This window comes from Trichosurus vulpecula, chromosome 6 (assembly GCF_011100635.1).
Source record: "Trichosurus vulpecula isolate mTriVul1 chromosome 6, mTriVul1.pri, whole genome shotgun sequence".
In the NCBI taxonomy this organism is placed as follows: Eukaryota; Metazoa; Chordata; class Mammalia; order Diprotodontia; family Phalangeridae; genus Trichosurus; species Trichosurus vulpecula.
In genome coordinates, this window is record NC_050578.1 from 44,066,626 (window position 1) to 44,138,714 (window position 72,089).

A 72,089-nucleotide genomic window follows, 5' to 3' on the forward strand; every position below is an offset into this window, starting at 1 on the left:
TGAGAGATGTGAAGGTAAAATCTACAGGACTTTTCAATGGATTGGATATGGGGGGTGGTGAGGAAGAGTGAGTTGAGGATGACACTTAGATTGTGAAGCTGGGTGATTGATTGGGAGGATGGGGGTGCCCTTGAAAGTAACAGGGAAATTCAGAAGGGGGAAGGGCTTGAGAAAAAAGATACTGAGTTCAGTTTTGGACATGTTGAGTTTAAAGTTTGAGATACATGAAACGCAGCTGGACACATGGATCTGGAGGGTCAAGAAAGAAGGTAGGACTGGATAAGTAGGTCTGAAAATCATCAGCAAGAAGACAATTGAAACCATGGGAGCTGATGAGATCACCAAGGGTATCAGTGTAGAGGGAGAAGAGAATAGGGCCCACAACACAGGCTTGGAAGATATGCATATTGAACAGAAGTGACCCTGATAAAGATCTAGGAAAAGAGACTAAGAAGGAGCAGTCAGAGAGGTAGGAAAAGAACCAGGACAGAATAGTGTCATACATGCCTAAAGAGAAGAGATTATCAAGAAGAGGACAATCAAGATTGTTAAGGGCTGCAGGTGGGTCAAGGAGATTGGAGATGGAAAAAAGCCCATCACATTTGGCAATTGAGAGATCACTGGTAACTTTGGAGAGGTTTAGGTTCAGATCTTTAAAACGTACTAGCTCTATGATCCTGGGCAAATCAGTGCCTCAGTTTCTTGATCTGTAAAATAAGAAAATTGGACTTGACCTTCCTCGCTGTAAGTCTATAATTGTATGAGTCTATGAACAACATTGTGTTGATTGTGCCAAGGATACTACAGGTTTTCCTGCATGCTATTCATGGCCACTCAAAAGAAACTGGCATAGAAACTGACATAGGAAAACTAAGTGGTTGGACAATTCGTATTGTACATGATAACTAGTCCAATAGCACGCAGAAGGTACTGAAGCTGTCGATGAACTGGGCTTAGAGTTCAAAAGGAGAATGGATTTAATCAAAATTTAGCATTTAGTTAACTGACTCACACAATACTTTGAGTTATTCCAAGCTGCATCCCATTGCACAAAGTCATATTTTTAACACCAGCGAATTCCTGGTAATGCCACATGTCTGCAAACTATGACATACTAGAACCTCGAGAAGACTAAAAATTTCATGTGTCTCCAAAAGCAAAGGAAAGATGTATGATGGGTAAAAGTATGTATTACATGTTGCCAATGATAAGTCACACTTAAGAAGTGATGTAAAGGACACCACCAAGGACATGTGACCAGAAAAGGAAGTGGGCCTGTCCTGTTGTGAGGATGAGGGCTAAAAGATCAAATGTTGCACTGTTATACACCAAAAATTAAAAAAAAAATTAGGAAATTCTCCAGACAACGGAGTGGAAACCATGAAGGACTTAAAAAAGGTGTGGATAGGATACGATCTGCACTAGGGGAGGGAGTTAACACATTCATGAAGTTATGAATCTATCACAGTACAAGATGAAGTAAGAACGCTTTTAATCTATCAAGTTTCCTGGTTTTTTTTGCCCATGAAGCTGCTTTCCTTTTCTCCTTACTACATGTGGTTCCTTTTTCTAAAATTAAATAATAACATAAAAGAGAACTGAGTCTAGAGTCAGAGGACCTGGGTTCACATCCCACTTCTAAAATTAATAATTGTGTGATCTTTGTCATCACTTCACCTCCCTAAGCCTGTTTCATCTATAAAATGATGATTAGGTTAGCTGGCCAAGGTTCCTTCCAGCTCTAAATGTATGGTCATGTAATGAATCGTTGTGGGGGTTTTTCGGGCCTATATCCTTCCAGAAATGTTAAATTGAATTTTCTTGTGATTATTCTCTCTCTAGTCTTCATAAACCAGGGCTTTTCTATTAAAAAGCAGCTACATGGCACAGTGGATAGAGTTCTGCACCTGAAGTTAGGAAGCCCTGATTTTAAATTTGGCCTCAGACGTTTACTAGCTGTGTGACCCTGGCCAAGTCACTTACTCTTTCTCAATTTTTCTCATCTCTAAAATGGGGGATCATAATAGCATCTGCTCCCAGTATTGTTGCGAGGATAAAATGAGATAATATTAGTAAAGCACTTTGCAAAGTTTTAAGTGATATATAAACGCTCGTTATAACAGAATCAAGGCTAGTGTTGTTAAGTATTTTTAGGCTAACTATTCTAAGCAGAATTCATTTTTTAACTAAAAACCTTTTTTTATTTTTACATTCAAACTGGAATAACGATGATAACTCAACAAACACTTATTAAGGGCTCACTATGTGCCAGGCACTGGGGATACAAAGACATAATCGACTTGTTTATGGCACCTTAAAGTTTGGAAGGCACTGTACACAAATTATCTCATGCACAACAACCCAGCAAGTATCTCTATTTTACAGATGAGAAAATTCAGTTTCAAAGGGGTTAACATCACTCGTCTGTGGCCTTACAGTTCATAGGGTCCTACACACATCTAGAGCTGGAAAGGACCTCAGAGGCTGTCTAATCCAACCTCCTGAGTTTACAGATGTGAAGACCAAGGCACGTTACGTAACTTACTCATGGTCATGTAGGTGTAATATCACTGACACAAAGTGAAGTGAGCAGAACCAGAACTTTATACGCTATTGTACGATGATCAACTGTGAATGACTTATCTACTCTGATCAAGACAATGATCTAAGACAATTCCAAAGGACCCACAATGAAAAATGCTATCCAGCTGCAGAGAGAAAACTGGTGAACTCTGAGTGCGGATTGAAGCACTTTTTTTATTCCTTTTTCTTTTTTTGCATGACTTCTTACATAGAGTGGGTATCATATTTCTTGCCTTATCAATGGGTATGGGAGGAAGGAGGGAGAATTTGGAACTGAAAATAAAAACAAAACAAAAAAATGAAGCTAGGGTTGTCTGTCTCTGGAACCTGGTTCTTTCCACTGTACAATGCTGTTGACTCCAAGTCCCACACTCTACCCACTCCATTTGTACTGGCTTTCTGTGTATGGATAAATAAACTCCCTCATAGTTACTTCCTAGTCTTATTTGGTAATTTCCCCCAGGCTTCTCATCTTTCTTACTCATGCTTGTTATTAACAACTACTATTTATATAGATCTGTAGGAGTATTTTTATAATGCTTCTGGGTCTCTTCCTGTAATTTTGTTTGTACATAGTGTTTTGACTGTGAACTACTTGAGGTAAGATGCAATTTTTGCCTTTTGGTATCCCCACACACAGTGGGGCCAGGCCCTTTGTAGGTGCTTAATAAAGGCTTACTGACTTGACTTATGCAGCATTTGCTCCACAACACTATTACTATCCATATTTTACAGGTGACTAAAATGAGTCATTTACCTGGTGAATTCAATTTCCTGATATTTTACTTTTCACCTACAGTGGCAAAATTCAGAATGGACTCTTTTTCAAGTAGCCTAAGTATACAATACCCTGAACCTGGCTACTACTCCTTTTCTGGCATCAAAAGCCCCCTTAAAAATAACCCCAAACCACAGAATACAAAAGAGCAGATAATATTAAAGTTGCTTTCTAAGCAAATAATTTATAGACATCTTGTTTTTAGGGATACCTTGTTTTTGCATCACCTTCATTTCTCAATTTATTCCCTTCCTTACTTAGCAAGTCATTCCCTGAAACAAAGATTTAAAAAATAAAGGGGAAGAAAGCAATTCAGCAAAATAAACATCAGTCTTGTGTGATGGTAGATGCAGTATTCTACGATGGTCTCACATCTCTGCAAAGAGAGAAAACAGTTTCATTTTCTGAACCCTTCTCCAGGACCATGGTTGTCTAAATATTATGCATACATGGCATTCAGGTTTTTAGTTTTGTTCTATTTTCTACATTGTACTCATTATATACATTGTCTTCCTGGTTCTGCTTACTTCACTCTGCAACAGTTCATATGTCTTTTGATGTTTCTTTGAATTCTTTACAGTGAATACAAGTTTCACTGTTTAAAATGATAAAAAAGAAAGGCTAATTTTAAAGGAAAACAAGTATAACCCAAAGAAAAGGAAAGCTAGTTCTTTTTGCTATTGTCCCAGAGCAGAAAAGTTGATTCAAATCTCTTTAGGCAGTCTGTTCAACTATGCTGATCATTTAGAGGAAAATCAAGGAATTTTCAAATGAAAGTACCCTAACTACAGCCCCCCCAAAGAAGGTAGCAGCTCAGGAAACTTGGCTCTATTAAACTACTTTGTAGAACATGGACAACTGTTTCTTTCTTTTTTGGCTACATTTATAATTTTATTTTCTTAAGGTTTGCAGAATGTTTTACGAGTAACATCTCATTTTACCATTACCCCAACTGTGACAGGTTTTATATCATCCCTACTTTATTTTTAACATTCATTAAAAATTTTTTTGAGATCCAAATTCTTTCCCTCCCTCAAGCCCCTTCCCCACTTATTGAAGAGGCAAGCCTGCAATAGGATATCAATTATACACGTGAAGTCATGTAAAACATATTTCCATATTGGCCATGTTGCACACAAAAAAACCCCAAGAAAAATAAAGTGAAAAAAGTTATGTTTCAGTCTGCACTCAGAATTCATCAGTTCTCTCTCAAGGTGGGTAACATTTTCCATCACGAATCCTTTGGAATTGATCGACAACTGTTTCTAAGAATACGTTTACATTATTTTAAAATGCAGCATATTAGGTCCATACCAATTTAATGTTTAGTATCTTAAAAGAAGAGATGCTGACATACATTAGGAACCAAAGAATTTACCAAGGGAAAATCTTCTCAGAACTGGTAAATTCCAGTGATGGGTAAAAGAAATACTAAGGTATTCTGTACAGACAGTTCTTGCCTTATATAACTGTCATATATCAAAAGGTCACCTGTATATCAGTTATTTGGAATATGAACATTTTCACAGCAACAGCGCTATAAATGTTAAATTCCCAGTCCAGTCCAAAAAAAATCTGAATTTAAATACGCGATTCAACAATCTTTTGCCAAGTCTTATCTTAACTCCACAATTTTTCTTACATTCACTCTCTTAATAATACTTACATAGTGCCATCCTAGTTCAGGTCACTCTCTCCTCTGGACTATGGTAACTCCGTTATTGCTCTCCTCGTCCCCAGTACCCCTTTCCACCCCAAACCATCACCTCTATTTCTAAAGCAGCAGTGAAGAGTACCACAGAAACAATTAGGGGAAAATAAAGGGATTTCTGAGCACCAGTGAAGGCCCAATCGAGGCTTCTTAAACTAATCACATTACTCTCTCCCTCCATGAGGGCATTTGTACTAAGCTTCCTATTTTCCTACATTATACAGCTTAAAATCTCATTACTCTTTCTTTGCTCTGATCTGTGGATAGTCCCTTTTGTCAAGCTCATCCTCTACGTTTGCTGCCACTGTTCCTCATTACTTCCTACCCTATCATTATCCTACCTCCTTTAATTTTAATCTCACCAGGTATATGAAAACAGTCCAAACTTATAACGAAACAAAAAACCAACTACAAAAAACTTCACCACTTAACTAAAATTGCTTTTGCCCATGTTATCAATGTCTGAATTTGTCTTTCCTCAGTCTTTATCCTCCTTGACCTTTTTGGCTTCTGACCTCCTCCTTCTAGTCCTTTTGGCTTCCATGACACACTTCTCTGATTCTCTTCTGTCTGATCACTGCTCATCAACCATTTCCTGCTTCCTTATATGGCCATTCCCCAGGGTTCTTCTAGTTGTTCTAGTCTTGGCAAATCTGTTCCCATTGATTCAAGAACAACTCCCAATCTCTATATCCAACTTTAATCTCACTTGGATTACTATAAAACTTTTAAATGGTCTCCCTGCTTGCAGTCTCTCCCCTTTCCTATCAGGTTCAGCTACCAAAACCTAGGGCAAAGGTCTAACCATGACACGTCCACTCAATACAAACTCAACCTGACAGTTAAGCCATAGTATGGCTTCCACTTAACTTTTCAGCCTCATGACGTAGTAACGTTCATGAACTCTATATTCTAGCCACACAAGATTGCTATTCTGTGAAACTGACACTCTATATTAAACCTCTGCTTCCACACAGAATAGTTAGTGCCCATGCTTAGAATATACTCCCTTATCTAGGATCTTTCCTTCAAGGCTCACTTCAGTTCAGTGAAGCCTTCCCTGATCTGCCCTAGTTCTTATTTTTCCTCAATTTCCCTTGTATTGTTCTAATTTGTGAATATGTTGTATAGTAGATTTTAAGATCTTTGGGTCCAGAACAGTGCCATTTTTGTCCCTGGATCTCAAGGGACTAGCATACCTAGAACACAGTAAGCACTTATATTTTGATAAACTGAACATAACCTCTTTTTTTCCTAGAAATACTGACAGCATGCTTATCCATTCAAATTTAATTTCTAGTTGTTCAAATTTCAGTGTGACTGTGAAAGTGAGGTCAAAAAAAAAGGCAACGTCAGAGAAGGCATTTGGAGGCAGCAGCCACCTTTACAAGGCCTGTTGGGGAGTTAGTTCCTCTGAGTCACGCCTACTTTTCACAGCTCCCCTTCCTTTTCTTTAAAGAAACTGAGACTAATCTATTTTACTCTTAAAACACTGATTTCTACATTTCTGAACCCACTGATTCTCTGAGAAGCTCCAAGTGTTTTCCACACTGCAGCAGCAGTTTATTATTTGTAGGCATGGGTCCTCAAACTGTTGTTCCAACTCCCTATCTTCATGTCTTTCAGGGTCAATAAAATATCATCTATAAATCAGTGGTCATAATATTTTTAGTGTTGATAAAAAGCCAGAAAACAGCAACAAGCAAGATAATTTATTATTTTTAAATGTAAAAATGTATTTATTCACAACTTTTGAGAAGTTGATTCCATTCCTTCAAAAAAGTCTATAATATGGACAAAATGCCAAGAAAAATTAGACAGTAGCTTATGCCAAAACAAAAATATACATCTGATGTATACAAACTTTAAAAAGCAATATTACAGGCTGTATGAATGTAAATTATATTTAAAATATTTTTAAATGACATAGCTACAAACTTAAATTATGGCAAAATAATAATCACATCTTTAATGAAATATATTTACACAGTCAGTGTCTTAGTTCTGCAAGTTAAAAAAGGAGATGAATTTACAGATACCCTTGCTTATCATACAAGTTAAAATATTTGAATGGCCATGTGATTTTTAAAAATACAGCAAGAACTTACATCACTATTTGCATCTTAATCTTCCTATGGTGTTAAGGAAGTGCATTACCATTGTTACAAGAAAAAAAAAACCTACTAAGGAAACTAGACAGCAATTTAGCTACTGAAATTATACTAGATTCCCTAGCAAAACCAAGAAATGCAGCTCAGTTTGGAGGCATTTTGCTCCCTTAGCCTTTAGTTCATATTTAACAAAGTAGGGAAAAGAAAGGCTAACATGAAGGGCATCCCGAAGTCCTTGGTGGTGTTTTAAAGCTATTACAGCAGCACTAAGACTTTTGGGACACCCTGCAGAATCCTAGCAGCAGTTATAACTCACAACTCACGTAGCTTTACTTCTCAGAGCACCTTCCTTAATCACACATAAAACAAGGCAAAAAAAAAAAAAACAACCACTAAATAAAATCTGTCATTTCATACAGGAAAAAATTCTTCAAAATTCTTTTTAGGAACTTCCACATTATTCATTCACAGAGAATTTAGTCCTTTGTGCAAGTTTTTTTATTTTAATATTATTCCCAACTCATCCAATGTAGACTTATAAAAATAACTTACCTAGAAATTGAAAATACAATATAAAGTAAATACTCCCTTTGTAGCAGTATGTAACTCTCTTTTAAGTGGAACACTTACTTAAGCTCTATCCTCAATTTTGTATCTGATCATTTGCAATTAAAAAAATTTCCAATTCCACTCTCTCAGGCCGCACAACAATCCTGTTCAGCGATAATACCATGAACATGCTATTGTACCAATTTGATAGAAATGAATATTAGTGCTCTGTTAGGCTTATTGAACTCTAATTGTGCTAGTATAGAATGATTAAATTCAAACAAGTTATAAAAATAGAGAAAGTTTAAAAAACTTTCAGGAAATAGTGCATTATCTGAAGCTGCTAATTACTTCCCTTTATAGCTGCTGAGAAAAACAAATAAAATGCTTTACTATTTTCATGTTCAGATACTTGAAATAAGTAGTTAATTTTTTAAAACAATATTAGATCCATGCAAAGAAAACAAAAATGCAAGTTATTTAAAAGGAAACAAATTAAATCTATAGATACTAAATTGCAATACATAAACTAGAGCAGAGAGTTTTCAATAATCATAAAATCTAATAGTTGGAAGGGACCTCAGAGGCCATCCAGTCCAAATGGTACCTGAACAAGAATCTTCTTTACAACATATTCAGAAGCATGACAGAATTATGATGAAATTGCACTTAATTCTGAATTGAGATTGATTCCATCATTCCTATTCCTTGCTATTGAACATTTACCACATAATTTCTTTCTTCATTACAAAAAGGCTCAGAACAAACATTTATACATTCTATTTGATTTTCAACATTTGGTCATGACTGTTAAAAAGGTCATATGATTTCACCCTATCTGTCTTGCTGATCTGTTTCAGATTTTTTTAACTCAGAGGCAGACAGTTCTAAAACAGGATTCACAAATCCAGAATATTCTGAATTGCCGTTGTTATCCGTTTCGGCACTAACAAAATCATTCTCCCACTCCAGCCCATTAGAATCATCAGAAGCTGAGGTAGGATTACTTCCAGTCTTCTTGCTGCTGTATTTTAATGCAGCCCGTAGAATATCCTCTTCAGTTTTGGAACGTTCTCTCAATGGGACCATTCTATTCATTCCTATGGTTTGAAAAAGAAGTTTAAAGAAATAAAGAACTGGAAATGAAACTGGTGCCCATCAATTGATGGAACAGCTAAACAAATTATGATACATGAATGTAATAGAAACCTGGGAAGACTCATCTGCACAGATGCAAAGTGAAAGGAACAGAATCAGGAAAACAATTTTTATGACTACAACACTGGAAATAAAAACAACTCTGAAGGATTTAAGAGAATTATTGCAAGGAGAGTGGTGCTAGAGATACTTAAAAAAAAAGAAAAAGTATCAACAAAACATTTTTTAAAATACAGAGAATGAAGTCCAGAGGGAGATAGAGATGAACAAGCAGGATAGTTTGATTACTAATGTGTTGAATTTGTTATATATACTTAAAAGTTATAGGTTACAGTTTCATATATAATGGTTTTGTTCTTTGTATGGCAATACTGATGTCTGCCAAGTTCAGAATAACAAAAAAAAAAAAAGGATTCTACTGCTGAAATTATGTCTTAAGGAAAAGAAATTCTGATGCCACTGAGAAAAATTCTTGATTTTTATTTAAAAAACAAACGATTATAAACTGTGCTGACCAATAAAAACTTCGCATCTGATTATAATTCTATCCCATAAAATGTTGTAACTTATCTTCTCCTTCCCTTTATTAAGCACTAACTATACACTAGGCACTGTGTCAGATGCAGGGGATCCAAGTACAACAAACAAAACAATCCCTACTTACTCAAAAGGGGATTCTTTGCCCATTTATATACCATTCATTTATTTCCTTTTACATGGTTTTAGTGTGAATTTCTTTTCCTCTTTATTATTTCATAAAAGTGTTATCATACTTATTTATATTTCTTCTTAACTATGTTACAACATTCTGTGAATGTACCATGATCTGTTTAATTTTCTCCCTACTGTTGGACATTCGGGCTTTTACCATTTTTTTTTTAATTACAAATAATGCTGCAATACAACTTTGAAGAATATCTATTTGTGTGTTTTACAACACCACTTTGAGGACATATTCTCAGAAATGTAATTTTGTAGCCAAAGAATTAGCATATACTGAAAGACTGGTCTCCACAAAGATTCTAAGTTTGCAATGTAAGCAACTAGGAATGATTACAACTGTTTTCCCACAATCTTGCCAGAATTAAATTCTGCTGCTTTTAATTATTTTCTTGCCAATTTGATGTATGAAGTTGTATCAGAAGTTGGTTTAATTTGTATTCCTCTGATTATTAATGGAGTTATGCATTTTTCCAAGTATTTATTAACATTGTGGTTTCCTCTTTTGAAAAGTGCCTATTCATATCTTTTATCCACTTATCAACTGCAACTAGGAGTCATTTTTTTTGTTAATAGTTCTTCACATATTTTAGATATCAGGTTTTTATCTACCATATTTGCCACAAATGTTTTCCAATCTTTTTTCTTTTAATTATATTCTTGTTGCATATACATTTTTATTTTTTGTTAAGAACATCTATCTTTTCCTTTAATTCCTTCTATTTGTCGAATGTAAAAAAGTAATTTCCCTTCCTCTTTAAGGTAAATACATTATTCTATTTTCTTCCATAGCTTTTATAATTCCTTTTTGTCTATCACCCAGCTGTAATTCAAAAGTATATATGTATGGTAGGAGTGTGGATTGAAATTTATTTCCCACCAAATCACAATCCAATTTTCCAATGTACATTTGTTATATAATTATTCCTTTTTCCAGAGTTTATTTCCTATAAGTTTAATCAAACATTAATCTTTTGTATATATTTGGTTGGATGTCTGGTATGTCTATTGTATTTGTTATTTTTTTCTCTACGCTTTGGGCCCAGAATTAAGAGTTTTATTAATTGCTTTGTAGCATTTTAAAGTCTAGGAATACAAGACCAGCTTCTTTTTCTATAATACCCCCTTTGTTATTCATACCAAATAATATAATTATTTTGCTTAGTTCTAACAATGATACTTATTGCTATTTTGATTGCTAGATTAACCTGCAATTAACTTGTCATTTTTACTATACTAATTTAATCCACTTGAAAACAATGACTGTCCTTTCTAGTTACTTTAGGTCCTCCTTTATTTTGGTCATTTACAGCTTTTGAATTGTTCTTACACAGAACTTAGTAATTTCCAAATGTTTGAAGGTTTTTGTTATGATTGTAATTGAGTTTCCTTTTTATGCTGTATTTGTTTAATGTTATTAAAAGCAAACAAGGACGTGGGTGATTTTTGTATGCCATAACTTTGCTAAACATTTATTTATCACTATTTTTATTTTGTTGAAGCTGGGATGTGATTTGTATATAAATATCTGATGACAGGAAAAACTTTGGATGAGTGACGAATCAAAATCCTTATTCTAATCAAGTATTTTAGTACAAAATACTAGCAGCTAGCATTTATACAGTACTTCTAGGTTTATAAATGTAAACTTAATTTGATCCTCACAACAGCCCTGGGGTGAGGTGCTATTATCATCACTATTTTACAGATGAGGGAAGTGAGGTTGAGGAAAATTAAGTGACTTGCTCAAGGTCACACAGCTACTAAGTGTCTGAAGCTGAGTTTGAACTCAGGCCTTCCTGCTTCCAAGTCCAGTGCTCTATCAAATGAGCCACCTACCTGCCCAAGTTGAGGAAAGAAAACATTTTCCACACTGTTGGTGACAAGTATGAGAACTACATCCCTAGGCTCCAATTCCAAGTAGACTGCTGTGTTGGTCAGAGGTCATGATTTCTTTAAAATAGAACTATAAACTATACTCAACCAAAATATTTCTGCACCAGGTAACAGTAAGGTAGGCTCAAGTACATGACACAGACACCCCATTCTAAAGGAGCTACATGTATATACTTTCTGAATCAATTATATAAGTTAAAATGCATTTAAAGCAGATTAATAACAGAACTCCAATAGTAACATAATTTGTTAAGGCAAACACAAATATATCTTTGAACTTCCTTAATTTTAAAAGATCCCATACCTTGAGGGTTCCATACCGGATTATTTGAAGTACAAACAACTTTGAGGAATTTTTAAAAATCCCTTTATAAACCTAGGTCACAATTCTAGTGATTTTTTGAGAAAAAAGTAAAATCAGATTTATTTTTGAATTTATATAAGACTTAGGAAAATTTACTCTTAAGGCAAATAATTCCCATTAGAAATGAAAAAATGCATTACTAGCATAACCTTTCTTTTGGTCAAGCATCTTTCCATTCTTAATCTTCTGTAACTAAGTTGGTCATGTTTTATACTTAATTATCTGTGTTCCCTTGCTTGTAATGAATTTAAAAAAAAATCTGAGATTTCATTTTTTCTTATGCAGCAGTCAGCAACAAAATAAATTTAAAACAAACTGTTCATTTTTGATTTACCAACTAGCAAAAATGGTTAGAAGCGAAGTCTAGTCTCTGAGTATCAACAAAATCATGTTGTCCACAAGTGGGCAGTATTTAGTCATGATTAGAAAATCATTAACAGCAATTTACTTTCATTCAATTCTCCAGTCATAAGAAATTATTTAAGAAAAATTTATAGTCTATATTGTAACCAGTAATAAAATTGTAAAGAAAATTTCTGGGAGATCCAAATTCTGGGCATATATTCAAAGAAAAGTAAAAAACAAAAAGGTACCATATAGAACAAAATATTCAGAGGCAGCACTTTTTGTGGTAGAAAAAACAAAAGTAATCAAATATTTTCACACTGTAAGAAAGGATATATATGTGGAAATTAGGGAACTACGGAAAGATTTGTGTCAATAGGAATAAAATAAGCAAGAACAAGAAAACAATAAAAAGAATGAAACACTGAAGAAAAATCAAATGCTGTGCAACTGTATCAACCTATCTTGACACTGGAGAAAAATGAGCAAATATATCTCTTTTCCATTTTGGGGGGAGAGAAGGGTGTAGCATGTAAACAGCTCAAGAATGTTGCATGTGCTGTTTGGTTGTCGTCACTGTGTTAGTTTTGCACAGCTGTCTTTATTTGGACAGTTAAGTTAAAATTTTGCTAGGTACGAAGACTATATAGAAATAACTAATGTATGAACAAAAGGCATCAATAAAACTTGAATTTTTAAAAAGAATATCATTTCAGGCTTTTGCTAAACTTACCAGATCTCATAAGAAAAAGGAAGATTACAGAAAAAAATTGGCCTACAGTACTTAATTTTAAAAAATATGAAACTGTGAATTATTAAAATATTACCTTCTTCATCTTCCCACTCTAGATCTAAGGATGTGCTGTCATCATTTCCACTCGTTGATTTGGTTTTGGTCATTAAGTCGCAACTACTTTCTGTGTTTGGTGTCAAAACTGTGGCCTCTGATGAAAGTCCTAGATCAAACATTAAAATAATAAAATGACACCTGTAACCACTCTGACCACAATAACAACCACCACAGCAACAACTACAAAATGTTTTCTTCCCAACACTTTTAAAGTGGTGCAAGTGCTAAGGCTCAGAGGTAAAACAACCTCTCCACAATCACATGGCTACTAAGTGGCACTTGGCCTCTTGACATGAGTTCAGTTCTGTGCCTTTTTCTAGAATATAGAATACCACAATGCCTCTTTTCAAATGTAACAATTTGGTTTACAACTTCATCCTGTTTAAATACATGATTCCTTTTTTAATGACCACTTATCTCAGAATTTGAAAACTAGACAGAATTCTAAGGATCATTCAGTGCAGATTATTAAGATAGTAAGACTCGGGAAGATGAAGTAATCTACCCAAAAGGCAGATCTCCTCACTACCACGATCTTGTTGTTACTATTTACGCTTGATGGCGGTTTAAAAAACATTTTTTGAGTCTGAAATTCCTAAGGTTTGCCTGTGAAAGGCTATCTCTGCTCTATATACACATCAACTCCACGGCATCCCTATCTTGCGTTTCTCTAGAATTTTTACATTGGAATCTATGCTGGATGCTTCTAGAGTGGAGCCTTGCTAGCAAATCCGTGGCATCTCTCTACTTGTAACATCAGAGCTGGGAAACCAATCATAGGACCTGAATGACTACTTGCCTTTTTTTTTAAACCATGGCCCTCATCCCACACTGCTACAAAAGGGGACAAAAGGTGTAGAAGTAACACCCACTGATTAGGGGAGTGAAGAGAAGTTGTGTAATCTGATGGTGCCAAGCTGGAGAATAGGCTCTTTGGGGACACCCCTTCCTCCTGCTGGATATGAAGATTACTGACCTGAGGCAGTGGTATCCTTACCCACTTCAGTTTCTGAAATCCTGCAGTAATCTATACTCTTAATCCTTCTCTTGCCTCTGTTCCTACAAGATGCAGACCCCAGGTATCTCATGTTAGGCCAATAAGCCTTCACTTGTGAGGTAAAACAAGCCCATGATAAAGGTTCTTAGCAATCCTGGCCCTGGCCTGCCTGACTTCTGTGGAAACCTTTAAGTCCCCAAACATGGGCAAGTGTACAATTCATGGAGGACTTTCAGGTAAGTTTTAGACAGCTATATTCAACACAAATTATAGACAAGCTTTCATCATTTACCTCTTCAAATTTTTAAAATAAGATGAACACTTATTTTGCAACTTCAAAAAGACTTAATGAATGAGGTTATATTGAAAAATCTGACAGTTTTAAAGAAAAATAACCTAAAACAGGATAGTTTTTGTTTAGGAGCATAATAGTATGGCCTTTTTAGATTGAAGAAAAAGCTTTGGACTAATAAACTAACTCTATCAATTAAATAAACATTTACTAAGTACCTACAGTATCCCAACTACTATGAAACGTACTAAGATACAAAAATGAAAAATTATAGTTTCTATCTCAAGGAGACAAGATATAGAGTATGATCAGAACAAAGGAAATAATCTGGACAGAACACTAGCAAAATTTAAAGAAGGGAAGATTTGAAAACTAAGCATCATTGTTAGGCTATTTAAACTACTGTTTTTATACAACTGCTGGGCAAAAACTAAAGAATATTTGGTTAGGCCAATGAGAAGCTAATAACAGACTGAAGTGTGAGGAAAAAAGGTTATTACACTTAAAGGGATATTATATATCATAAATGAATTGCTGTGAGGCAACTAGAAAGAAATTACCACAAGCTTATACTATTCAGGTTTAAAGAAATTAAAACCCGTGCAGGAAGAAGAAAGATGTTTTGCTGGTCAAAATATAGCTAAAATAAAGCCAGGGGATTTTATTGCTCACAGATCTATACACAGGATTAGGCCACTTTTGCAGACTAGACCTGAGGAAGTTAGTTAGATGATCCTGAAGAGATGAAACCTAGAAGCTGGAAATAAGATGATCAGCCACCATCAGATTGTCTGAGCCCAATATTACACATGGGTGGCCCTGGAGGGCTAGGATTGTGAGATGCCCTCTTCAGGGACATCAAGATCCACGAGTTTGCCTTTCATGACATATGTGATCTCTATTTATATTGCTTTTCCCCCACTGATGGTTGTCCCTTTCTATGGGAGCACGTGCCCTAGATTTATGAGAGGTAGCTAGACAGCGTAGCAGAGAGACTGCTAAAGATGGAATAAGAAGAAGACCTGAGTTCAAGCTCACCTAAACCACTTACTACCTTCGTGACCTTAGGCACATCACTTAACCTCTCACATTTAGTTTCTTCAACTGCAGAATCAGGATCATAGCAGTACCTACTTGACAAAGTTATAGTTAAGAGCAAATGAGATGTGAAAATGCTATGTAAATGTTAGCTATTATTAATAGCTACTATTATTTATGAGGTGGATGTTCTAGTGCTTCTTTTCTTACAATGATCTTTCATTATACCTTTGCTCTGAATTCCCTGTACCTTCTAGGGTTTGGGAGCTACAGTTTTGGATGGATATGGATCCACAGAGCATCTTTCAACTGCGGCAGCTGTTCGGCAGATCCTATGTATGAGACAGAGATACCCCAGACACGTAAATATCTGAAACTGCCCGTTTCACTTACTTATGGGGAGGGAGAACAGAGACCAGCCCGCTCTGAACAGAAATGACAGGATGAAGGAGGAAGTGAGTACATGCTCTGGTTTCTATTTCTGGGCTTTCAAAATATATGACATACTAAAGGAAAAAGCAGATTTAAGTTGTGTATTCTGCTAGCTAACTGACCTAAAGGCAATTTGAGTATTTTATTTCTCTACATGCAAAAAGTGGTGTTTGGTAGAAAGATAACCATTAGATTATAAGCTCCTTGAGGGCAGACACTATCTTGTGCTTCTTTTCGTACCACTACAAACAGTGTCTGGCACATGGTAGGCACTTAATAAATGTTTACTGAGTGATCGCTACATCTGGAGTTAACTGCAGCTAGAAGTGTGAGCAACTACTTATTACTATGTGACTTTGACTAAGGTCAATTAACCTTTTTTGGCTTTAGTTTTGTTAACTTTAAATTGAAGAAGACAGAACCCCATGATCTGATCTCTGAAGTCTCTTCCAGCTTTAAATCTATGGAATAGAAACGAACATTCACTCCTGTCAGCTGTTAGGTGGGGTAGACACTAACATACTCATTTGCTATCCTGAAACTGTTTCTGTAACACCAAGTACCCACAGTTACATAGCATATTGGGAAAATTATGTCGTACAGATCATGTTGCCATTAACCTCTGGGAAAAGCATTTCATGTGCCAAGCACAACTTCTAACAGATTAAGCCTCACATCACCAGGCCCTGTCATGGGCTCCTGTACATTTCAGTCATGACATTGACAAGCCAGAATGCCTCTGTAGGAGGACAAGGACAGTGAAGGCACTGAAAACTGTGCCATACCAGGATCAATGAATCAATAAGCATGCATTAAGCACCTATTTACGAGGCAAGGTACCAAGAATTGGGGAACACGGTGACAGAAATTAAAGTGTTTATCCTCAAGGAACATCATGCGAAGGAACCAGGGCTGCCTGGGCTAGAGAAAAAAAAAGAGCTGACTGAGAAGCTATTGTGTGGTTAGCCTTTTTATGCTTGGTCCCAGAAGGCAGAACTAAGAACAACTGGTGGGAGTTACAGAGACACAGATTTTGGCTTGATGTGAGGAAAATATTTAACAATGTAAGCTATCTAAAAGTAGTACTGCTGCCCCGGGACATAATGGATTTCCCTCATTAGAGGTTGTCAAACAACGACTGGATGTTATGTTAGAGATGTTGTAGAGAAGACTCCTGTTTGAGTATGGGTGACAAGGTGGCCTTTGAGGTCCTCTGAGCTCTTTATTGTGATCATATTCTTCACTTTCAACCAGAGCGATCAGAAAAGCTTTCGTGGAGTTTGTGGTTTAGAAAGGCAGCCCTTGAATGAAAAGTTTTAGGACTGAAAAAAAAAAACACTATAACCTGTCATTTAAGGATAGAAATGAAAACAAAGTAGTTATTTAGCCACCTCACATGACACTAACAGAGTTAACAGGGATGATTTAAAAAAAAATCTGGCAAGGCCAAGATAATAGCTTGAGACCTTTTTCTTGCTTTATTAATATTTTAAGAAAGAGAAGAATGTCATGGTTTTAATAAGTGGATAAATCTCTTCCACAGACTAGAAATGAAATGTGTGTTGTGACTTAGCTAAATCATGTAGAATAGCTAGATGGTAGGAAATCTTTTTTTCAATAAAAAAATGATACGTATGGCCTCAGTTAGCTGGTAAGCGGGAGGAAAGGAAAAATTCTTGGAACAATTGTGCTAGGGGGTCTTAACCTGGGGTCATGACTTAAATGTTTTTCATAATTACTTCAATAAAATCAGTTTCCTTTATAATCCTATGTATTTTATTTTATGAATTTAAAAACATTATTCTGGGGAGGGCTTCATAGGCTTCACCAGATTCTGAAAAGGATCTAAAATACAAAAAAAAAAGGTTAAGAATCCCTGAGAAATACAAATCAAGAATTAACTTTTTGGATCCATCTAATTTTAATTTTGCTTTTATTATATGCCTACCGTGTGCAAAGTACTATGTTAGAAACTAAAGAGAATTGAGGGGTAGGGAAGGTAATGTGCTCTAGAAAGACAGCTTTAGGAAAATCCCAGGAAGGAGTATTTGATGAAGTTAATTTGTGAAATCTTTGGAACATGAAATGTATTTTAAATTTTGATTGTATAATTAAAAATACTTACTACTACTTCGAAAAACTTCATATTGTGACTTTATATTTCTCAAATAGGATTCAAAGTCTTCTTCTGCCCCTGAACTGTAATAAAGTAAAACATTTTTCTTATATTTACAATAGATTCTATTTAATATTTGTCATTATTTACGAAGAATGAGACTTAGAACTGAAGTCTTACTTCAATAATAGAGAATCTATTGTATAATTAAAACAGTCTGGGAAATACAGGCAGATTTTTGTCACAAAATTAGAACTCCCATAGCTCAGCCTTTTAGAATGAACGACAAACATTTATAGAACTGAGACTTCTAAGATTGCTTTTGCAAAAAGTCACTTGCCCACATCTAAGCTACTCTGCCATAAACAGACAGAGAAGGTCTTCAGAGAAACAGAACTGAGTAGCCATATGGTATCAATAATGGTATTACATAGTTTTCCAGGGGGAAGATAAGGGCGATTAAAACAGATGATGATTTCCTACTTTGAAGAGACAATAGCTCTCAGTGTGACATGTAATTGAGAATGCAACAGCTCTTTGATCAAACATGTGAGCACTCTTCTATATGCATGTCCAAAAAAAAAAAAAAAGAAAGGAAATGGCCCCTGCTTCCTATGGACACTACAACTTCCCACAGAGAAAGAAGGAAAAAGCATTTATTATTATTTACCTTTGATATTCTCCAGTGTTGGAATGGTGAGATCGCTGCATAATCCTTTGCCTTTCTTGCTTTATAAAAATAATATAATATAAAACAATAAAACAGTTCAGATGTTAGAGAAAATTTAATTTAAAATCATTTTATCATTACTAAAAATACTTTTTACTGGGGAAAAAGGAACTGGGGTGCTCATATTCCTAATTATCATTATTCTCCTCCACATGCCCTTATTTTCGTATTATATTCATAGACTCGGAAAATGTTGGAGATGGACTATATCTTAGATGTCATCAAATCCAATCCCCACTTTTTACAGATGAAGAAATTGAGCCTGTTAGTACAGACCTTTAAATGGATCAGCATAGCCCTGAGGATAAAAGGTAATTTATATTTATTGTAAAAAGTAAATTCTGAGCTCTGACAGCAATTCTATAGCAACCAAAAAGAGAGAGGACTCTGCAGTTTCTGGGGGATTAGTGTGTTCAGAAAAGAGCTTCTCAGTGGAAGACAACTCACCAGAAAAAAAAAGTCTCCTCCTGAAACTAAGCTCTGATCAAGGGGTAGGGAAAAAATTTCTGCCAGACTCCCCCTGTACCATTCCCCATTCCCACCCCCCCCACCTTGCCTCCAAGAAGGCAAGGACATATCCATCCTGAGTATGATAATAAATGGCCTACCCCCTATACAGAAAGACATTTTTCTTAAGAAAATATGAAAGCTAATTTCTAATACAGAAAAAAGGAACATTAATATAAAGACCTATTATGAAATGTCCATTTGCCAATATAATTTAATTATATTGCTAAAATTCTTTTGGGGAAAAAAAAGAAAAAAAGGTCAGAATCTGAATTATATCTGAATAAGAAACTAAAAATTTTAATTTCTAGGGTTTTTTTGGTACTTATTAAACTAATTTTTGACCAGAAAAAAAATGTACTGTGATTCAGTTACCACTACACCAAGTACATTTCTATATAGGCAAAACTGCCATTGCATCTCTTAATAAATCTGTTCCCTTACAAGTCAGATATGCCAAAGATGCAAGCCAAATTTTTGCCAACAAACAAAAGTCCATGTGATGGGCCCAACTCCCTTCATGGGGGTACAGATGCCTTGACTATTTATTTGGCTCTTCACTATAGCAAGGTTGTTGTTAATTGGGCAGGACTGCCCAGGAAATTTTGTATTGTTTTCATTCTATTCTGAACACTGACATTTCCACAAAAATGAAAATGGCCAAGACAGTGGCAATAGCAGATGAGCACATAAAAGTATATTCCTCCCAGGAGGTTCAAACTAACATTAATTTAGTATAAGACACACATCCAAGGTGCGTACCTGATGATAAGACAACATACAACATTATGTAGCCTTTGAACCTCCCATTTTTCTGACATTATATGCCATATTACTTTCTGTGAACTAGATGTTTCAATATGAAATTAGAAGAGCATATGTAATTTAATATATAATTTTGAGAGTACCAACTAAGAACCCAATAAACTTAAAAACACTCAGAAAGTATTGTATTAGTTTTTACTAAGAAGTTTGTTTTGCTATGAAATTTCCTTTGTTTAAAAAAAATTTAAATTTCTGGGAAATGTGTACTTATGAAAAATATAATAGTTCTTCTTTGAAGAAAACAAAGAATTATCACCCAACACTTTTATTTTCGAAGTCAAATGGCACCTACTAATGCCAAACTGAACAATATTAATCACAGTAGGCATGTGACTGCATGCTACCATTTATATTCGTAAAAGGCTCATTAATTTACCTATAAAAATTCTGAGAAAGCAGGCAGAGAGTAAACAACGATAAAATGACCTTCATTTGGGGGAAAAACAGGTCAAAAACTAAAGTTTCTTTCAGTGCATTTTACAAATAAGTAGAAAAGCAGCTTTGTTATTTATATATTGGGGTCTTTTTCCCCTCACCTCCAAGAACTTTCGCTGCTTTGCTGCCCTGGCTGCTTCACGCTGTGCAGCGTATAAAGCTTCTTCTTCTAGTCTTAACTTCTCTTCTTGTAAGGCTAACTGTATATGAACAAAACAATAAGGGTTAACAAAAATCAGAACCTATCTAACTGCTCTAAAATAATGAAATGCTTATTTTTAAAATAAAAAAAATTAACAACAAAAAATTGGTTTTTACATGTTAGAGAAGAAATTTTAGTTAATTTTTCAGCTTGTCTACAACAAAGTAAAACTATGAACATTACTTAAGAAGTTTATATTTGGTATTATGAAGTAATACCTCATTTTTAGTTTATGAACTTTCACATTACAGAATGGTTTCTCACTTTACAACATGCCATAGTTAGTATTCACACCATTTCACTTCACACATTTTTACATTGACTATTATAATGCTGGTGGCCTTCCCAAATCACAGTCAGCTACAATATTCCCATTTACAAATGGCCCCTACACGTCAAAGATTCACTTCATCTATGCCTACCCTTACTGTGCCAGTCTTGTCTGCATCTGCCTATAAATTTCCTGTAGCAGGTAATTCTCATTCTCCTATTTATCCTCTCTGTCTCTCCTTTCTCACTATGTGACCAGCCTATTTGTTTCCAACCATACACCACATGTCTATGAAGGCATCCTTTACACTTCTTTTGCACAATTCTTTGTAATGCGCTAAAGTCTGCTCATACCCAACATTTCTCTTGGGGTAACCCTCAAGTTTAATTTCCTGAGATTTCACTTAACTTTGAAATTTTTCACTCTTAGCACAGCACCATTTTGCTATAAACTAGTTTTATTACTGTTCAAGAATTGTCTTGAATGTAGTTCTTGTTAACAAAGTGGTATACAAGGTGGCTATAGTAATAATTATCTTGTTTCTACAAATCAGAATTTTACCTTTTTTTGTCCTCTCGCTAATAGATGTCTTTGTTACTGTATATGCCTGCCTTATTGATCAAAGACAGTATTTTTAAAAATTTTAAATTTTACATTAAACACTAAAATAAGAGCATCTTCATACAGAGTTAAACACAGAAAAAAGGATTCTGCATGATAAGAGTTAATCTCTATATTTCATACCAGTTGCTTTTTAAATAAAGGTTATGATAAATTCTACATGTATTTTCTTTTTAAAAAAAATTAATAGTATTTCATTTTTTCTCCAGTTACATGTCAAGAAAATTTTTAGCATTCATTTTTATAAGACTTTGAGTTCCTCTACAGGTATTTTCAAAACCGTCCTGCTTGAATCGAAGATAGTATTGATAAAAACTGTTGTATCTGGAAAACAAGTGCCGTTTAATCAATGGTAAAACAGTAGCTAGGTCATCAATCCCTGTAAGTTGTTTTTCCCCCCTTTACAGTGTTAAACACACTAAAAATTGTCCCAACGAGAACAAATAAAAGTGTATAAAAACTGGATAGCCGTGAATCTACTTTATATACCAAATAACTTTTCCAAGGTTTTAAGTGAACTTGGTTTTCCACTAACTTTACAAGAATCACAGACCAACATTAGATTCAGACACTTGGTGTATCCTCCTTATCTATAACAGGAGAAAATGAGTCCCACACGTTAGATGACTTGTTCAAGGTTTCCTGGGCCCAGTCCAGGATTCCTCCTACTCAACTATGCTGCCTGAAATGTGCTTGACCACAATCCCTCCTTGGAATTTAAGAGGTTATTTTCATAAGCTCCCACATATCTCTCAAATAGAACCAACTCCCTGGGGGCTGAATGATTTACTGTTGATTGACTGCGAGAACTTTTCACTGATTCATTAAGTCCCAACTGGATTTAACTATAAATCTGAAAATAGTAATTCCCCTTATATATTGCTTTTCAGGCTTATAGGGCTTCCTCAGAATACCTCTATGAAGTAGGGTTGCAGATGAAGAAATTGAGGCACAAAGCTGTTAACTGACTTGCTCCCAGACACTAAACTAGTGCTGGGGAAAGGACACAAATTGAAGCCTTCAGACCTCAAACTCACTCTCTTTTGACCATAACACAAGGCTGTTACCAGTAAACTATGACCATTCAACATTATACGTAACATTACAAAAAAGCAAGAGTGAAACACAACAAACATCCAAGTCACATGCATGGTTTTATAATCAAAGAATCTGATTTACCTCTCTTTGAATTTTCATATCAAATGTTTTCTGTTTTTCAGCAATAGAATCGTAATGCCTCTCTCTTAAGTCAGCTATTTCTTCCTCTGTAAGGGGCCTAGAAGGAAAAAGGAAACACAAAACTTCTGAAATGTCAAAAGGTATTAAAATAATTTAGTGTTATGATTTTAATGAACATACCAGAAGCAACAAACACTAACATCACTTCTATAGACACGTGAAGCAATATTAAATTTAAACTGGAATAACAACAGGATATTTATACTGGAATCACCTTGAGCCAGGCCATTAAAAATAAGGAATATTAAATGAAAATGCTCCTGATTACTAAGAGCATAATTCTGAAGTTAAAACAAATATGTACTAATGCTTCTTCCTCATGTAACAAATGAAACTAACAAAAGTAAGTGCAACTGTTTAGAAAACTGGCTCCTTGAAGCTATCAGAGTTATCAGGTCTTTACTTATTAAAAGGGTCAGTAAAATCTGAAACAATAAGACAATTCTCAAAATCTGCAACATAGAAGGGAAAGAGGAAGAAGCTTGCAATAAGAAACAGGGAAAAGGCAAGTGTCCTTTTCCTTGATTTTTTTTCAAAGACTTAGTTTAAAGAATTTCTTAAGTTTATCACATACACACAAATCAGTCCTTACCTATGACTACTTCCTGGGCTTTCCCCCTGTTCCAAATAAATCAAACAGTTCATTAGATTTTATTGTATCTCAAAAAGAGTCAATATTCTGAAAATATTTTTCCACATATTCTTTAGGGGATTGCTGAAGCAAAACAAAAAAATTAAAATAACATCAAATTTCACCAATTATGTATCATATATAAAATCAATTACTAATGCTGTCATAGTCATTATTTTATGTAATCAGATAATGTTCATTTTTTCCCCCAAGAGCAAGCCATAAATTATTAAAATATATCTCTATTCAAATTGCTTAAAAATAGTTTAAGAACAGTTTTAAAAAGAATTAACTGGAAAGAAAAGCATTATGGAAATGTGGAAACAAAAATTCCAACCAACTTCAGTAAGTTAGGAAAGATGACCAAAAAACAAATGGGGTGAAGTTCAAGTGGGTGAAAGGCCATAAGGAATATGTGACAGGGAAAGAATGGCTGACATGAGTTCTACAGAGAAGAGACTGCAAGTTATTACTGAGTACAAGCAAAATGAGTAAGCAATATGGTACTTAAAAAGTAAAGATGATACTGTGATATATAGTTTTAGATTTGCATTATACAAATTCAACTAGGAAGGAGAGCAAGACACCGGCATCCCCACGTGTGAGCTGGTGCTCCCCAGAGGTGGGATAGGTCCTCTTATGGTAAGCAAGAACTGTTTAATTAGCATTCAAGAGCTAGGAAGTTTTTCTTCAGCTATTAGTCCTATCATAATACCTATGATATGCAAAGTCATATTCTTATGTTACAAAGAGTGAGCAAAGGAATTAGTGGGCAAAAGAAATCTATGACTAACAGACCCTTTTTTAACCCTTCAATAGTTTAAGTGGTGGTATAACAACCTACAATCCTAAAGAAGACACGCAGTACACTAAATGCACAACCTTGTGAAGGGCATACTACAAGTATTATTAGCCCAGAAAACAAAGGTCCCAAGAAATTAAGGGATCACACAACCATTATGGGTGACAGCCTGTCTTAAATAGCAAGTTTCTGGTCAAGTCCAAGGCTAATGCTTTTTCCCCCATACCACACTGACTCAGGAAGGTAAATGTCATGTTTGACATACAAGGCATTTTTTGGGGAATTTATAGGCAATATTCCACATAACCTGAAAGGTCTTCAACAGTTAGCATCTATGTATGTCTTTATTTGGAACACTGTGGAAAATTTGGTAATAAAAATGAAACTGGGGGTGGTAGTGTGTGTGCACAGAGAAGCACAGGTCTTACAGAAGACCTGTAAAAATCCTGTAAGTTAAAGACTGGCATAATTTATCTTGGATAGAAGGATACAGAATGATAATAAAAACATTTATGAAACCATTAAAAACACACAGAGTTGGTTTTTTCACAACTCAACTGTCTTACGAAGCAGGTGGTTAATGTGTTATAATCATTGGCTCAGGGAGTTTAGGTGACTTGCTGGAAGTCACAGAACCAGTAACTAGTGGGCACAGGGATGGCCTCCAGGTTTTCCACTCCAAGCCCAAGCCCAGTATTCCACTCCATCACACTGCTCAGTCAAGTAAATGACAAAGGGAACACCGGCATATTGTTCTTCACCTCCACATGAGAAAAATAGGCAAGAAAAGGTAGTTCTCTTTCTCATTTAAAGTGTAGGGAGAAATTCTTGATGGAACAGGTACTGACTGAAGACTGCCCTGAGCTTCCATGGAAGCTGATGAAACCTCCAAACAAAGAGATCCTTTAAAACAAAGCTAAGTAGGCATCTCTACTGGATCATGTAGGTATTTACCTGCTCAGCTGCTGGGGATTAGCCTAGATAACCACATGAAGTTTTTTGCAGTTATTTTTAACATGCTCACATTGCTTGCAGGTGAGTTAACTGTGTGACTTCCTTTTCTAGATTATTTGTCTAAAAACTGACAAGTGAAAAGAAAACAAAATTCAGAAATAACCATGTTCTATCAATAATATTATCATTTGGGTATTTAGATATATTCTCCCTTTGCCAAGTTACCTGAAAGTACACAGGGCTGGAGAGGTGGGAGTCAACAACTTGTCTCTTCTGGCTGAGGTAGAAAACTAGCAGCTTTATCAGCTGTCCTGACACCATACAGAAAGTCCACCAGGCCTATCGCATGCCCTGCCCCAATGTCCTGTGGTCTCCCAGCATTATTATCTGACTTACTTATATACCCTAAGGACCTCTGTCTTTTGCCATCTGCCCCAGTGAAGCACTTTCAGAACTTCTGGGCCTTTTTCTCTGCCATGAAGCTGAGTATTTTTAAGATACTGTCTCTTCCAATTAAAGCATGAACTTGATTTTCCTATTTGTATCCCCAGAACTTAGTTCAGTGCTTGGCCAATAATATATTCTTAATAAATGCTCATTCATTCATTCATTCATCTTGGTAAATACCCAGATAATCAAAATGTGAATAGGACATGCGAGTTTATCCATGAAATAAAGAATCCTCAACTATGCAATACTATAAAAATGACAATACTTACTTCATCACTTTCTACTAGATTTTCAAACTGTTAAAAAAAAAAGAATAATGTTAATGAGGATGACATATGTAACATCTTAACAGAATTGATAGCAATCTCATTTTAAAAGATGATCTAACATAGCCATTTGTAAGGACCTTGCAGTTTTTTTCGAATCATTTGAAATCAAATGACATATTATCCCATTTGATCCTCCCAACAACTCTTAGAGAATTGGAGGCAATTACTTCATAAAAGAAGCAAAAAAATAAAAAAAACTTTTCATTCAAGTTAACTAGAAATTTAATACAAAAGCTTGCCCTCCCTTGAAATACACAGACAGCTGCTAAAATTCTTCACATCACTTTCTGTACCCTGAATATCTAAGATTACTAAGTGCTTTCTCTCTCTAATGATTTTGGGGCTTCATTTAACTTTTTCAAAGGATAATGCTAAATATTCTCCTACCAACACAATATGCATTCAAATGGGTAGTTTCTGAAATCAGACTCTTCGTGGTATTTTACCCATAGTTTGTGAGCAAAAGTTTCCTTTTTGACAGATAAACACAAAAATTGACAACTTCCACTGAAACAAAACTTCCAAAAATGAAAACAATTCACAATGCCTTACTCCATTAATTCATTTTTTGGAATAAGTATTTCTTTTAAGTAAAATAAACGGAAGCAATACTCATCACTATGAAAATAGATATCTGAAAATAGAAAACTCCCCGTCAAAATACACTGCAGAACCAAGAAATGTTAGTAGTAACTTGATAACTTGTCTTAACTGGATAAAACAGGAAAAGCATGGATACATTAAACTGTTAAAACTCAAACCACTCAGCACAAAGTACTATACTTGATAACAAGAATTGAGAAATAATCAAACTACTTATAATATGACCTATTCGATGGATTATAGATACTAAATACTAAAAAGATATGTGTATATTAGAATTCAATAGAGCTGAGTGACACGGAAAAAAATGTACAGGCTTTATTTTCTGTAAAGTTATTTGTAGTTGGAGCGTTAATAGACTCTAGAAAGTTGATATGTCCATGGCTGGCTATTCTAATTAACAGCAATCCAGTGTGTGAATTTAAAGATTATCTTATAACCTCTAATTCTACTTCTGTATTTACCAGCTTTTTGCTGAACTTTTCACCATGATTCCATTTTATTTCACTTTATGTCATTATGATACAATATTAAGTGGCACTCCCCTATCAGTAAAATGAAGGGATGGTCCTAGGTGAACCCTAAGATGACGCCTATCTCCAAATCTATGATCCATCTTGTCAAAGGTAATCCCTTCACCTGCTCCCTTTATCATCCCTCTTGTCTCTTCTGTGACCTTGCTCCAGGAATCATTTTCCCCCATTAATTTTCAAACTTTCCTTCCCTCAGACTACAGACATGCTTAGGTCTTCTCTATTCCAAAAAACAACACAAATTTTCCTTTGACTCTGTCAATCTCTTCCACCACCATCATCTTTCTTCTTCACCACTGTCAAACTTTTAGAAAGAATAGTCTTATTCCCTCTATTCCTTCACCCCTTCTCAACCCCATGCAATGTGGACTCTATCTCCCTCCATTCTTCTAAAGCAGCTCACTCCAAGGTCAATGACGATCTCATTGTTAACAAATCCAATGGCTCTTTTTGTCCTCATCCACCTTGATGTCTCTGGCATGAAACTGGCCCTATCCTCTTCCTTCTTCATATCTTTTCCTCCTAAAATACAGGTTCTATTATTTGACCATTTCATTCTCTTTTACTGAGTCCTTATTCTGCATTGGAGACTTAAACATGAGTGTTTCCCAAAATTATTTCCTTGGCATCACTCTCATCTCTTTAATTTCTTCCTGAGTGGTTTCTTTTACAATAACTTGTATCATCTTCTTCACACAGATGACTCCCAAATCTATTTATTTATTCAAAGCCTTTTCCCAGATCTTTCATTGTATTTTCACCTGCCTGCCAACTCCACTAAGAATGACCAAATTCAGCACGTCTAAAACTGAACTGTTATCTTCCCAACTTCTACATCTCTACTGATAGTGCTACTTTTTCAGTTATTTAGGCTCATAATTTCAGTCATCTTAAGTTCTTCCCTTACTCTCATTAGATAAAATTCAATTAGTTGCCATGGCCTGTCAATTTTATCTCTGAAATCTTGCTCAAAAACACCCTCTCTTCTCAACTTCCATCCCATTTTCAGGCTTTCACCTCTTGTAACCTAGACTATTATGTTGGCTTTCTAAATGGTCTTTCTTGCTCCAGTCTTTTTTCTCCTTAATTCACTTTTCATCCTACTGCCCAAGTTGGCACATACTTCAATTCAAATCAATGCTCTCAAGAGTGACTCCTACATTGCCTACTGAATTAATCTGAATCCCATTTAAAGTCTTCTACGATGTGGCTCCAAACCATATTTCTAAGTTATCTTTTTTTGGTTGTTTGTTGTTCAGACACGTCCAACTCTTTGTGACTCCTATTTAGGGTTTTCTTGGCAAAGATACTGGAGTGATTCGCCATTTCCTTCTCCAGCTCATTTCGCAGAGGAGATAACTGAGGCAAACAGTGTTAAGTGGCTTGCCCAGGGTCACACAGCTAGTAAGGGTCTGAGACCAGATTTGAACTCAGGAAGATGGATGATCTTGAACATTCCATTCACTGTACCACCTAGCTGCCCTAGGTTATCTTTTACTATTTTCCCTTTATTTAACTCTACATTCCAGCCAAACTAGAATACTTTTTGAACTCTCTGTTGTCATCCTGCTTTGGCTTACCTCTATCTCTCTGGGCATACCAATGATGGACTCCCCTTCATCCTCACTTGTTGACACACCTTCCCCATGAAGCCTTCCCAGGTAAAAAGTTATCTCTCCCCTCAAAATGTGTCAGAACATTTTGCCTGGATGACTTCTTTGCACTTATCTCACTTTCCCAATTAACAGTTGTTGGTATAATTCTGCCCCCTCACCCCCACATTAGATGAAGTTCTTGAGGGCCCCATCATGCCCTCAAGAACCTCATCACTGGGATACCTCATCATTCTACAAGTTCCAATAAGCCTTACTACTCACGTCTCATCAGTATTCCTTACCCCTCCAACTGTGAGGCAAAGGGAAAAACTCCTTCCAAAATCTCCATTTATGGAGCCCCCTCCAACTTCCTTTTGTGTGTTGTTTCTTTCCATTAGATTGCAAGCTTTTTGAGAACAGAAACAATTTTTCTTTTTTGTATTTGTATTTCTAGTGCTTGGCACAGTGTCTGGCACATAGAAGGCACTAAATAAATGTTAACTGACTGACTGCTTATATCTAGCTTTGTATACCCAGGACTCAGCACAGCGGGCATTTAGTAAGTCTTTGCTAGATGAATGCTGATAGGAGTATTAAGATGGACTGGATCACTATAACAATCACTATCACTAGAATTCCTCTAAAGACTTCAAGAAATATATCTTTATTGTGATAAAAATCAGTGGCGTTAAGGAATATAGATATTTTGTGGACTACTTGTGCTCAAACTGTGGTAGAGCCTTCATATTGCTTCTTATTGGTCTTATCAGCCACCGCGGGACACACTACCTTCACCCTGATATAGTGATGCCATTTTGGTCCTCTTCAAACATGAAGGATACCCTCCAACCATTTTTTATAGAAAAACAAAACACTAATTCCTGAACCTGCCCAAATAATAAACCCCTTTTGCAGCTTAAGAAGACTACACTTTATCAAGCATGCACAATGATCCAGAGATGATGCTTTTATCTTAAGTCCCTTGTGATACCTATACAAAGTAGAAGGCAAATTAATGGATTACAGAACTTAAAAGTTTCCACTGTTAGGTAGCCACAATTCAACATGCCCTTTTAGTGGTTCTTAAATGATCCTGAGCTAAACACTAATAAAATATGAACCTCAATAAACATAACTACAGGGAATTCTGTAAGTTATCAGTGAACATTACATTTTAAAAAATCTCTAATGAGGCAACAATTTATAACAAAGGTATACTTCATTTTATTCAATAGGTGCATTTTCATGAAGTTGTATTTAAACCAATACTTATCAAATAAAATTAAAATTTACTAGTGATTTATATTTACCAGTGATTTATAATTGCAAAGATGTATTTCTAAAGAAAAATAATTTGGTTACAAATATTTTTTTAAAAAAGCTTCATCCTAAAAAAATGCATACTTTTGTAAAAAATCCAATTAAGAAAACAGTAGCAATCTAGTAAAATATTAACAATAATAATAAGTTCGATGAGTTATTAAAATTTGGCACTATAACATCCCAGAAATTGTGGTGATTATGAGATGTGGGAAGAAGTAGCTTTATTTTATCACTTTCAAACTATATACACAAATGCAATAAAATAGCTTGTCTAAATAATTTCTTATTATAGCTATTGTTTTACTTATTGGTCTCTACCTACCCATATTTTTAGAAGAATTAGTTAACATGTCTTTGAAATACAATGTTATGTTTTTGCATTTAAAAGTGGTGATATGCTGCCTCTTTTTAAGAAAGAGTGGGGAGACATCTGTATTATCTTGAAAATGCTGGGGTTTTTTGTTTTGGCTAAGAAGCTGTCTACTTAATTTTGTCTTGACATGGGTATCAATGAAAGCAAAAAGGAAAAAATCAAGGAAGGAAGATAAAAGCAAAAAAAAAAAAAAATCACCAAGGAAGTAAGATTAAAGACAACTCACGGATGAAACTTTACTTAGCAATATCAGAAAAAGATCTAAATGTATACTGTGACTTAAAAATTACCCAACCAAGAACTGTTGAAAAAAAGCAAAAACTCTTTCAAAAATGAATACCTGCGTAAGTCTTACCATAAGTCTAAATTATGTAATTTAATATAAATTTTTAAAAATTCAACACATTTAATGTTAAATAATTCTACCGATATTCATTCGTACCGATAAGCATTCTTACTTGAAAATGAAAAAAGAAAAACTGTTCTGGGTGTGGGGAAGTTATATCGTCCAGAGCAAATCAGTGAAATCAAAAGGATAAGAAAATAGATTCTTTAAGGAAAGTTTTTAAAGGACAACTTTTAAAAATCACTCATATTATGGAAGGTCAAGACATAAAGGATGGCAACTAGCTTCTTGCCTCTGACCATACTATTCATCTCACTTAGAATGGTCTCTTTTCTGTCACTATACTTTGCCCACTAATTCTGTCCTTTACTTTCTTTGGGACCAACTCACTTTCTCTAAGAAGGCCACTCCTGAATGAATCTTCATTCTGATCAATTTATATTACTCAACTTGTTCATGCAATGCTCCGCAATTTTATGTCCTAATTATTTCATGGTTGCTCTTGGTGAGTGGTCTTTCCTGACCTCAAATAAATACAAGCTAGCGTACCCAGTGTTCAACAGATAAAACACTTTGTGAGCAAATGAAATAAGGTGCAATTCTTCTATTCAACATTTATTAAGTATCTAATATGCTATTAAGCATTCTACTTACCTCTATAGTGAAATGCTCGCCTGTTGGGCATGTCCTAAAATACTTTGACCTGGGAAGAAGAAAAAAATGCTATCATCAAGAAATGCAATTCGCTTTACAACATTATTTTAAATGACAGCATAAAATAATTTCTGTAGATATACCTATATAAGGCTTTAAATATTTCATACAGTTAACAAACCTTAACCACAATCTTCCCATAAATATCAGTGAAGCAGACTCTTACACTGTTAAATTGTTAAAGTGTTAAATGTTAAAATGTTATCAACATTTATGTTATTTCATTAAAAAAGAATCTTAAAACAGTATTTTAGTTAACTATTAACTGAGCTTATATGGCAGTCATATACTAATATTAATTCATGATACAAACATTACCCAAAATAGACTAATGATTTTGAATCTTTACTACCAGCCTTTTACTTTATTATTTCAATAAAAATATTCTGGCAGAAAATACATCCCTAAACCAGAAATACGACACCTCTAGTAAAGCCAATGTCAATATGGACTCTTGGATGCTCTTTGTGCTTTGTGGCCTCCTGCATACTCCTGGTCCAGTATTTCTGGAAAATATAGCAACCGAAGGAGACAAATTTGGGGTGGGGAGGGGCCGTAAGTCTGTCTGTCTGTCTATCTGCTGTCCAGCTAGCTCAGAATCTCAGAGTTGAAAGGGACCTGGTCATCCCCAGGAATGTACTCTGCCACATTTGTCCACTTAGAGACTTCCACTGATGAAAAACTCACTATCCCCCCAAAGCAGCCCACTCTGCTTTTGAAAAGCTCTAATACAGAAATTCTTAACCTAAGGTCTGTAAACTTGTTCCTTTTAAAAAATATATTTTCATAACAACATTTTAATATAATTGGTTCCTTTTGCGATCTTATGTATTTTATTTTCTGCATTTAAGAACATTATTCTGAGAAGAGGTTGGTCCATAGACTTTACCAGATTGCCAAAGGGATCCATGACATAAAAAAGGTTAAGAGGAACCCTTGTGACTGGTTGTTAGGACATTTTCCTTACAAGTATCTAAATCTGGCTATCTGCATCTCAAGTCCATTTACTCCTACTTTTGCCCTCTGGGGCCAAGCAGAAGAAGCCTAATCTTGTTTTAGACACTTAAAGACAAACGGTGTGTCCTTAATGGGCCTTCTCTTTTTTAGGCTTAGCAACCCTAGTTCCATCAACTAATCTTTGCACGGCATCCACACTCTGGTCACTCTGCTGTAGATATACTTCTATTTTGCTAGCATCCTTTCTCAAAGGCAGTGCCCAGTTACAATACTCCAGATGTGGTCTAATAGGGAGTAAGAATCTGAGAGCTGGATGGCATTTTGGATTAAAGGTCATCTAGCCCAAATTCTCCCATGCCCCAAACTTCTACAGCATCCCTAAGAGAAGATAATTTAGCTTTTTGAACTTCTCTGACAACAGGGAACTCTTTACCTCATGAAGCAACTGGTTCCATTTTTAGACCATACTAACAGAGAAAGTTCTCTCCTATGTAAAGGGTGCATTTGTGCTGTGTTTCTCTTGTAGGCTTACTTGTGTCCATATTGGTCTATTTAGATGTGGCTCACAGGGAGACATGAATAGATATCTCTATATTCTCCTCTGACCACCCTTCTGCAAGGGGGGGGGGGGGGTCTGATTCCTGCCAGAAGAGAAAAAGAAGATTGGTGCCAGCGGCTGGAAGGTTTGTGCTCTAAAGAGAAGGGCACTGGGCTGGGATTATATTGACCCATCCCCTCTATATATTGTTATCATAAGGGAAATAATTCAAGGTTCAAACTAGGTTCAAGCTGTGTTCTTGATTACTCTCCTTTTCCTCCCTACCAGTTCGACAAAGAACTTACACAGCAAATAGCAAACAAACCCATTTATCCAAGCTGATAGCAAAAATAAATCAGAGAAAGTATACGAACAAGAGATCTCAGTCTCTCCCACTGGGAGCAAAATATCTCAGTTCAACCAAAAGAAAGAGTCCCATGTTTCACCCAAGAGGAGAAGTCTCAAGTGTGGCTATGGGATAGCGATAAAATCAAGCTGCCAGTTCCTCTATACATTGGCTTCTCCCTTTAGAAACTGCTGGGCCATCTCCAGTTGTTCTGGTCTATATCTGGCCACTGGACTCAGATGGCTCTGGAGGAGAAAAGTGAGGCTGGTGACCTTACACAGACCTGCCTCACTTAAATCCAATTCACTTGCAAGCAATGGCATCACCGTCCTGGTGTCATGGTCCTCTTCAAGAACAAAGAATAAACCACACACAACTCAATAACATCAAAAACCACATATGACTGACTTTTACATCAAAGACAGAAACATTTACCCATTTATCATCTACCATAATTCCCATTATAACAGGTATACAAGTAGTCAAATAAATACACCAAAATCTTTCCAAGATACCTAACAATACACTAGGCCTGACTGCTATATGATAGACCTTACAATGGACCTTCTCAAAAGACATTATTACTAGAAGCAATTTGTTAAAAAAACGTTATCATATTTTCAGTCAATTTTCATATTTTCAGCAAAAAAGAAGTTTCAATGTCAAGAAGTACGTTAGGGTTACCTAGAAGAACTGAATTATACCTGAAATGCTCCACAATCCCTGCTGAAAAGTGTCCTCAACTCAAAATCCACCTAATAGCAATCAAGACAATTCCCTTCGCATTCTAATCTCAGATAACAAGGCAAGAGTTTTAAAATGTCCGCAAACTGGTTAAAATACTCCTTTTCTTTTACTTACTTTCTCAGAAAAGTAAGAAATCCTGGAATTTGACTTTCTTTTAAGTCCATTTCCATTCTAGAATGGGAATAAGGTAGTAACATAATATCAATATATAAAAGCAGCATCATGTGAGACTTTCAGAACATGATAGAACTGCTTAAAAAAAATCAACACAATCTTGGGTTACACTCTCAGAGCACATCTAGTTAACAACATTCAGTTCCAGGTGTCACATTTTGTATGGCACAATGGTAAGTGACAAAATATCTACAAAAGGCGAGCAGAATGGCAATGATTTCAAACCATGTTATATGAGGAACTGCTGAACGAACCAGAAAAAGATGTTAACTTAAAAGGGAGGGCATAGAAAGAAAAATGCTAGACATCTTCAAAATCTTGAAAGAATATCATGTGAAAGAGGATTTAGACAATTGTTCCAGGGAACAGAACTAGGATAAATGAGTGGAAGTTACAGGAAAGAGTATTTTGTTTCAACACGTGGATTAATTTTTATGGCAATTAGAGCTATTCAACAATTGAATAAGCTGCCTCTGGAAACAAAATGTTCTTGGTCATTAGAAATATTCAAATAGATAGTAAATGCTGAGCTAGTGAGGTTGCCTAGGAGATTCCTTTCCTGAAAGTTAGAAAGGATCACTAACTCTTAAGATCCCTTCTGTATCTGATAGTCTGAATTCACATAAGTTAACTGACACTGAAATAGCCAACTAAAATGCCCACTGAAGACTAGGTTCTGAAATTCTATGACTCCACATGTAATCTAAAATTATACATCAATAAGAGTACTTTAAAGTAATTTTAAAACCCAAAATTGCTGGAAAAACAAATACTTTATTATTTGTTTAGTAGAGGAAGCTAAAGTAGGCGGGAAAACAGCTAACAGCTAATTCACCAGTGGTAGATGGGTTAGTACTTTAGACATCTATAAATTGAGAATCTTATAATGAATCGGACTTACTCATCTGAAGTGGGTCCTCAGTGCTGCAGCAAAGTATTAAGTAGTTGCCTCTATACACACACACACACAAAATTTAGATAGCTTGATTCAGAAAGTCACAGGCCACACAATATAATAGTTGCTGAAGTTCATAGAGTAACTTAAAGTTTGTTATAACATATTCTAATTTGATCCTCCAAGAACTTAGTGAGGAATTATTCCCATTTATAGATGAGGAAACTAAGCCTCAGAAAAGTTAACATTACTGGTATACAGTCTCTTAGCTAACCAGAGTTAGAGGCAGGATTTGACTTCAAATCTAGGTTGAGTAAAGCAGATATGTACTTAATTGTGGTGGCAGTGAGAGTTGGGGTGAGTGTTCTGGACTTGAATTCAGGAGAAACGTGGCTGATATACAGGTATAATCTTGGCTTTGCTGCTTATCACCCATACGAACTTGGGCAGGTCACTTAACCTGAGCTCAGTTAATCTCTAAATGAAAAGTTAAACTAGTTAAACTGTAAGGTTATTTTCCAGCTTTACTATAGGATCCTATTGTTAGGATCATGACCAAAATTACTGAGATCAATGTCAAAGAATGCACCAGTAGGATGTAGATGGGGGGAAGTAATGGAGTTTTTGTACTCTTGTCCTGGCTCTGAAACTAACTAGTTATTTATGTTCAGTAGACAACAGAAATAATGAGGATTTTTGAGCAGTGGAGTGCTATAATCATACTTATGCATTAGCTAAAGAAATTTCAACAGCAAAACATAAAACCAGATTGGAAGGGAATAGATTAGAGTAGGTGATTGCAAAAGTCCAAGAAAGGTAATTTCCTAAACCTGTGTGACAGCAGTGGGAACCATGAAATTGGGGGACAGGGTGGGGGGATTCAAGTATTTATTGAAAGTAAAGAGGTCACAGAACTCAGCGATGTATATAAGCTTCCTCGGGATAAGGAGAAATGAGGAGGGTAACTGGATTTAACTGGAGAAGATCAATTCCTGTTTCAGAACCTTATCTAGAGGATGGACCAGAGTAGTTTCTGTTTCTATTAGGGATTCACAAGTTCAAAGGTAGTGGGTTCACCTCACTGAAAGCCTTTAAGCAAATAACGGATGACTCCCTGTCGGACATGTTTTACAAGGAAATTCCTATAAAGGAAGGGGATGAACTAGATGGCTCTGAAGTTCCTTCCAACTCAGAATTTCTTTAATTCTTCTGTGCAAGAAAGTCTTGTATCCCAAACACTTTATACTGGATGTGCTTCAGAAGCCAATGCAATAAAAGGACTAAGGAAACAGTGCATGTTGACTCAAGAGAACCCTTAGGGTAAGAAAGAAGGGAGACCTGACAAAGGCTTTGTTTTGTTTAGCCCTAGAGGTAGAAGCTGCGAAAGACACATCTCCTCTCTGTAAAGAAAGGCATCCTAACATTTTTAGCTCAAGTGATGAGACGCCTCTGGAGGTGATGGTTTCCCCATCACTCAAAAGTTTTCAAGTAGGAGCTGGATGATCACTGGTCAGGTATATATTGGATGGCTCCTGCTGTATCTCTTGTAAATCTTATGAACATTTATTAGAGACAAAAGGAAAATACTAGGTGCTAGGGAGTGGGTAGTGGCACACGAAAGAAATAGATGTGATCCTTCTATTTGGAAGTTTATAATTTAGCTAAAAAACAAAACTAGTGCAAATAACAATAGCTGAGATTTATAAATTATAATTTCTTAGTAGAGCATTCACTCATACTAAAAAAAACTATTAAAGATAGAAAAATATTTCACTACTCATTGATGATAAACAGCCTTTCCTTCAATTAAGTGTCTTTGGTACACATTAAAAATTACACAAGAGGCCTTGGTAATTGTTACTGCAGAGATAATTTTGATCAGCAATACTCTTATTATCAATATCAATGAAGAATAAAACAAGAAGACATGTTTGCCAAATGTGTTTGCCATTGTCACATAAGACTGTCCCGCACAGAATTTAAAAGGAAGGAGAACTCAGTGCGAGGGGACAATACCCAAAATCATATAGCAATGAAGCTTGCTCACTCATTTGATGCCACAGGAAAAGACTAATTTTAATGTCTACTGATGAATGAGAACTTAAAGACTATATATACATATATTCAACAGAAAGTAATGGGTTCCATCTTTAAGAATTCATTTTTTCCAAATCAAAATGGATATATTTTAGAGTTAAGATAATTAACATTTAGGACAAAATATTGGGACATTCAAATTCAAATACAGTAGGATGCTATATTTTGGAATGCTAGTTTTTTTTAATCATCTGTTTTGTTAGCTGCAAGTAATATAGAAAACAAACAACCAATTAAAACCCAAATGTAGGACCAAAAAGCTAAGAAAGGGGCAAAAGAAAAAAAAAAGCAAATTTGCCAAGTATTTCTTTAATGATAGATTAGATGGTAAATACCTTGTTATTGTTATTTATGAAGCAAAAATTCTACTGATTCCTATTATAGTAAACACTAAGATTCGCTGACAGAGTAAATATTGAACTTGGCAAATGAATCAGTGTTTACATCAGAAGAATCCATACCTTAAAGTTTATCTTAAAAGAAGGAATACTGATATACATATTTAACAGCATTTAAAAAGCCAATTGTTTGAAAGCTATTTCATATTTCAAAAAGTACTTTCATCACAATTACTGGCTAGAGTACACTCAAACTCAGACCATTCCACATTATGGAATGTTTCTAAAGTAAGGGAGTCTGTGGTAGGAAATTTTTAAAAAGCACTGGGTTAGGAGGAGGAGACTCATTCTAGTCTATCTGAGCCTCATTTGTAAAATGAATAGACTGGCCTAGAGGTCTCCAGAGGTCAGAGTCATAACTTCCTATAATTTTATATACAAGTTTCTCAGCATTTTTTCTAAGAAGTTCCTCTAGTTTTCCACATTTTCTGCATCGCAACTCTGTACTCAGATTAATTGCTTTAGTTATCCTTTCTTCCCAGATCCACTACTCATTCTCACATAGTGTCTAGTGAAGGGGAAGTTTAGGCGAGCAAAAGTTAGAACACTGGACAAGGTACCCACACATGCACCAATGTGTATGCATATGGAATCTGCATGTGTGTATATGTGTGTGTGTATATGTATATATATGTGTGTATGTATATATATACACACATATATATACACTCTTTTACTACATACACAAGCTGATATTCTATTCATCAATTCAATGACCATTTTCCAGATGTTTAATATGCACAAAACACTGTGGAAGATGCTGAGAAATATACAAAAATAATCAAGACTTGGAGTTCTTGACCTCATGTAACTTAAAACCTAAGGGAGGGTATCTGACATTTGTAAAAATGTGTAACTAAAAGGTGAATAAGAATCTCACATTCACTTTGGATTCACTATGAATTGGTGTTTTCATTGACATAAATACTCCTTCCAGTGGTAAATACTGCAACCCATGCATGCCTCATAAATTTGCCACATTAGATTAACCCATGTGCTAGCATGAGCTCTTGATATGTCATGGATAATAATGACAGTATCAGAAGGTCTAGTCCACTGATTCTCCCAACACCCTTGCTACATAGCTGGTCAACACTGTCATTTTTCTCTCTGTGAACTGAATGATTTCCCTTATACCAATTCTCCTGTGTAACTTCTCTTTCCTAATATGCTGCAGAGTAGTCATGTCCACCATGCACCTCTCCTTTGTCCTTTGTATGATGTATAACTTTACTTCTTCAAAAGACTATAGCTTTCTATGACTGGTGGCCATACAGTATCACTGGAAAGAATACTGATACCAAATGTTTAGAATCTTTAAAAGCACTATGCAATCTCCCCAAAGTAATCCAACCCACTCTACTCCTACGCAGTTCAGGGTCCAGCTCACTGTCCATCTATAATATGTATCCCAGACATATGCACAGATGGCCCAGCTTAATAAACTGTCTATCTCTAATAGGAGAGATAGATACCAAAATCTCCCACCATGTGGGTTAGGCTAGTTTCTTTTCTTAAAAGGTAAGGAAATCATCCTTGAGACTTAACTAGTTGAGGGGCTAAAGCCTCTCACTCCCAGATTGTTGGAGTTCAAAAAGGCCAGGGCAAGAGGAGCTTTGACTGTTCCCTCAGGCTTCAGACTGGGGACCATTATGCGCAACACAAAGGCAGGGATGCTGCACTGAACTGAATTAAGGCTGTCTCCTAGCTGAACATTCATTCTCTGCTCTGAATATCCTTTTCCTGCCATAGCTACATAAACCTTTTACTGACTGCTAAGTGTTTTACTTCATTCGAATATTGAAATATGAGGTGCCAGAGTCACAGAAGCTAAGATTTGGAAGGGACCTTCAACAGACAGAGAGGTCCAATCCATACACTAAAAGAATCCCTACTATAACATATTCAACCAGTATTCATCTAACCTTTGCTTTAAGACTCCTAAGTGGGAACACACGCTCTCTCCAGGCAGATCTTTCCACTTTCAGGACACGCTAATTGTTGGGAAGTTTTTCCAGACATAGAGATTAAATTTATACCTCCTTGCAACTTCCACCTAGTATATAGATGAGAATGAAAGGTTAAGTGACTTGCACAGGGTCTGATAAGACTAGGGAGTGTCTAAGACAGGGGTGGGGAACCTGTGGCCTCCAGGCCACTTACAGCCTTCTAGATCCTTGGGTCCGGCCTTTGGACTGAGTCCAAGCTTTCCAGAACAAATCCTTTTATTAAGGGGATTTGTTCTGTGAAGTTTGGATTCAGTCAAAGGGATGTACTTGAAGACTTAGAGGGCCACATGCAGCCTTGAGGCCACATGTTCCCTACCCGGGGTCTAAGACAAAGTTTGAAGTTGGTCTTCTTGATTCCATGTACATGCTTTATTTACTAGCCATCTAGCTGCCTCTAATCTACAAATCATTATTTTTAAAAGATCCCAACTATCTGATTTTTCTGTTCTTTTTAGAGGTTCCAAGTATCATAGGTGAAAGTTACCAAATCAAACTCATACTAATGCATGGTATGTATAGTCTTGGCTAGGCTATTATCCTTGCTCAAAATTCCATTTTAGCCTTACTGGCTCCTTACCTTATTCCACATAGCAATGACTACCTCTTCCTCTTTTTCAATGGCCACCAAGAGGTTTTCTACTATTCACTAAGGTTAATGCTTCTATCTGTACCCTTGATCTCATCCTCTTTTGCCTCCTCCAGGTGACTTGTTCCAAAAGACCTTTCTCACCCTTGCCACTGGCTCTTTTTCTTCTTTATTTTCATCAAGAGAACCACCATCTTTCCAACTCATTCATGTTCACAAGCACACTACACATTCAGTTGCCAAATCTTGGCAAGGTGTTAGTGTTCACAACACCTCCTGCACCTGTACCCTTCTCTCCCCTCAGAGACACATTAGTTCAGACCCTTATCACCTTTCACCTGCACTACTGCAGTAACTTTGTAACTGTTGTACCTGTTTCATCTCTACCCTCTCCACTTCATTCTTTGCACAAAGAACTTGAGAACTGGATGGAATCTCACTGGTCATCTAGTCCCACCCCTACATGAACTCTACGAGGGTTCACAGTCAATCTAAGCAGTCATGTGATGAAAAAAGGAAAAGTAATTATATAAAGGAAATAACTAGGACAAATCAGCTTAACATACATACAGGACTAGATGAAATAAAATAATCCTTGACTTATCAGGAGTCACTTATCTGACAGAACTGAGGAAATATAAAAGCCAAGATCCATGTCACAAAATGATGACAATCAAAGCATATTTATTTTTATTTTATGCACAACGTAAGTTAGGACACCTAGTTTCTCAACTCAATGAAAATTATTAGTGGAAGCCTCCTAGATATAAAGAGATGCATGTTAGTATCAGAAAAAAGTGAGAGTCTGACAGCAAGAGGACTAGACATATTCTTATTACCTATTAACTCTCAAAAAACTCCCAAAAGAGGAATTATGTCAGTCAAAGCAATTATAGTTGTTTCCACAGCACAAGAAAGCAAAAAGACCAAAAAGCCTTATGAATTAACAGTGGAGAATACCAAGCTTTAATAGTGATTATTCAACATCCCTCTACCACTAGCTATCATGCTTCAACAGGGCGCACAAACTGATCAGCAGATTTATATTCTGGGACCTACACAGGGTTCTCCCTCTTATTACTGTCTCTGCCAAAACATTGTTCTTGTCCTTCCCCCAGTACCTTGTGGCAGTAAGAAGTTGTCTTCAACTCTACTCAGTTATGTAAGGAGTATGGGAAAACAGAGACGTATCCTCTAAAGCACCTCAAAGCAACAGGGACTCTGCTCTGAATACCTACTCTGCCCTCCCCCAGGCCAACTAGAGAAATAAAGAATTCAGGTAACTGGGTCAGAGAACCAACAGTTACAGGCTTGAAGCAGACTAGAATCCAAATGAGACCAAATTGGTCCCCCCCAGAGGGAACCTGGGTCAGTGACAGCTTTGAGGTCCAGCCCTGAGGCTGGAGGTGCAAAGCAGGTGTGGATGGTAAATCTAAAATCAAAGGGAAAGGAAATCAAAAGTAACAGGAGAATATAAGAGGAAAGAGATGAAAATTACTAAAGATCTAAAATCACCAAAGAAGGAAGAAAATTCAGTCTAAAACTTAAAGCACAACCAGATAAACCAATAGAGAAGATACTATACCTAAAAGATTGAAGAGCTCTAAACAGCTACTGCAAGTTAAAAGAAATTAATCCGAGACCTGATGAAACACAGAAACTTGTGGATTCCCAAGAGACCATGGAGCCACAGAGAGTTTGGGAGTTGTAACAGGTGTTAAAAACCATTTACCCAACCAATACATGAAAGGAATTATCACTATAGCATATTTTACAAGAAATCATCCAGCCTTACGACCTAGGGATTGGCAAAAGGGAGAGGGAGCTGGGGGAAGGATCTGCCACCTCTCTTGGAAGCTCATTTCACTTCTAAGATTTTCCTGACATCAAACTTAATATTGCTTCTTTGCAACTTCCACTCATTACCCCTAGACTGTTCCCTCTGGGAACAAAAAGAACAAGTCTCATCCCTCCTCCACGGAAACCCTTCAAATTCTTGAATATAGCCACCATGCTCCCTACCCACCCCAGTCTTTGGTTCTAAAGGCTAAAAATGCCCAGTCCTTTCAGCCAACACCCATAGGACAGGACCTCAGGCCCTTTACCACCCTAGCTGCCCCACTCTGGACCCCCTCCAACATATCAATGTCTTTCTTAAAACACAGGGAATCAGTATTCAGAATTAAAAGATACAAATTATTTTAGATGGGTTTCTTTTAATGTCTTGTTTTTAGTTACATTTCCTTCCAGTACTGGAAGAAGTTCTCAAGAGAATTACCAGGTCAAAGGGTAGAAATATTTTTAGAGATCTTTATATATTTCTATACTGCACTCCCAAAAGGCTGCCCTGGTTTACAGTCAACAGCAATGTATAATTGCACTTGTTTCTCTTCATTCCAACCAGCACTGTTTCATTAATTACCTTTATGTTTGCTAGTTTAACACACACACACACACATACACACAAACACACACACACACACACACACACACACACACACGACTACAGCCGATTCACCATACCAAATATACTGGTTCAGTGGGACTTAAAAGTATTACTGAAAATTAACTAAGCTAGGAGGAAACTAATTTCAGTGGATGTATTAAAAACAAAAACAAAACACTAGACTGGAATTACAAGACTTCAAATCCTACTTATGCTACATCTCAATGTGACCTAGGACAAGTCTCTGGGCCTCAGTTCCCTTTTAGCACTTGAGGTCTGCAATCTTTTATCATTTATCTTGAGCCAGTTATCCCTAGATGTGACGGCCTTTGGGAGTCAATGATCAAATTTCTTTATGGTTAAGCCTATGTGGTCGGATTGCCATTGAGGGACAATCAGTAAAAAAACCAGTGGAAAATAAATGATGGAAACTGAAACAACAGAGGACAAGTTTCTTTTCCACTCTCTCACTAGGCTTCCTTTCTAACTTCTACCTCCTGCTCCTGGTTTTGCCCTCTGGGACCAGAACAAGTCTAGTCCATATTCTTATTTTTTGACATAGCTACAAACAAACCCTAAAGCCAAAAGATATTAATATAGGCAGAACTCCATCTAACATCATGAATTATTTTCTTGAAAATATGTAACATGAAACATCATTAGAGAGCAGTTACTTTCATAAGAGCAACTAATAATATGGCTAATGGGACAAGGGGGGCGGAGCCAAGATGGCAGCTGGAAAGCAGGGATTAGTGTGAGCTCTCCATCCAGTCCCTCCAAAAACCTATAAAAAATGGCTCTGAACCAATTCTAGAACTGCAGAACCCACAAAACAGCAGAAGGAAGCAGGGCTCCAGCCCAGGACAGCCTGGATGGTCTCTCGGTAAGGTCTATCCTGCACGGAGCTAGGAGCAGAGGGGAGTGCAGCAGAGCCCAGCGTGAGCGACGTGGACCAACCAGACCAGGAGCTGGGCGGAGTGTGCCCTAGTGCCCTGAATCAGTGAGCTGCAGCAGTTACCAGACTTCTCAACCCACAAACACCAAAGACAACAGAGAAGCTTAGTGGGAAAAGCTGCAGGAGTAGGAGTTCTGGTTCACCTACCACCAACAGCGCCCGCGCCCGCCCCCACCTCCACCTCCACCCCCACCCCGTGGGGCAGCTACAGAAGTACAGCTTCAGTTGCTTCCGGCCCAGGCCCACCTGGTGGCAGGAATTAAGTGATGGATCAGAGCAGGAATGAAGAGCCTGCTGAAGATCTAAGTCTAGTCCAGGTTGGGGGTTCTTGGGGAAGGAGGAGTGCTGGTGTGGCAGAGCTGGCACATCCCCCCAAGCGTGGAACATAGTTCTCTTAACTCCACAAGCAGTCATACCCCACTGAAAAACTCAAGGGTCAAGTTAGTTGGCTGGGAATATGGCCAGGCAGCGAAAATGCACCCAGATTCAGTTTCAGACTTTGGATTCTTTCTTTGGTGACAAAGAAGACCAAAACATACACCCAGAAGAAGTCAACAAAGTCAAAGAGCCTACAACAAAAGCCTCCAAGAAAAACATGAACTGGTCTTAGGCCATGGAAGAGCTCAAAAAGGGTATGGAAAAGCAAGTTAGAGAAGTAGAAGAAAAATTGGGAAGAGAAATGAGAAGGATGCGAGAAAACCATGAAAAACAAGTCAGAGTTGCAAGGAGACCCAAAAAAATACTGAAAAATACACTGAAGAAAACAACACCTTAAAAAACAGACTAACTCAAATGGCAAAAGAGCTCCAAAAAGCCAATGAGGAGAAGAATGCCTTAAAAGGCAGAATTAGCCAAATGGAAAAGGAGGTCCAAAAGACCACTGAAGAAAATACTACCTTAAAAATTAGATTGGGGCAAGTGGAAGCTAGTGACTTGATGAGAAATCAAGATATTATAAAACAGAACCAAAGGAATTAAAAAAAATGGAAGACAATGCGAAATATCTCATTGGAAAAACCACTGACCTGGAAAATAGATCCAGGAGAGATAATTTTAAAATTATTGGACTACCTGAAAGCCATGATCAAAAAAAAGAGCCTAGATAGCATCTTTCAAGAAATTATCAAGGAGAACTGCCCTGATATTCTAAAGCCACAGGGCAAAACAGAAATTGAAAGAATCCATCGATCGCCTCCTTGAATAGATCCCAAAATCTCCTAGGAATATTGTCACCAAATTCCAGAGCTCCCAGATCAAGGAGAAAATACTGCAAGCAGCCAGAAAGAAACAATTTGAGTATTGTGGAAACCCAATCAGAATAACCCAAGATCTGGCAGCTTCTACATTAAGAGATCGAAGGGCTTGGAATACGATATTCCGGAGGTCAATGGAGCTAGGATTAAAACCAAGAATCACCTACCCAGCAAAACTGAGTATCATGCTCCAAGGCAAAATATGGACTTTCAATAAAATAGAGGACTTTCAAGCTTTCTCAGTGAAAAGACAAGAGCTGAATAGAAAATCTGACTTTCAAACACAAGAATCAAGAGAAGCATGAAAAGGTAATAAAGAAAAAGAACAACAAAAAGAAATTGCAAGGGACTTACTAAAGGTGAACTGTTTTGTTTACATTCCTACATGGAAAGATGATGTGTATGATTCATGAGACCTCAGTAGGGTAGCTGAAGGGAATATGCATATATATATATATATATATATGTTTACATATATATGCATATATGTGTGTGTGTGTGTATACGTACACACACACACACACAGAGAGAGCGCGCAGACACAGGGTGAGTTGAAGATGAAGGGAAGATATTTAAAAGAAATAAAATCAAATTAAGGGATGAGAGAGGAATATATTGAGAGAGGGAGATAGGGAGAGATAGAATGGGGTGGATTATCTCACATAAAGGTGGCAAGAGGAAGCAGTTCTGTGGGAGGAGGAGAGGGCAGGTGAGGGGGGAATGAGTGAATCTTGCTCTCATCAGATTTGGCCTGAGGAGGGAATACCATACATACCCAATTGGATATCTTACCCCACAGGAAAGAAGAGGGAAGAAGATAAAAAAAAAAGGGGGGGATGATGGAGGGGAGGACAGATGCGGGTGGAGGTAATCAAAAACAAACATTTTCGAAAGGTGACAGGGTCAAGGGAGAAAATTCAATAAAGGAGGATGGGTTGGGAAGGGGCAAAATATAGTTAGTCTTTCACAACATGAGTATTGTGGAAGGGTTATACATAATGATACACATGTGGCCTATGTTGAATTGCTTGACTTCTTAGGGAGGGTGGGTGGGAAGGGAAGAGGGGAGAGAATCTGGAACTCAAAGTGTTAAAAACAGATGTTCAAAAACAAAAAAAAAAGTTTTTGCATGCAACTAGAAAATAAGATACACAGGCAATGGGGTGTAGAAATTTATCTAGCCCTATAAGAAAGGAAGGGAAAAGGGGATGTGAGGGGAGTGGGGTGACAGAAAGGAGGGCTGACTGGGGAAAAGGGCAACCAGAATATACACCATCTTGGAGTGGGGGGGAGGGTAGAAATGACTAGAAAATTTGTAATCCAAACTCTTGTGAAAATCAATGCTGAAAACTAAATATATTAAATAAATAAATTTAAAAGAAAATAATATGGCTAATGATAGCTTTGCTATTTATGGCATCATTTGGTTAAAGTATATTAACTACCCAACTGAAATAATGCTGTCTGCGGTATTACTGTATTTGAAGACTAGATCTGAGCTATATCAAACAATTCTGATGCTTGGGGTAAATTTAGTTAGGTGACTACTGCCGGTCTAACACTCTCCTGGGTGTTCTTGGTGTCTCTCTCCGTAACTGAACACAGCCCCACCCCTGGAGAAGCCAAGGTCCAAAGGGCTCCATGAGAGCTCCTGTGTCAAGGAACACACCTACCCCTCCACAAAACCACCTTGTTTCTGTACATGAAAAACCTGGAAAACTCTAAAGGGAGTGAATGAAAAAGTGTTGTATTAAGCACTTAATATGTGACAAGTACTGTTTTAAATGCTGGAGAAAATTGTATAGGAAAAAAAGAGACAGCCTCAACTTTCTAGGAGCTTATACTCCCATCAAGGGAGACAACATATAAAAGAAAGTTCAGCTGAAGGGCTGATGGAACGGCCTCAAAGTCGTAAGGGTTTAGCACTAGAGCAGATCACAGGGCCCAGAGATCCTTAAGTAACTTAAGGAAGTTGGACAACAGGGCTGGGCTTGAAGCAGGCCCTGGAGGACTTTAGGAGGCAGAAGGTAAGGCCTACTGGTCTTTCACCTAATCAGACAGGATAGAGTTGTTATTTCCCATTTTTTCCAAGCTCTGGGAGCAGTCAAGCAGCCTAGGGGAAGGGGAAAAGTAAGAAGAGTCCTGGGAAAGCCAGAATAGAGGGAAGGTAAAAGGAATATTTGGCAGGTCATACCACATGGATTCTGAGCCAGGCCAGGGAAGAATGAGAATGTGCAAAATTAAAAAGGGTACGGTGCCACAGAAATGCTAGGTTTATCCTTTCCTCCCTATGGAAACTGGTCTACAGCAAGGGAAAAAACTACCTACTGCTTATCCCTGAGCTGTTGAAATGATATATTGCTCCTCTGCCTAATGCCTCACCTGGGCTGGGAAAATAGTATCTCTTCAATAGACCCTATCCCTGTCTACTCTTTATATCCAAGGAGTGACCCACAATAAAATGAAAAATAAAATGATATGGTGTCTGCAAAATTAAGTGAATAAATTATGTCAAAACTTTTCATTATGGATATAGAGAAGTAGGTCTATAGCTCTATGATACAATTTTAAATGTCTTTGAATCTCTTAATGTTAATGCCTATCATCTATCGGCTCAGACTTTTCTGTTATTAACTCAAATTCAAACAATTTAAATATAATGACTTATCTATCAAGAAGCTTTGAAAACAAATATGCTTATGAAATAGATTTCTATGGTCCCAAAGATCCTCTATGAATTATCTACAACAATTTTGAAAACTGTGCTTTCCCCACTACTACCTTCTGTTGCCAAGTTGGGGGCTGGGAATTATTTCCAATGCCACTCTAAGGAAAACATAATTAGGCTGTAAAACTACCATTTAAAAGCCCAACATAAAGCACTTAAAAGCCAAACATAAGTGACTTGATTATCCACTATTTCATATTATTTCAGATGGTGCTCCTCTCCATTACGGAATCTAACAGAGATAAATGACTTCCTGGAACCTCAACGTCCCAGAGCTCATCAGCAAATCTGCCAATTAAGTGAAAAGGGTCTCTCAGCAGCATTAGCCTCCCAACTACTACACCTGAAACTCTACCTCTTTTGCTCCATTGGTCAGCCTGCTTTACATATAATTCTAATAGCCTTGGTCTCAGTTTTACTCACATAAGTTAGAAGCAGCAAATTATGAAGTGACAACCTTCGAAGTGATTGATGACTGCTCATCAGGGAAAAGCAAAAAACCCAAACAACAAAAAAACCCCAGTCTCACAAAAGAGAGGTCAATTAGCCTATCTGATCACACAGCTTGGTTTCAGAACCAAGACTTAAATTGCTCATCCCTCAAAATATTTTGTTTTTTGCACTATTTAGAAAAGTAGGAATGTGTATAATGCATCTTAGAAAGAGGTGATTAATATAATGTTATAAACTTTAAAACTGGGGGCATTTTAAGAGTTAGAAATCAGTTACTCGAAAAATTCAATTAACTTTATTCCCTGATGATACTGAATGAGTAATTTCTGTACCTAGGCTCTATGCTAATCTTAGATCTAGAAAACTATTTGTTCCAAAAAATGCAAAATAGTATATGACATAACACAAACTAGTAATATGGGGCACTCTAAGACTTCCAAAATACTTTTCTCACTAAAATAATCGTAATATAATAATAGCTAGAATTAATAAAGTGCTCTTTTTGCAAGGAGCTTTAAATGTATTTTCTCATTTAATGTTTACACCAACTCTGAGAGGTAGGTACTATTATTATCCCATTTAAACACGAGCAATTTAGCAACTAAGAGACTTGCCCAGGATCACACATCTATTAAGTGTCTTTAGACTGTATTTGAACTCAGGTCTTTCTGAGCCCAGGTTCAGCACCATATGATCCATGCCATCCAATGAGCCTGTGAGTTAAATTCAAGAATATCCCCCATTTTACAATTTGACCTCAGATGTCCTTATTTTATTCATTAAGTTATGATTGAAACTAGTTTCAACTCTGGGTCCTCTGAAAAGGCATTGAAAACTCTACAGCAAAATACTTTAGAAGAAGTATCTTAATTCTGCTTCAAATGAACAATCCTAAAATTTTAGGAGTGCTGTGCAAAAGACATATGAAGAGAACTGGTTTTATGTGTAAAGAATTTGCACAGCAAGGAGGCTGGGTGATTGATCCAAATCCTAGTGTGGACCAGTACCAGCGTACAACACTGGTATGTATACAGACTTCCAATGAGGTGGCAGAAATAGCTGCAGTGTAGTGTCTCTCTTACCATGATCTCTGATCATTGTCATGTGAGTGCCCAAGATAACGATGAGATGATCGTGTGTGATGAACCTAAAATTTGTGACTGCAGCTCCTTACTACCTCTCATCTATTTTCCAATTTACTTTCGTTAAAAATCCATTTGTAACAGCCTCATAATGTACATCTATGTATATACAGAGATAGAGATGATGGACTAAAAATGAGTGCTACTTCTTACTACTTCTTTTACTCTATTTTTCCAAATTCCTTCCCTTGAAAATTCATCTGCAACAAATCCTAAGTCCTACAATCCTTTTAGGAAAGATAAGCAACAATTGATTAAACAATTAGGTCCCATCTACATAGACATAGTTATGTTTGCATATATACATAGTGTCCCAAAAGTCTTAGTGCAGTTGAAAGCTTTGATAGCTTAAAACTGCATTGTCTTGCAACACTGTGTATATGCATATATGAAAGATTCATAACTGAATGCAGCTTCTTACTATTTTTTACTACTGTACACATCACTTCCATTAAAAATCCATTTGTAACAGCCTCATATTCTATATGTATAGAAATAGATGTGATGGCCTAATAATTAGTGACTGTAGCTCCTTATTATTTCTTTTACTCTATTTTCCCAATTTCTTCTCTTAAAAATCCATCTACAACAACTTTTAAATCCAAGGATCCCTTTAGGAAAGATAGGCAACGATTAAGTACTTTTGTCCCATCTATATATATGTATTTATGCGTCCATCTATACACCCACACAAAAAGTGTGTCTTAGTGCAGGTGAAAGCTTTGATAGCTTAAAATTGTATTATCTTATAACATCCTGTGTATATATACATATATGAAGAGCCTATATAATTAGTGATCGCAGCTCCTTTTTTTTTAAAACTCTATTTTCCTAATTATTTCCATTAAAAATTCATTTGTTTCTTTACAACTGTACTATTATGTAAATAAGCTCAATATGAAGGTATGTGTAGAACCTGCACTGGATTACATGCAGTCAGCGGTGGGGGGCTGGGGAATTTGGAACCCAAAAAACTTGTGGAACTGTGTGTTATAAACTAAAAATAAATGTATAATTTTAAAAAATTCATTTTAACGTCTTCCAAATTCTAGAATGCCCTTAGGAAATAAAGGCAAGGAGTCCTCGGGCACAGGGCGTGCCAGGACTTCGGAATGCACGAGACCGTCTTCTGACACCTGGGCAAGGCCCTTCCCCATGTCAGAGTGAAGAGGACGCAAGCTTATAAGACTCCCCGCCTCCCCTCCCCAGGCCCCAGGAGGGCAGCTGGGCACTCGAGCCTCACTCTGTGTCGAAGGGGATGTCCCCGCTGGGCCCCTCCCCCCGGCTTACCCTCCGCCGCCGCCTCCCCGCTGGAGCCGTCCCGCTTCCTTGCGGAGCAGCCCGAAGCACTGGGTCCAGCAGCAGTTCCCCATGGCATGCCGCTCGCTCGTTGCGCCCCCGACCTCAAGGCCTAGCGGCCCCCCTGTCGCGCGCGCTCCCGGGACCCGGCCCCGGCCCCTGCAGCCGCATGGGCGCGAGGAGCCGCGAGCAGGCCGGGGGCGCGCGCGAGGCTCGGCGGGGAGCCGCGGGCCGGCGCAGAACAAAGGCGCTTAGCGCTCGAGCGGCCGGGAAGCGGCCGCGTGAGGACGCCGAGCCTGGGCCGGACCGCTCCGGCCCTTCTCCATGCGCCCGGCGGCACCCTCCGCGTCCCCCTCAGCCCCTCGGCCGGCCACGTGGAGAGAGGGAATCGCTGTCAGCTTCAGAGTCCGGCACGTAGACCCCGCCCTGCCCACATGTCCCCGGCCTCACCGCCTCCTTTCTCACTAAACCCGCCCCGCCCCCGCCAGGCCCGCCTCTCGCTCAGGAGCTTGCGACCCTCCAGAAGACCGGAGACTCCTGCGTCACTTCCGCCGGCACCTCCTTCCTGTCTTCCCTGGTGAGGGTTGAGCGGGCTTCCTCTTTTGAATCGGAATGTCTCGCCCGGCTTTCCGTACGATTCGTTTCCCAACCTGATTAGCCCCTCCCCCTTACTTTCCTTTGTGAAAGTGACAAATTCATTGCTGGAGTCTCCGGTTTCCTACTTGGAGTTTTGATCTGACTCTTGGCCCCATGAGAAGATAAATGGATTAGGGAAAAAAGAAAATGAAAATAAGTCTCATCTTGCATGTTCTTACTGGCGTTTTTACTCTTGTGATTATTGCATCCAGATAGGATCCCAGGGAATAGTTATTTGCACCTCGAAGATTAAATAAGATTCTGGGGAATATTGTATCTTAAAAGATAAGTAGGATCCCGGGTAAGTTTGTACGTCAACTTGGAGGCACCAAGTGCTTGGAGACGCCTCACTGCTAGGTACATACCCGAAGGAGACCGAAGACAGAGAGAAGATCTCATATACACCGAAACATTCATAGTAGCACTTTCTGGGATAGCAAAGAACTGGAAACAAAGTAGATACCGTCCAGGCCGGGAGTTCTTAAATTTTGGGGGGAGCCCCTTTGGCATTCTGGCGGAGCCCATGGACTCCTCAGAATAATGGCGTTAAGTGTATAAAATAAAATATATAGAAACACAAAGGAAACCGATTATACAGAGTGTGCCAAAAATCTTAGTGTATTTTAAGGAACAGCTTAAAACTATACTAAGACTTTGGGGATACCCGATATTGAAATAGTTATTTTTTTTTAAAGCTCATGGACACAAGGTTAAGAATCTCTGATCTAGTCCAACTTTTTCCATTGTGCATAGGAGGAATCTGAGAGCCATATTAAAGATTGTTCCAAAACGCTAGTAATAAGAGGAATGTAATTCAAAACAACGCTGGGGTTTCATCACACCCAGCAAACTGGCAAAGATGATAAAAGATGTCAATGCTGGAGGGACTCCTGAAAGAGAGGCTAATACTTTGTCAATGGAGCTGGGATTTGGTACAATCATTACAGAAAGCAATCTGTAATTCAGCTTTAAAAAATGACTAAAATGTCCCTAACCTTTTCCCCAGACATCTTAAGGCCAAAGACAGAAAGGTCTCATACAGGGGAATATTCATAGTAGAACTTTCTGTGGTAGTGAAGAACTGGAAACAAAGTAGATTCTAATCATTTGGAGAATGGCTAAACAAGTTGTGGTACACGAATGTAGTGAAATATTATTGTGCTGTAAGAAATGATAAAAATAAATTTAGATAAGCTTGGGAACACACAAAATGATACAGGGGGAGCTAAAAAAAAAAACCAGGAAACCAAGATATACAATTATGGAAAATGCAACTGGAAAATACAATAGCAATGACAGCAATTTTTAAAATGTAAATAGTATTTTATTTTTTCCAATTACACATAAGGACAATTTTCAACATACATTTTTTAAATAAGATTTTTGAGTGTCAATTTTTTCTCCCTCCCTTCTTCCCTTTCCCCTCCCCAAGACAGCAAATAATCTGATACAGGTCATGCCTGAGTAACCATGTTAAACCTATTTCCACATTAGTCATGTTGTGAAATAAGAAACAGAACAAAAAGGAAAAAAAAAGTGAAAATAGTATGCTTCAGTCTTCATTCAGACACCATCACCTCTTTCTCTGGAGGTGAAAGCATTTTCCATCATTAGTCTTTTGGAATGGTCTTGGATCATTGTCAATGGTAGTGGATCACTGAACAGAAAAAATTTAAAGGATCCTTGTGAAGAAACTGCTTGTTAAAATTCAAATGGTTCTATAAGCTATTGTTATCATTGCACTCGTGGCTCCAGTCTTAGTGTTGTTTTGTGAAAAATTGATGGGTCAACAGGAATCGTGAAATAGTAGTTAGAAATATGGCCTTAAAGTCAGGAAGACCTATTCCGACCCATACTGGCTATGTGACTTGTTATTTATCTTCTCCATGCCCAGACTAAAAATTGCAGAACAGTACAGAACTATCTGCATTAATGGAGGAGGTTTCTTCCCAATTGCTTCATATGCCAATGCAATTACATGTTCTGTCAAAAGAATAAACAAACAACAAATTTGATGGATCCAGTTGATACTTAAGATATTAAGCATTTTTTTTAAGATTTTAAATTTTAGCTGTCTTCAAGTATTAATTGTGGTCTATGAATTGGAAGCTAGAGAAAGTCTGTTTGAACCCATTGTACCAACACTCCCATCTGGACAGGCTGCAATGTAGAACAGGGCTGAATGGGAGCAGAAGGTTTCTATGGTATTTCTCACATCATGCTACTCAAAATTTACTTGACCTCTATATTTACACTTCTGTTAGAAATGGAGGTTTGAAGATGGGAAAAGTATTCTGATTGCTCTTCCTTTCCCAAATAAGCATTTCAGATTTCTGCTTGTCTTGGTTAAACCTGTTAACTTTATTACTGATGAAATATGCCTTCTACTACTAATTGCAATATAGTCCCTGGGGCAATTATTAGGACTTTCTACAGCTTGTCAAAGTGTAATTTCTGTTCAAGCTCATCAGATCCAGGACTCATATCAATGCCATCAGTATAATCAGGAGATTTCTTTACAGGGCACTTAAAATGTCAGGCTCATAATTTTTGTGTGAGACAGATGAGCTATTTCTCTATTTCTGAATGGTATCTGAGTAGTTTTTAATCCTGGGCTCAATAAAGGACTGAAAACTCCCTATGAAAAGGAGGAAAATAAAATAAAATAATTAGTGTTTCAGATAACAGGGATTTCTAGGAGAAAAGATTAGTCTCAAGTGAAACATTTAGAGAGACAAAGAATTGAGATTTTGGCTTCCAAAATCAGAAGACATATTTTTTTTCTTGGTTTTATTTATGTATTTGTTTAGGTCCAGCAAACAAGCAAACATAATCTAGGCTGGAGTGGATGGGCGTCAGCAGACAAAGGTCCTTGCTCAATGTCTACCAATATAGATTGTGTGACTTTGGACTTTAATTTTTAGCCTGTTTCCTCATTTTATTATACAAGTGTTGAAATTTCTTAAGCCCTTTCTTTGAAGTGGTTTTTGAAATGTAACTCCGCACTTTAGATCAAGGTTAATTTACTTATTTGGGTAGAGATTCTACTGAACTTTTTAAAAAGCAAATCTAACTTTACCATAGGGAGGGCTCATTGGTTAGCCAGTTAACTGCCTGATGGAAAATGGAGGCATTTATTGAAATGATGAGATGTGGAAAGTGGGAGGAACATAATAAATTGATAAGAGCTATTCATACCTTTTTCTTAGAAATGTATGAAGTTAGTCATTAAGGCATTTTCAAGAAATCTGAGAGATAGCTTTCTAAAAAATAGTTTGCTGTCATAGGTTTTCTTGGAAATTGAGTTTAGCTTTCTTAACTCCGGTGTGGTATGCTAGAAGTTATACAGAATTAGGAGAATGCATAGTGTCCTCCTCTAGAGTTTATAATCCATTACATCTAGGCTAGATATATGAATAGAGTATGAAGTTAAATGCATTTTTTAAAAACAGCATTCAAAATGCTTTGCCTTTGCCTTTGATCTTACATATTCAGTTGTTTCTGGGGTATGTTAAAGCAAGTCCACAATTAGTCAGCAAGCATTTATTAAGCATCTATTATGTTCCTCCCAGCTAAATGCTGCTTCCCAAGAACTCGTGTGGACATACCAAAGAGGCTTGAAGGATTTCCTAGTTTTAGGGCAATTCCAGTTCTAATTCCTCCCTTTTAATGACTATCGTTAATTCTTATGGAGATGTAGCCCAGCAGATGTCTCTGAAGGTGCTACAGTGAGGCCTCTTTTTTCCCATCCTCACATATCTCTCCTTAACTGAAGATGGGGAAAAGAAATTTCTTTTCATCAAAGTCCTTGGCACTGATAAATGGTTCAAAATTAGAAACAAATATGTCCTTATTAATGGAAATGACACTAGGGACAATGTATTACTACCTGCTTTGCCACTATACCCTAAGGACCACTAGGATTTGCAGCTAAAACCTTTATTAGAATATGAGCTCCTAGGGAGCTGGGGCTATTTTTTTTTAATTTGTAAAATAAAATAATAAAAAACTGGAGTTTTTCTATTTGTAACACCAGTTCACTGTCTTGTACATAGTGAACATTTAGGAAATGCTTTTTCATTCATTCACCATTAGACTGGTGCCTCTCGCTGAACTGAACCATTTACCCTATTTCTCAACTTTCCCCCATCAATACATGTACTTCACCTTGCTATGTGGGAAATTTATTAAGGACTCATATGTGGTATCTAAGTCTCAGTGAACCCCTTGACAGAGGAAGAAAATGACAGCTGAGGGACCCTTTTCACTCGTTTCTCTCCTCTCTTTTTCTTCTTTTATGGTAATCAAAGAAAGCCTTGGAAATACATACCCAACTTTCTCCACCGATACAAATCTAGTAAGGTTGTCTGCCACATATGAACCATGGGGATGTCATTGTGTGGCTCAGAGCAGATTTCTTTAGACTCTTCTTCCCTGACCCTTCTCCATAGGAGACTAATTCTTGCCAGAAGCAGGAGGTTGGGGCCAGAATCTTGGTCACTCTGCTCATCTCAGAGTGAGAATACTGGGTTAGAATTAGATCTTTCTGCTCTCATAGGTAGTATTAAGTCTAGATAATGTGGTTTTCAGGTTCAAGCTAAATTTCTGGTAGCTATTCATTAATGAAGAAAGGAAGACCCAATTTTTACATCCAAGGCTTGACTCCTTTTCCTACCAAATACCAGTTCCATAATGAACTCACATGGTGATCAGCAAAGAAATACTTTTATCCAAGTTGACAGGAAAACAGAAATCAGAAACGTATGCATACGTGAACATATACCAGACAATACAGAGTGAAGGAACTCTCCCATTAGGAGCAGGGTAACTCCATGTAAGACTCCCTTTCCCCACCTCCCCCCTTTTCCTAAGGCTATCCCACAGTGATCTTTGCTCTTTCCTGCATTCCTACAGTATGGATAGTATGATAGGATCTCAAACTCAGTCATTTCACTCCAGTCAGAACTAATTGTGCAACACTATTGTTAATGAGAAAGAACAAAGATTTCCAGTTCTGTTGGTGATATATATTATTTATTTCATCCTGGCCATCTCTTTTTTTCTTGGAATAGTCAAGCTGAATTTGTTAGTTTATTGAAGTGACCCTTTTTATGGAGGAAGAGACTCTGTTAATTATCCATGATCATTTACTACATCTCATTTATATAGCTATGATCCAGGAAAGTGGGTTTCACTTCAATATACTCTACAGCTGTACTCCAGGGCTCCTCTCCTTTCCAATTTATCCTATATATAACTTGTTTGTATGTAGCCCATTAGACTATGAGCTCCTTGAGAACAGGGACTGTCTTCTGTTTTTCTTTGGTATCCCAAGTATTTAACACCATGCCTGATGCTTAGTAGGTGTTTACAAATGCTTCACGACTTTGTAATTAAGAATTTAAGTCTTGCCAATCTCTTTCCATAGCAGATCAAACTAATATAGTTTTTCCAACATTTTCCCCGCATAGTTTCTAGCAAATGACTTCCCTGTCCCCCCTTTCCTTTACATTAATTCTTACCACCTAATAATGTAAGTGATACGTTCTTCAATGGCAGGAACTATATTTGTTCATATGTAGTATACATGTAATCATGTTGCTGAAGGATTTTTTTTTCTTCCATTAGTGTTTTATTTTTTTTAATTTATTTAACATATTTAGTTTTCAGCATTGATTTTCACAAGAGTTTGGATTACAAATTTTCTCCCCATTTCTACCCTGCCCCCCCACTCCAAGATGGCATATATTCTGGTTGCCCTGTTCCCCAGTCAGCCCTCCCTTCTGTCACGCCACTCCCCTCCCATCCCCTTTTCCCTTCCTTTCTTGTAGGGCAAGATAAATTTTTACGCCCCATTGCCTGTGTATCTTATTTTCTAGTTGCATGCAAAAACTTATTTTTTTTGTTTTTGAACATCTGTTTTTAAAACTTTGAGTTCCAAATTCTCTCCCCTCTTCCCTTCCCACCCACCCTCCCTAAGAAGTCAAGCAATTCAACATAGGGCCACATGTGTATCATTATGTATAACCCTTCCACAATACTCATGTTGTGAAAGACTAACTATATTTTGCTCCTTCCCAACCCATCCCCCTTTATTGAATTTTCTCCCTTGACCCTGTCCCCTTTTGAAAGTGTTTGTTTTTGACTACCTCCACCCCCATCTGCCCTCCCCTCCATCATCCCCCCCATTTTTTTTTATCTTCTTCCCTCTTCTTTCCTGTGGGGTAAGATTCCCAATTGGGTATGTATGGTATTCCCTCCTTAGGCCAAATCTGATGAGAGCAATGTTCACTCATTCCCCCCTCATCCGCCCTCTCCCCTCCTCCCACAGAACTGCTTCCCCTTGCCACCTTTATGGGAGATAATCCATCCCATTCTATCTCTCCTTATCTCCCTCTCTCAGTATGTTCCTCTCTTATCCCTTAATTTGATTTTATTTCTTTTAGATATCTTCCCTTCATCTTCAACTCACCCTGTGTCTGTTCTCTCCCTCTCTCCCTCCCTCCCTCCCTCTCTCTCTCTCTCTCTCTCTCTCTCTCTCTCTATATATATATATATATACACACATAGATATATACATACATACACATTCACCCATATATATATATATATATATATATATATATATATACATAAACATATATGTATGCATATTCCCTTGCTGAAGGATTTTTAAATAATGCTAAGCATGACTTTGGGGTCAGAAGAATTTTTGTAGCAACAACATTAATAATATTGATTATTCTCTCTGAATTGATAATTTGTATATATTGCTGCTAAAATCTTAATCCAGACTTAAGAAAAAGAATCCTCACCACTCATCTGTGGGCAAGAAATACAAAAATTGCAGTCAATTCATGATAGAGCTAGGTTTGGAAATGAGGTTTATAGATTTCCAGTCAAACAACTTGTGTCCTGGATTCTTTTGGATTATGAATGATCTTGCCATGATGGGAAAAACTATGAAGTATGTTCCATTTTGTTGCATTCTTGAACCACAAAAGCTTTATGTCTCAAATTCTAACAAAGTGAAATAAATATTCATAACCCCTATGGGGTTACCCTATTATCTATTTATACTTATATCTTAGAATTGCTTGTAAAGGAATTTTTGTAAACCGGGTCATATTTTGCCTTTGGATTCAACTATAAAATTGGAAATGTGTTCTCATGGAAAATGTTTTTGCCTTAACTTATTTTAGTATTTCAAAAGATCTGTGGCCTGTCGGCATGGTTATTCCCTCTGCTAATGCAGATCCTAAATCTTCCATTCTTTAATAGACTGTTTCATGAATCCCTATAGACAAAAATATTAAGAATCTTTGGAATAAATGAATAAAGCATTTATTAAGTGCTTATTATATGCAAAGCATTGTGCTAAATATTGGGGATATGAAGAGAAAAGATAGTCCCTGCTCTCAAGCACCTAGGTGGCCCAGTGGATAGAGTGCTTGGCCTGAAGTCAGGAAGACTCATCTTCCTGAGTTCAAATCTGGTGTCAGATACTTCCTAGCTGTATGACCCTGGGCAAATCTCTTAAACCAGTTTGCCTCAGTTTCCTCATCTGTAAAACGAGCTGGAGAAGGAAATGGCAAACCACTCCAGTATCTTTGCCAAGAAAACCCCAAATGGGGTCAGGGAGAATCAGACAAGACTGAAAAACAATGAACAACAACTCAAGAAGCTCATTTTCTAATGGAGGAGATAATACCTATGAAGATTCCAGCTATAAGTCTAATGGAAAGGTCCCACAGATAGCAGCACAGTAAATGGCAATGCCTCTTCTTTATTTTAATTTTTAAATGAATTTAATTCAATATCATTTCTACTGATAAAATGATGTCAGTGTCTGATGTTGAACCATTTTCACCAAGGACCTTGGTAGTATGAACTTTCCTTTCTGGGTCTTCAATAGGTGTAGTTGTAGCACCTGCAGGAGCAGTATCCAGGCTGTATCACTACATGAGCTGCTTTCCATGATGATAGGGTATGGAAGTATTACTATTATGGAGGCTCCTGGGTTCAGGGTCCTGGGCTCTCTCCATCAGGATCTAAAGGCAGATGGTGGTCAAGGTGGTAGTGGTGGTTTAACTTTGTTGCTTCAGCTAGTCAGTCCTGTGAGTAGCAGTTGGTTGGAAATTGATTGGGATAGCTTGCCCCTTCTCTAAAGGGGTTCTTTCACCGGATGGGGCTGTAGGGGATGGGCTTAAAGCAAGAGTAATGGTTTGGCCGGGGCGGGGTGGGGGGGAAGGGGTTAGGGGTGGAGAGGGTTGCCATTAGAGGGTTGATGCTACTCCCAGAGTGCTTTTCTGACTGTTGGCAGTAGTTGGTGTTTCTGGTGGGGAGGAAGAAGGTGGGCCCCTTCTCCATGATGACCTCTCCCTTCAGTGATTGCTGTGGCAGCTGGTTTGGAACAGGAATAGGAGTTTGGGAAATACTGCTGTTCCTAAGGCTCTTGGATTCTGGTTCCTGGGCTGTCCAAGAAAATCTGAAGGGAGACGCTGGTCAAGATCTGAGTGGTGACTTGCCTGACACATGCTGCCTCCTGTCTTTTCCTCAAGGTGCCGTGTTGTGTTGGTAAGCAAAAATGGGCTCCTTAGCACTTAGTTCAACAAGTGCCCTTGAATAGTTTGGCTTTTGTTCCCTTTGAGTAATTCATTGAGTCTTACTAGGTGCTAAGCCCAGGCCCAAACCCCTATTAGGTGTAAAACCTTAGTGGGTGTGGATTGGCAACTAAGGTGGGGCCCAAGGTAGGGCTAACTCCAGGGAGGGGGGCCTAGTTTACATGTCTGGGAGAGCAGAGGCTTTTAGACCACGTGGGTTTAAGTCCGCCTCTTTGTGATGATTCTAGGTCACATGGGTGAGTCGCATGTGTGACTCACCCCTGATGCTGAAAAAGATATAAAAAACAGGAGTTGGCTGTCTGTTCTTTGGAGCTCTTTGCCGCAGCAGTGGTGGCGTGTGACTCTGGGCCAGCCCTTGTTCTGAGCTCCCGGGCTGAACCTAGATGTTGGTAACTATGAATTGCATTGGGTCTGTCTGTTGATGTTTGTAATTTGTTTGTATTTTTTTCTGAAGTTCAGGGTGCTGGATTTTTCCCCTGAACTAAGTGAATGATATTTGTATGCTGAATTAAAGTAATCTTGTCCAACCCCTTCACCTTGCTTTCCTTAGCTAAGCAGATCAAAAGAACCTGTGCTTTCACAGCATGTTGGCAGCTTTCCGGGTGCTGGCTGTGGGTGGATCTTATATCCCCACAGAAGCTGCTAGCCGGATTGTTGAAACACATGTGGATTTAGCTATGTTAGTCCACAGGTCATAAACACATAGTCCATTACTGGGCTCATACTTTAAGCATTTCCAGGTTTCTAGAAGCTTCCAGAACTTTTGCTTTGTATGTATACCTTCAAGAACTCAGTATCATCATAATGAGTTTCTGTGTAATGTAAGAAAAATGAACTTGAAATGCAACTTCAAAAATCCTTGTATCGAATTGTTACTATAAAGTCTGCAATATCTAGAAATGAGGTCTGTGGGAATGGATTGACTAGCCCTTAAAATACCATATAGTTAGACACCCTTTTATAATTAAGTCAGGGTATCCAGGCTGCTCCCATGGCCCCTTCCTTAGCTATCTCTACCCCCCAAAAGTCTCCTTTAGGATTCTGGCTGCTGCCTCACATCATGAAACCATCTTAAAAGACAGTTTTTATTTTAAGTACTCTATAAACCAGCAAAGAGTCCTGAATAGAGACCTGGCCTAACTATTGGCATTCCACTTCCAAGTTCCTTTTCTTTCCTGTGCAAACTGATTGCTCTCCCAGCTTTGTTGTGACTTGATATGTTTTTGTTGCAACAGCAGGATCCACTGATCTGTATGCCATGCTTCTTCATTTCTCTGCAATCGATTGCAATGCTGCTGCAACTCAGATTTCACAATATCTTTGAATTATTTCACTTCACTCTGATTGAAATTACTCAGCATCACCTTACCAATGCTGTTGTGTTTTTATAGTTCCTGTGGTCAACCATACTCCTTATCCAGCATTTTATTGGTGAAAATAAAGATGCTCATTCTGCTAACACCTCACCAGCTAAGTGTTTACTTCTTAGGTTCTTTCCCAATCAGAATGCATCATAATGAACATGGATTTGATGCTGGCAGAGTACCCATTTAACTAAGCTTCATTTCATCATTAATCAATTTTCATGATCAAACTCATAAAATTTCAAACCTGAAAGGGACCTGAGAGAGAATCTAGTCTAGCCCTCTCATATTCCAGATGAGGAAGCTGAGGGTCAAAGAGGTGAGATGACACAGATGAACAAAGATTCAAACTTCCAGTCCAGTCTTATCACTACCACTGTCCCTTTATGGATCTGGGAGTTGGTTTGCTCATTTGTAAGGATAGGGAGGATAGGATGATTATTGAAGTCTGTGGTAGTCTTTATAGAATGATTTATTGATATCCATGTGTATTAGCAAGGTAATAAACACAACATCGACGATCATTGTGAATGTAATTCTGTATCGCAAAATATGACAGACTCTCCATATAGAAGGTAGAAGAAGTAAAACATTTATCCAGACACCAAAGAACCAAATTCCATAACCAAGTCCAGCCCATCCAAGCAGCAACCAACTCCTAAAACCAATAAGCCCACTTTATCATAACAGCAAGGAACTTAAAATACAGTTTCACAGCATGGAGCCTTGCCATCTCATCAGCTTTCTGGCCCCCTGCTGGGGCCTTGCCACCAACACACACTCACAGCACAGCCAGCAAGTCTGCTCTCTCACCTCTAACTGCTCTCTCTCAGCATTTCCTGTGACACACTTTCCTTTTGCTGTCAGGAAGCTCCTCCTACCACATGTGACTTAGGCTTCCTAAGCAGATCACATGGCCTATTAATGGGTGGGAGAGATCTTCAAATCTAAATCGTCATTATACCATGTTGGGTCAAGGAAGAGTCACATATTATTCCAATACATAAGAACAACTAGACCTGAACAGTGATCTGAAACATGACTGATCAAAAATTCTTTGTGACATTTTATGACAATCACTCCCTTTGAATTTAGGAGGATTGGTCTTTGGGCAGCAGACACACAATTCACCACCTGGCTCATACCTCAAACTTTTCTGAGTTAGTAGGTATGGAATAAACAAAACCTATGCAGCCTGTAGCATTAGCCATTTACCTAAACTTTCTTTAAGACTACCCATTGTGCCACAAGAAGATTATAATATGGTTAGTGGTCTCCCTGCCCATAAGGACTGATGTGATGATCATCTCTAGTAACCAATAATTGGCCCAGAATAGTCCTACAGCTCCCTCAAACCACTCTATCAAAATTGTAACAAAGAGAGAGGGTCTTGGTGGCTCAACTTAGTTTTTCTCTTTAGTTGATAACTCAGGTAGTAACTCTTCAGAGTTGTGAAATCACAGGGCTGGAGTAAGTGCTTGGCTGATGCAGTTCTATCATCACATCTCATTCATTTAGCCATTGACTCCCAACATCTTGTCATTTGCCCTGCGGCTGGTGCCACTCTATCACTCTTGCCACCCAGGATAATACCCAGTAGATGAGACCTTCAGAGATTGGCTCCTTTCCTCTCCTTGGGGAAGATAATCCATTCAGTTTGGAATTCTTGCCCTGGGGCTGAGGCTCTTGATTAATGAATAAATGAAATAAATGAATAAACTCACCTAAACTCATCTTATTTGGCTGGCCCCAGACTTTGCTTTACATCCCATCCAGCCAGGTATCTACACACACACCTACTTCTTCCCTCTAGTCTCACACTTCCACCATCATTGGCTCCCCCTCAAACTAATACTACTATTCTTTCTGGAAAAGGCATAGCAATTTCCACTTACGGCTCCATTCACCTTCCCTATGACTCTTCCATGCCAAACCTCCCTTTTTTAGCTACCACTCCCCTTTATGTATGATCTCCTCTTATTAGAATATAAGCTCCTTGAGGGTATGGACTGGCTCACTATTATATTTGTATTCCAAGTGCCTGGCACATAGTAGGATTTTTAATAAATATTCACTAATTCATACTCATTCTCTACTATTTTAATTAGATGATTCAATCCCTATAGTAAATATGCCCAGGCCTAGTGGACAAGTCTGACTCTCCTAGGATAAATAGATAACATGGTACACATGTTTCTGGTATGATCTCTAAAACAGGAGCAAATACTGGAGATGAACTATTTTTACTTGGAAGGGAAGATTTAAGGATAATACTCTGAGATTTAGCTAATTTGGATAATAACACAACTATAGCAGTTTTAGGGCAATACGTACCACTTTTAAGGTTTCATATAGCACTATTAATATTGACCAAGATATAAAGAGGGATGGCCACCTAATGTTTGTCTCTGTTAGAGAGGGATGCGCTTTCATCTGGTAATCAAATGTACGACCATGGCCAATTCAGAATCGTGAGCTTTGACACTGAGCTCTTGCAATGTGTGTTTTTGGTTACAGGAAGGATCTGGGTGAGAACAAAGATGGCTGAGGATATCAAAATGATGGTTAAAAAAAAAAGGTAAAACCAAAATATACACATTCTACTGTCAGAAAGTATATAAGGGAAGATACATAATTTCTATAAAGTAGCTATTTCCCCCAAGATGTGATTATTGGCCCTACGCCAGAACTCTTCAGATACCAATCGACTCCTACCTGGGGTTCATTTGATGTTTCAGAATGATAATTGGTTAGTAAGTGCTCTGTAATTGAATTTAGGCAGTCCTATGTGAAAACCTATTTAAACTGCTGCGATGGAAGAGTGCTGAATAGATCACAAATGTTCTTGTGGGCATTTTACCTTTGCAAAAAATGGCCCTTTAAAACTTGTCAATAATCATTGTTGCTTTGCATATCTCAAATATAGAAAGCAAAAAAAACCCCACATGCAATTATAATTGAATAAAAAAAATGTATTGTACAAAGAAATGCCATTCCTATTTAAATTCCTATACTTGTACTCAGTTCTCAGTGGCTGGTCTGAGGTGGCCTGTGGATTATAATGACTGTAACATTGAACCAAAGGCTATATTTATCTGAAGCCTTTACAGCAATGATTCCATTGATCTCAAAGGCGGCTTTTAAAGCAGCAGGAATTTCGACAAGTCTTAAAGGGCCATAATTCTGCAAAGGCAACACACACACATACATGCGGGATTGTCTTTAATGTGTTCTGAGGACAGGACAGCATTATAATGGGGTAAAGAGCACTGGCTTTCTACTCAGAAGACCTAGATTATGTTACTTGTTAGCTGGGTAGCATTTGCAAATTGTCTGATATCCCTGGTAGTATGATGGTGAAGGATAGTAATAAGAGCTGGCAATCATTTAGCACTTTACGGTTTGCAAAGTATTTCACATATGCTAACTCACTTGGTCCTTACAACAGGTCCGAGGGAGGTGCTATTGTTATCCTCATTTATAATTGAGGAAATTCAAGTAGACAGAGGCTGTTACTTGTCCAAGGTCATACAGCTAATAAGTATCTGAATCAGGATTTGAAGTCATATCTTTCTAAGTCCAAGTTTCATGTTCTATCCACCATACTACCTAGCTGCCTGAATTAGATGAAGTCCCTTTCAGCTCTATTCTGTGATTCTATGAATATGAGAGAAGGTATTGTATAGTCTTCTGAGATGTATCATAGTGCCTTGACTTTAAGAGGCAGCCTGCATTGTGGACAGAAGGCCAGCCTTAGGGTCACAAAGACTAGATTTAGGATCTGTTTCTGACTCATACTAGTTGGCTATCAAGGACAAGTCACTTAATCTCTCAGTATCCCTGGCAACTATATAAAATTATAAGCGGCAGAACAGTTATTGATCTGCGTTAGTGGAGAGAGTTTTCATGCTGGGAGTTCCCTAGGCTGATGAAATCACAAGTTAGAACCCAAAAGAAGACCTTGATTTACCTAGATTTTTACTTTATTCCATTATATTACCTTATATGTTATTTCATTTATATTAATTGTGGTTGTAAAAACAATGGCTTTCTGTTTTTCCTAATAACGAAGAACCATTTAAAGAAACATTTTTGTCCTAGACTTGTCATTTCATTAGTGTAGGGAACCTGAAGTAAGAAGACTCCTTTTATCAACTCAGATTTGTAAACCACTTGCAATTTATACTCTTAGCGAGCTACCTGGGGGTATCAAGAGCCATTTAAATGGCTTTTTTCAGGATCACACATATTAGGGCTATACTTGAGCCACAGTGTTCATGACTCCAGCACCAATTGTCTAATCACTATACCTCGCTACTTCCCCAAAGCAGAATTTAACCACAAAATAAAACTGAGTTTGACTTAGCTGCTATTTGTTCACAATCTTTTTCCAAAGAGGAAAATTCTTCAGAAATTTAGATATTTGAAGGAGGCAAAAAATGATAATTAAATCCACAATTCTATACCTATGTAACTTAGCAAGGGCTCTGATCAAATGTCAAAATATTACCAGCATCCTCATCGAGCAGCTAAAAAAAACCCCACACTTGCTTGGCTAAAACTAAGACAGATTCAATAAGACTTGTGCCCTCAAAAAGTTATCCTAATGTTTTGGGGGAAAGCAATTGTGGTTATTAATAGCTTATAGGAGAGGAAAATATCTAAGCAAGGGGAAAAGTTCTAAGCCAATATCAGCAAAGCTGACTTCTCAAGGTGACACTTATTTTGTATCACATTAGAAACTATATGCAAAGAACTGTTATATAAAATTGTTAAGAAAACAAGAGGGTGGGAGCAGGAATAGTGGGACACATCTATGACAGCTCAGGATGGGTGTTGTGGGATGTCTGGAGCTGGGTAGGATTACCCTAGTCCAGGATATTGATAAGGTAGGAAGTCTTAATTTCACCAGCATTTTGATATATCAGTCAATTCCCAGTAACCCCATTCATAGTGCCTTCTGATAAAGTAGAACGTTTTTAATATAATCATTGTCATTGATGGTATACGTAACACTCCACTCCTTTAGTTTACTGTTTCTTAATATTGAATAACACACTTTAAGTTTTGTGAACTGCTTTATATATCTCATGTGATCCTTACGAGAAACCTGGGAGGTATTTGCTATTATCATCACCATTTTATAGAAGAGGAAACTATGGTTAAATGACTTGGTCAAGGTCACATAGCTTGTTGGTGACTGAGGTAGAATTCAAATTCAGGTTTTCTTGACTCTGTCAAACCTTCTGTCACACACTCCACCACTAGCTACCTGTAACGGCAACCCCCCTGGCATACCCAGGATGGCTGCTAGTGCGGGTACTCAGGTGTGCTTTACTAAGGAAAGACAGCTGTCTCAGGGGTCAACAATCTTTTTTTTTTAATCACATAAAATGCAAACACAGGAAATACAGAAAAGAGAAATGAACAGACAGGGCTCTACTGCCTGAATCAAAGCTTTATATCCACCACTGAATTGAGAGAGCCTTTACCTCTGAGGAGTCGGGGAGCTCTGAACATACGGCCACTAACTCTCCACCAGGGAATCACAACATCTTTCTCACAAGCGAGCCCTCAAAGCAAAAGCTCACCTCTCACAACATATACTCTTTCAGCTAACAGGCTCAGAGCCAGAAGGCATAACAACCTGACTCATTGCCTAATTAGCTTGTTAGCAAAAGGTGTGCAAGCTTTCCTACAAGCAAGCTTACCCTAATGGGCTCCACATGAGGCCTATTAACGAGCGGGGAAGATCTTACACCCCCCCCTCATTAATATGACACTACCCAAGAAGAAGGAAGGTTGTATATTATAATTTTAATAATCTGTAACCATCATTGTAGTTGACCAGAATTCTCTTGACTTTTTAATATATGTTTGTGTTATTGTAGTAATTTTATATCTATTTATATAGTTCATCTGGACCTGCTTTCTCCTGCTCTGTATCAGTTTACATAACTCATGTTTCTTCATAGTAACTATTCCTTATGACACAATAATTATTCAATTATATTCATATACCACAATTTGTTCAATCATTCCTTAATTGATGGGCACCCATTTAATTGCTAGCTTTTTTGCTATCATGAATTGAGATATAAACCTACTGGTGGGATCATGTGAACAGATTAGTATCTTTTCTTGCATATTTCCCAATTGTTTTCCAAAATGGTTGGGCCAACTCCAAATGTGAATTTGTATGACTGTCTTTTATAGCTTCTCCATCCAACATTCAGGTTTTCAATCTTTGCCAATTTGATGATTGTGAGGGAATACCTCACAACTGTTTTAATTTGCATTGTCTTATTAGAGAACATTATTTCATATTCAGATTTGTAATTTTAATTTCTTCTTTTGAAAACTGCCCTGTTTTTTCATACCTTTTGACCACTTGCCTCCTAGGGAATAGATTTTGGATGTCAGATGTTTGGCAATGATCTAATGCAAAAGGTTTTTTTTTCCTTTCCCAAGTTTGTAGTTTTAGTTCTTTGAGCTGCATTGGTTTTATTTTATTTTTTAATAAAACTTTCTATTTATACATAATTGAAATGGTATTTTATGGTTTTCATAGTTTATTTTATCCCCATTTGGATTAGAAAATACAATTCACAAATCTGCTATATACAAGAAATATACTTAAAACATGAAGACATACACAAAGCTAAAATGAGAGTATAGAAAAGAGGTTCTCTATCCATGGCTCCATGGATAGAGTTGAACAGTCCATGAACTTGGATTGGAAAAAAATTGCAGAATTAGAAAAGTGAAACTCAATAACTTATTTCCTGTTCAATCTAAAAGCATAACTTACTTAGGAAAAGACTTCCTATTTGATATGAAGTGCTGGGAAAAATGGAAAGCAGCCTAGCAGAAATTAAGTTTAGATCAGGGGTTCATAGCCCGGAGTCCACAGACCTCCAAGGTATACATAGATAAATTTTTAGGGGGCCTATGAACTTAGATGGGAAAATAATTATATCTTTATTTCCACTGACCCTAACTTAAATTTAACATTTTCATCAATTATGAATTTAGGCAACAAACTACAATAATACTAGCAGAACTTAAGACTTTGTCACTAATAGAAATCATAGATATTTTCATAGCACATTCCACTTCTTATAAATATTTTACAATTTATTTTTACTCATCGCTTTGATAGTTATTTAACCACTTGCTAGATTACTGCATCACAAAATGGTTTTAAAAATATTTTGGCAACTATATTTCAAAGTAATTGGTTTACTTTCTAATTCCATTTATTTTATTTTATGCATTTAAAAACATTATTCTGAGAAGGAATCCACCAGGTTGCCAAAGGGACCGATGACACAAAGCTTGAAGAATCCCTGGGATACAGAATACAATTTATTATGCTTCAGATGAATGCAAAACCAAAAACAAAACAGGGTCTAATTTTGGATAAGGCAACAGTTATAATGTGTAATGTCAAGGGAAACAACATTTTGATTAAAGGTACTATGGATAATGGATCTGCTTTGGGAAGGGAGTTTTATCATGGAGAGCTCACTATACAGATGAAATCATAGGTTAGGGGCCCAACCATTTTGGAAAACTATTTGGAAATATGCAAGAAAAGTTACTAACTTGTTCACTACTAGGTTAATATCTCAGTTTATTATAGCAAAAACCTCATAGACAGTTTGGTCATATATCATTATCCTCACATTCAGCTTTTAAATAGAGCCCCAGGCCTGGAAGACCTGAGTTCAAATCTAGCCTCAGATACCTACTACTGTGTGACCTGGGGCAAGTTACTTGACTTTTTTGTCTGAGTTTCCTTATCTGTAAGGATGATAATAATAGCATCTACCTCCCAGGGTTATTGTGAAGATAAATGAGAGAATAATTATAAAGTGCTTAGCACAGTGCCCAGAACATGATGATGATGATGACGATGTTGTTGCTGTAATTTGGTTTAGATATTGAGGCTCTATCTGTGTGTAAGTTAATTCTTAAGATACCATTACCGGATTATACTCACTCTGTGGCTCTATGATCTCGTGGTACAGTTATTGGTATAGTTTCTCCCTCCGTCCCAATAACGACTTTTCCATATTTTCTCATTTTGTGCCATTTACCTCAATGTCTTTCCATAGGTCTTCTATGAAGCATCTGCTGAATCCACAGGAAGTTGCAGTACCCAGCCTTTGCTTGATGACCTATCCATGTCCTATGGTGATCTATGTCTTTGATGATATCTTTTCTGCCACTTTTCACATTCAAAACATAGTTGGCAATGTGCCAAAGGCTAGTTGCACTCATGGTAAACTTTTTATTGCACTATGGGGCACCTGCAAGTGTGCTATGTCCCTCAGGGGTGATACAGGTTTTGTTTTATGGGTAAATTTAATGTCTTCATTCACATTTATTAAATGTAAAACACTGTTCTAGTACTTTCTTTTTACTTTCCTTTTGACTATACTTGGATGTCACTTAGTGGTATTGTCTCCAATAGACCAGGGGCCCTTTCCATACTTCCACTGCAAATGTGGCTGACTCGTGGAGTACTTAAAGTTCTGTCTATACTTTACCTCCCTGTCAACGTCCTAAGGTGATGAATGATGCTAAACACGCTTTGATTTTACAGAAGTTTCACAGAAGTGAGCAACTTCTTTAGGCATTAGGCTTCAGGGAAATTACAGCTTTATCAACTTCCAAGATGCCTGATGTTGAAATGCAGGGACAGTCACCGTCTATTGGTTAATGTAACATTTCTAAGTCATTTTCAGGGATATGTTTGTTGAAAGACAAACAGTCTCATGATTCATTCAAAAAAACATTTACTGAGTATATAGGATGTATAAAAGAAGGAAACAAGCATTTATTGAGTGCCTTCTGTGTGCCAGGCACTATGTGTTTTACAAATATCATCTCACTTCATCCTCACAACAGCCCTGGGAGGTATTATTATTTCCATTTTATGGTTCAAGAAACTGAGACAAAGAGAGGTAAAATGACTTGCCCAGGGTCACACAGCTAATTAGTATTGTAAGCCAGATTGAAATTCAGTTCTCCCAGATTCTGGGTCCAGCATTTTACCCGCTGCACCACCTACCCGGCATTAGCATGGTAATGGTTGCTGAAATGTACACTATCATTGGTTCCATATTGTATTTATCTTAAATTCAGATAATGATCACAGTAGAATACAAATTTGCCTAGTCAATAATACATTAAAAACAAGAGGACAGGTATAAATGAGGGATGTTTTGGTACAAAATTAATGAATTCCACTTGCACTAAGACAGGTTGAAGCAGAGCTTTAATCAGTCCTAATTTTCTGGAAATTCTCAACTATCATAAAACAAACTAGGTTTGAGTAATAGTGGCAATGGAGGCAGCTAGGTGTCTCACTGGATAGAGCGCTGGGACTAGGGTCAGGAAGACCTGAGTTCAAATGCGGCCTCAGACACTTACTGGCTGTGTGACTCTGGGCAAGTCACTTAACTTCAGTTTATCTTAACTCACTGGAGAAGGAAATGGCAAACCACTACAGTATCCTTGCCAAGACAGTCCCATGGACAGCATTGGTGTGCTGTGGTCCATGGGGTCACGAAGAGTCAGACATGAATGAATGACTGAAGAATGAGATGGGCAGTCCTTAAACTTTCCCAGTCACATATGACTTAAGACTATACAAGTGGCTCTAAAAATTATCCGATGTGAAAAAAGGCTCCAATGTTTTTTCAAATCATGAATTAATGTAGAGACTCAGATTTAGCTTAGGTAGTATCATAGCATTGCTGATTTATAAAGCTAAAAACAACCTTTGAAACCTATCTAGTCCAACCCCCCCATATTACAGATGAGGAAACTGAGGCTCATGGAGGTTTAGAGCTTGCCCAAGATCATACAGGTGGTAAGGGCCAGAGGCAAGATTTGAATCCAGGTCCTCTCATGTCACAGCCAGAGCTTTTTCTATAGTACCACACCACCCTCTATCATCTAGAGATGCCTTAGACCTGATTAGTCTCTCTTGTTGGAAACTTGATAGTTCTTCTTTCCTCAATATTAAAAAAAACAAAACCAAAAAGCTACAACTTCTTCCATTGACAACTGGAGCTATAATATCTAATTTCAGTGTGTGAACATTCCCTAATCAGAAGACATTTATAATTACTGCAAGTAAAATACTCAAATTTATTATCCGGTTGTAAAAATTATCACTCAGGTGCATATAATTTCTGGGTAAAATATTTCAGAAGAAACCATGTACATGTAGGGCATTTGGGGCAACTAGGTGGCACAGTGGATAGAGTGCTGGGTCTAGAGTCAGGGAGATCTGAGTTCAAATCTGGTTTCAAACCCTTACTAGCAGGGCAAGTCATTTTACCTAAGTTTTCTCATCTGTAAGATAAGGATAATCAAAGCATTTATGGAGGATCAAATGAGAAAAAAAAAATTAAAGTGGTTAGCATAGTGCCCGGCACATAGTAGGTGCTATATGAATGTCAAGCTATTATTATTATTATTATTATTATCTAATTTAGTAAATTTTCAGAAGTATCTAACTTCAACTTCACATCAGGATTCTTCTTTTTTGTTGTTCATAATAGCATAGGTCAATGATAAATTAACATGAAGTGCCAGTTCTAATCATATATCTTGGAATATTCTAAAGATTACTTTAAATGGATTTAGAATTAAAGCTGCTTATGAAAGGTCATGGGATCAAAAGACTATAGATTTTGAGCTGAGAGGAACCCAGTTATCTCCTCATTTTACCATTGAAGAAACAGAAATTTGCAAAGGTTTAAGGGGCTTGTTTAAGGTGTCTTTCATCTCTGGGGAAGGGGAACACGAAATTCCCTAGGGTTCTTTTTTTTTTTTACATTACATAAAGCTCAAACATTATTTATGATTAAAGAAAAGTATGCAAATGTATGTTTTGCCTCTATGTGACTATCTCTTCTCAGGTACTAATGAGATAGGCAAACAGGGGAATTGAATTAAATTAGTGTAATTTGCAAAGTGAAAAGCCAGGACAATTATGCA

The 72,089-nt window shown here is 37.3% G+C and overlaps 1 protein-coding gene across 3 annotated transcripts; it reads right to left on the reverse strand.

Annotated features, from left to right (window-relative positions):
* Nucleotides 1-6,769: 6,769 nt before the first annotated feature.
* AP1AR (adaptor related protein complex 1 associated regulatory protein) lies at nt 6,770-50,986 on the reverse strand. Of its 3 annotated transcripts, XM_036765398.1 has the most exons (10): nt 50,438-50,986; nt 31,364-31,412; nt 25,877-25,903; nt 23,363-23,388; nt 22,711-22,807; nt 20,539-20,637; nt 18,611-18,669; nt 17,950-18,023; nt 13,043-13,171; nt 6,770-8,832 (listed from the first exon to the last, which is right to left on the reverse strand). In XM_036765398.1, exons 1-10 carry the CDS (start codon nt 50,518-50,520, stop codon nt 8,567-8,569), a joined length of 909 nt encoding a protein of 302 aa, XP_036621293.1. In that variant the 5' UTR covers nt 50,521-50,986; the 3' UTR covers nt 6,770-8,566. The 3 variants fall into 3 exon arrangements, with proteins under 3 accessions (XP_036621293.1, XP_036621295.1, XP_036621294.1); XM_036765400.1 differs by lacking the exon at nt 20,539-20,637; XM_036765399.1 differs by lacking the exon at nt 17,950-18,023 and having other exon boundaries at nt 18,611-18,665.
* Between the last annotated feature and the right edge of the window lie 21,103 nt (nt 50,987-72,089).

What these genes read in the sequence shown, in the direction of transcription:
- AP1AR (XM_036765398.1), bottom strand. Translation starts at nt 50,520, where the DNA reads ATGGGGAACTGCTGCTGGACCCAGTGCTTCGGGCTGCTCCGCAAGGAA. An exon ending in CGGGGAGGCGGCGGCGGAGG is followed by an intron (nt 31,413 to 50,437) that starts GTAAGCCGGGGG and finishes TCTTCTTCCCAG; the next exon opens with GTCAAAGTATTTTAGGACAT. An exon ending in AGCAGCGAAAGTTCTTGGAG is followed by an intron (nt 18,670 to 20,538) that starts GTGAGGGGAAAA and finishes ATTTTTATAAAG; the next exon opens with CAAGAAAGGCAAAGGATTAT.